The sequence below is a fragment of the Anabrus simplex genome, chromosome 5 (genome assembly GCF_040414725.1).
Source record: "Anabrus simplex isolate iqAnaSimp1 chromosome 5, ASM4041472v1, whole genome shotgun sequence".
NCBI lineage: Eukaryota > Metazoa > Arthropoda > Insecta > Orthoptera > Tettigoniidae > Anabrus > Anabrus simplex.
Window position 1 is genome coordinate 353,155,456 of NC_090269.1, and position 72,089 is coordinate 353,227,544.

The 72,089-nt window shown below is 41.5% G+C and overlaps 1 protein-coding gene across 1 annotated transcript; it reads right to left on the bottom strand.

Moving 5' to 3' along the window:
• Positions 1–13,937: 13,937 nt before the first annotated feature.
• LOC136874902 (uncharacterized) lies at positions 13,938–55,842 on the bottom strand. The gene is made up of 3 exons (XM_067148605.2): positions 55,739–55,842; positions 17,944–18,145; positions 13,938–14,178 (listed from the first exon to the last, which is right to left on the bottom strand). The coding sequence occupies exons 1-3, from the start codon at positions 55,763–55,765 to the stop codon at positions 14,075–14,077; spliced, it is 333 nt and encodes a 110-aa protein (XP_067004706.2). The 5' UTR covers positions 55,766–55,842; the 3' UTR covers positions 13,938–14,074.
• Between the last annotated feature and the right edge of the window lie 16,247 nt (positions 55,843–72,089).

Below are 72,089 nucleotides of genomic sequence, written 5' to 3' on the forward strand. Positions count from 1 at the left end.
CACATATGGATATGCTGTCCATCAGAACAATGTTCGTTGCGTTCATTTTTCTATGCCAGTTTGTAAAGGAAAATGAACCTTATTGTATCTTACTGTAGGAATGTATATTTTCATGAAGTATTTACGCACAACGAAAATTGTTATGATGGACTGCACATCCATGTGTGGCTGGGAGGCGTGGTAAGTCTTTAAGGAGGATAGTGGATCGGAAGAGACTTGTGGGATACGAGGAATTGCTTGCGTAGCGACTATATGACAATTCAATAAAACATAGCCAATTGATCATAAATTCCCTTTCTCTCTCCTTCATTTATCATATCCTTTACCCATCTCCCTCTTTAAGCACATTTGCCCAACCCGCCCTCATCTCTTGGCCAGAAAGAGGGCGTAACCCTGTAGGTGGCCCACCCCACCCCGTTCGGGTGGGGAATGAAAACTTCATCATCATCATCATCAGCAGCAGCAGCAGCAGCAGCAGCAGTTGTTCTGCCACTGCTGAGCAGAGTCTTAGAGGGGCATGTCAATCCAACTGATGAGCCCAAATGGTGCATCTGGGCGAAGCTCTGACAAACGCACACAACTTAACCGTTCAAATGCTGGTTCTATTCCTGTGATTTTTTTTAAAATTAGAGAGGATTAGAATACCAATGGCTCTAGTTTCAAGGCCTCAGTGCAAATATTTCAAGAAATATTGTCATTTCCATCTGGGAGTGCTGTCTGCTCCAACTGACCGGCCACTCCTAGGGGATGTGTCGCTCACTCGGCCGTTCCAGTGATTACATTGCGATTTCCTATTCAGTGCTTTGTGGTATTGCATAAAAGGAAGTCAGGCTAGAGACGATGGCATTTACAAATGCGGAAAAAGCCGGCATAATCCAAGTGAATGCCAAATGTAGAAAGAGTGCCGTGCTTTCGTGCAATGTGTATGCTGTTGTGTATCCTGGCAGACGTTACTAATCTCGACGCCTATTTGTGAATCCCTTTTAATCGAATAAGTGAAATTGGAAGTGTAAAAATCTCGAAAACGATCCCGAAACAAAGGAGTGCCTGAAGAAGAGGGTGAAATTAATATCCTAGCAACTGTTGCTGTAGATACCTATATTGGCATTGTCACGGTGTCTCACTGAGGCAGGACGCGGTTCGAATCCCGGTCAATACATGTTTTTGATTTTTGAAATAAAAATTCAAATCCTTGTGGTTCGAAGTCCACGAAAGTTGAAGGTCTTATTTACGATATCAAGTCAAATAAAACTGCAAGCCTCCTTTTATTTGATATAAGAAATATTGTATTCTTAATGTACTGTCGTACACACTTGACGAAAATCCTGTATCGTGCAACCTGCTCCATGCTAGTGTAGAGAGAGTTGCATAACTTTTAGAGGTTCTCAAAAGTCTTCCATCTAATAAATGGAATCCTCATCGAAGAGCCTTTGTATGGGCTACAAACTAAACGCAGTATTGTATAACAATTCGTACTCCAGTAATTATTTCTTTAAAATTATTATTAACATGCATATGATTTGAGCTCGGATTCTGCCTGGAATTAGCGTCATCAATTTCTCGGCACAGTTGTAACCATGGCAACCAGTGTTCGACTATGTGTACTAGGTCAGTAGCGACATCTTATTATTGTGTGCTTTCCTCCTGTAACTAAGAGCTTGAGAACATCTCGTTTCAGAATTAAAATCTTGAACTGGACGGAAAACAAACCTAGGGCCTTGGAATAAGAGGCAAATGCACTTCCTCTACACCACAATGCTTGCTAATAATAATAAAAAATCGTCGCCATAAGACCTATCTGTGTCGGTGCGACGTAAAACAAATAATAATAATAATAATAATAATAATAATAATAATAATAATAATAATAATAATAATAATAATAATAATAATAATAATAATAATAATAATAATAATAATAATAATAATAGTTTTTTCTTAATCTATTTACCATTCAGGGTTGGTTTTTCCCTCGGACTCAGCGAAGGATTCACCTCTATCGCCTCAAGGCCAGTGTCCTGGAGGGTGCGACTTTGGGTCGGGAGTATACAACTGGAAAGGAGGACCAGTACCTCGTCCAGGCGGCCTCACCTGCTGTGATGAACAGGGGGCTTGTAGGGGGATGGGAACATTGGAAGGAAGAAAGATGGAAGTGGTCGTGACAATTCTTATGTACCACGCCGGCATTTGCCATCAGAAGAAGTGGGAAACGACGGAAAACCACTTCGACGATAGCTGGGGAAGGAATCGAATCTCCCACCCTCTACTCAGTTGACCTCCCGAGAATGAGTGGACCCCGTTCCAGCCCTCGTACCACTTTTCAAATTTCGTGGCAGAGCCGCGAAATGAACCCCGGCCTCCAGGGATGGCAGCTAATCACACTAACCACTACACCACAGAGGCGGATAATAATAATAATAATATTAATAATAATAATAATAATAATAATAATAATAATAATAATAATAATAATAATGTGTATATTTACAACGTCTAGAAAGTATTCCATTGTTTTCACAATTCATGAACCGTAGTATGCTTTTGTGAATACACTCATTTTTCTTTCAGTTTATCAGAACCCTTTACCTCGTCTGTGGCTACAGTCGAAGGTTGCATTATCTGCATGTTGTAAGTGGCTACTAAGAGGAGAACAGGCAAAGAATCTGTACTCGCTCTCTCATCAGCCAAGCCCAAAAACATATCCATGATTGCTTTTTCCGTGTAACTGAGAAAATGTACCCGCGTGATTATTATTATTATTATTATTATTATTATTATTATTATTATTATTATTATTATTATTATTATTGTATATCATATTGACAAAAGTATAATATCAATAGCGATCATAAAATGCGTTTAGAGTACCTTCATTTTGTTTGACACACACTCAAGTGTCCACCAGAAGCAGTCGGACTCTTCGTTCTGGTTATGTTCAGTTTACAATGGAACAATCGCTGAAGACCCACGCAGCAGTCGGCTGTCCACCCACCTTACAGATAGTTCACTTATCTTTCTCTTACTCCCACACACCACGTATGTACTTCACTTTCACTACCGACCTCAACAATTTCTTTGGAGGGCCATGTTCGGTATCTGTAAAATAAATCATTAACAATTCAATTAGGCCCGCCTCTGTGGTGTGATGTGATGATGATGCTTGCTGTTTGAAGGGTCCTAACATCGAGGTCATCGGCCCCTAATGGTACGAAATGAGACGAAATGGAATGACGAATTAAAAGTCCAAAATTCTCCACTGACCATAATTCAAAACGTGAGGACGAAGAATGAATGGATGGAGATGAATTTAAAACAATCAGTGGATGTGACCCGCAATGCCTTACATTCACAGATTCTGACGTAAAACAATATGATTACTGACCAAGGGACTGCTGCTATAGCATAACATTGAAACGATGATGCTTGCAGTCTAAAGGGAGTCCAAAATCCAAGTTATCGGCCCCCCATAACGGTACTTATCGCTAGGAATGTAGAACCATGGTATCTGTCATGCTGCGGTACTAATCAAAAGTAGCAGAGACTCGCGGTATTCCACACATTATGGTACTACTCAAAGGTTATGAAATTCGACATATACTTCAGACCTATGGTTTTTGTCACATTGCGGCGCCATTTACAGGCAACGCAACCCTATGGTGTTCAGCACATAAGAGTACTAACCACAGGGACCTTCCCCTATCCCGTGGTGTTCTTCATATAGTGGGTACTAATCATAGGCAAGACAGAACCATGGTAGCTATCATCCCATGGTCCCGCTCATATGGTGGTACTAATCACAGGTACTGCAAAAACCAACCGCACGGTGCTCCTGTTTGCTACTAATCACAAACCTATTTGGTACCTAATATAGTGGTACTACGCGCAAGTAAAAGCGACCCATGATGCTTTCCGCGTGGTGGTACTGATCACAAGTAGTTTCATGGTTGCAAGACAATCATCCCTTGGTCGCCCCTTTTAGTGGCCTCTTACGACAGGCAGGGGATACCGTGGGTGTATTCTTCGTCTGCGTCCCCCACCCACAGGGGATTGTGTGTTTGGTCCGCGAGAGGTAATTTATTTCCCTCAAGTCCGCCGGCAAGCCGGTTAGGACCCCCCTATCCGCCACCTGGGACGCGCCACGTGGGAGTATCACGCAAGCGTAGCAGGTTCGTGGCCTCTGTGGTGTAGTGGTAAGTGTGATTAGTTACCATTTCCGGAGGTCCTGGTTCGATTCCCCGCTCTGCCATGAAATTTGAACAGTGGCACGAGGACTGGAACGGGGTCCACTCAGCCTCGGTAGGTCAACTGAGTAGTGGGGTTTCGATTGCCAACTCAGCCATCCTCGAAGTGGTTTCAGGTGGTTTCTCCTCCAGGCAAATGCCGGGATGGTACCTACCTTAAGGCCACGACCACTTCCTTCAATCGTCCTTGTCTATAACTCCCAATCTTCCAATTGCTGCCCCGCCACCTCCACTAGTAAGGCCCCTGTTCAGCCGCCTGGGTGGTGGACTGGTAATCCTGCCCAGTTTTATCCCCGACCCGAAGTCTCACGCTCCAGGACACTGCCCTTGAGGTGGTAGAAGTAGGATCCCTCGCTGCGTCCGAGAACAAAACCAACCCTGTACAGTAAACGGAGTAAATAGTATAATTCTTTCTTTCTTAATCCGTTTACCCTTCAGGGTTGGTTTTTCCCTCGGACTCAGTGAGAGATCCCACCTCTACCGCCTCTTGGATCGTGAGACTTTGGGTCGCGTGATCCAGCTGAGGTGGAGGACCAGTACGTCGCCCAGGCGGCCTCACATGCTATACTGAACAGGGACCTTATGGGGGATGGGAAGATTGGTTAGGGATAGACAAGGAAGAGGGAAGGAAGCCACCACGGCCTTAAGTTAGGTACAATCCCAGAATTTGCCTGGAGGAACAGTGGGGAAAGCACGGCAAATCACTTCGATTATGGCTGAGGAGGTAATAACCCCCTTCCCCCCTATTCAGTTGACTCCCCGAGGCTGAGTGGACCCCGTTCCAACCCTCGTACCGCTTTTTCGAATTTCGTGGCGGGACAGGGAATCGAACCCGGGCTTCCGGGGGTGGCAGCTAATCACACTAACCACTACACCACAGACACGGACATAAATTATATACTAATATTTCAATTAGTTGCAATTTGGAATTCGGGTCCATGACCTAGATGTTAGGCCCCTTTAAACTGTAAGAAGCATCATCATCATCAATTTGGAATTTGGAATATAATTTCAAACCCATGGGCGACCGTCACGTCTGGCTCTGTCTACGATTAAATATAATATTGAAAACTGCCCCTTAACCCAGGTTTTGAGCCAGAGGAAGAAAAAGCAATGACATTTAAAATTCCCGACCTGGCCGGGAATCGAGCTCACGACCCCTTGGACCAAAGGTCAGCATGCTAAACAGTTACCTACGGAGTCGATTTCAACATGACTCATCTAAATCTAAATCTATTTCCAGTTTGGACATCAGTAGTAAGTCCTGTATACACGTAAGGGGAAAGTTATTAAACTTGAAAATGAAAACCCACAGCCTATATCCAGTCATTCGTTCGGGTCAGGAATGCAATGAATGAAACCCCATCTAGCGCCGAGGATAGGAATTGGCCTTTAGTATGTGGTAACCCTTCCTGCGGCTGCAGGAAGTGGTACCACACGCCTTCCTGTTGTCGTTTCTCCACTGCATTTGGTTTTCGATAAATAAATAATCATTATGTTAAAGATAACAAGGTCAAACTTCCTGATGCAACGCAAAATGAAATACTTCTTATGTGGATAAAAAAAGGAAATAACACTTAGTCGAGCATCTCGTCTCCTTACTCCCAAGTCTTCCCAGCCTAAAATTTACAACATTCTCGTAACACTACTCCTTTGCCGGATATTTGAGAGTGTTGCTGAAATGAAAGATAACAGGGAAACCCGGAGTACCTGGAGAAAAACCTGACCCGCCTCCGCTTTGTCCAGCACAAATCTCATTTGGAGTGACAGGGATTTGAACCGCGGAACTCAGCGGTAAGAGGCCGGCGCACTGCCATATGAGCCACGGAGGCTCCCAAATTATTAAACTTGTATCAATTAATTCTCTATCAAGCCGATCAATCATTCATTAATGATCTGCAGTTAGGTCTGCGCCGAGGTGGCAGATTCTCTATCAATTGTTTACCTAGCATCTTCTTAAACTTGGAAATTTATTGAACATTTCCCTTGATAAATTATTCCAATCCCTTACTCCTTGTCTCATAAATGAAACTTTTCCCCAATTTGTCCTCTCAAATTCCAACTTTATCTTCATATTATATTTCCTACTTTTGAAAGCTTCACTCAAGCTTACTTGTCTACTAATTTCATTTCACGCCATCTCTCCGCTGACAGCTCGGAACATACCACTTAGTAGAGCATCTCGTCTCCTTCCTCCCAAGTATTTCCAGGATAAAATTCTCCTTTGCCGGAAATAACCCAAGGCAAATCGTGCTGAATTCCTCTGGACCATTTTACGTGTCAAGTACACCTGTTACCATACTCTATTGGGGTATTGTCAGAGGCTTATACGCCCTCTTCTTTCCATCCTTACCACAACCCCTAAATACCATCATAACTATTGTCAGCTGACAGACGGGGTGTCACACTGGGGAAATGCCTGAATAGCTTGAATACTTTTATAATATTGTATTGAATTAATTTTGTTGTAGTATGAGTCTGAACAGCCAACTACCATCCAGAAACCCTTTCTTCCTCTTCTTAAGAAATCCTTAGCGCTCTCTTTTTAACCACATAGGAAGTACAGTATTTCATTTTGCGTTGCATCAAGATGTTTGAACTTGTTATCTTTAACATTCTAATTATGTATTTATCGAAAACCAAATGCAGTGGAGAAACGACAACAGGCACTGCAGCCGCAGGAAGGTTTACCACAGACTCATGCTGCAAACAAGGACTATTCACGTGACTACTTGTTAAATTACTACCAAACATACATTCTTCGGCTTAAAAACAAAAAAGCTTCTTACTGCTTCGTCCTCTCCTTGATGGAAGTGATCTATCTGATCAGGTCTCCCACTGAACCGAGACGAACCCAGGGCCAGTCCGTGGGTGAGACATGTTGGGCGATCACCCCAAGCTCCGCACCATTATTATTATTATTATTATTATTATTATTATTATTATTATTATTATTATTATTATTATTATATACCATATTCACAAATGCAAAATACCAATAGTGATCATAAAAACCCTTTACAGTACCTTCATTTTGTTTGAGACAAACTTAACTGTCCACCACAAGCAGTCGGACTCTTCCATCTGGTCATGTTCAACTTACAATAGACGTGAATACACAGCATCCGCTACGCAGATGGTTCCGTAGTAAGAAGAAGAAGACATGTGGGTAAATGATACAAGACCAGAGGACATAATGGAGAGGACCACATTTAGGAAGAAAGTTGTTACGGGGTTGAGGGATGATCCAGAGAAAGAACTTGCTAAACACAATTTAATCAATTTCTTAGAAATCCTTTACAGAATTAAATGCTTTATTGGCTTAGCAGTGCTAGTAACTGCCAACTTATAGAACCGTTGGTTACAACGTAATGAGAAAGGTGTAAACGTACGAAAGAGAGTCAGGTAACTTATCAAACCGTAGTCCATAGACAAAACTGAGAGGTTTCCTCTTGATGAAACTTACAACGCTGACAGAAGCCTTGAATACCCTACTAGATTTCCCTCCATTAAGAAACTCTATAGAGGGACGGGCTAGAATAAGGTATAAAATTAACAAAGTACTAACAGGGGAAGTTTTACACATGCCTGCTGATAATATGATTCCAAAGCATATCTTTGAAAAACCATTTGAAACCCAGATAACGAAAAGGAAGACTGGGACATTAACAGATGGAAAACTGGTAGAGAAGATATTGTGTGGTGGACAGATGGCTCAAGGACCGAGACGGGAAAAGGAGGAGGGATCAACGGGGAAAGGCCTGAGAGATCAATCCAAGTGAGTCCAGGCAGACACACTACAATTTTCCAAGCTGAAGTGATAGATACCATTTACATGCCTTGAGGAAAACCTGAAAATGAACTACAGAGATAAGAATATTTTCATATTTACAGATAGCCAAGCAGGAATGAATGCACTTGAAGTTGTCCGGATTACACCCAACATTGTTTGGTATTGTCATACACCTCTCCTGAAGCCCTCAGAGTACAATGTTGTTAAAATAATATGGGTACCTGGGCATGCAGGCATAGAAGGTAATGAAAAAGCAGATAAACTGGCAAGAAAAAAGGTCAGAAATATTTTGTTGTAGTAATGGGTTGTAGTAAGAGTATGGTTCCAGTGTATGGGACCCTCACCAGGATTACTTGATTCAAGAACTGGAAAAAATCCAAAGAAAAGCAGCTCGATTTGTTCTGGGTGTTTTGCGACAAAAGAGTAGCGTTACAAAAATGTTGCAAAATCTGGACTGGGAAGAACTGGGAGAAAGGAGACGAGCTGCTCGATTAAGTGGTATGTTCCGAGCTGTCAGTGGAGAGATGGCGTGGGTTTGGGAGGACATCAGTAGACGAATAAATTTGAGTGGTGTCTTTAAAAGTAGGAAAGATCACAATATGAAGATAAAGTTGGAATTCAAGAGGACAAATTGGGGCAAATATTCGTTTATAGGAAAGGGAGTTAGGGACTGGAATAACTTACCAAGGGAAATGTTCAATAATTTTCTATTTTCTTTGCGATCATTTAAGAAAAGGCTAGGAAAACAACAGATAGGGAATCTGCCACCTGGGCGACTGCCCTAAATGCAGATCAGTAGTGATTGATTGATTGATTGATTGATTGATTGATTGATTGATTGATTGATTGATTGATTGATTGATTGATTGATTGATTGATTGATTGATTGATTGATTGATTGATTGATTGATTGATTGATTGATTGATTGATTGATTGATTGATTGATTGATTGATTGATTGATTGATTGATTGATTGATTGATTGATTGATTGATTGATTGATTGATTGATTGATTGATTGATTGATTGATTGATTTGTGGCCCAGAACCAGTATGTGGGATCTCTTATAGACAAGCTCGAATTTACTTAGGTAAATGGGTACAAAAGAAACAAAATGGAAAATTGGAAAAATGCTCCAGGATGCAGGCTTGTGAAAGAACTAATAAAGAGCCCAAACATGAACCATACTAGGCAACTGGAGGAACTCAGCAGAGAAAATATAAGATGTGTAGTAGGACTGCTGACTGGACACCGCCATCTTAAAACGCACCTACATAGAATTGGAGTAATAAGAGACAATTTATGTAGGAAATGTAACGATGCGGAAGAATCAGCTGAACACAAACTCTTTGAATGTGAGACGCTGGGAAGAATCAGAATCTCCACACTGGGACTACCTAGTGAAGCGAGAAGAAACATCCGAGAAGACCCAATAAGGAGGACCTGCAACTTTATGAAGGGAGTAGGTATAACTAGGTGGCGATGAAGGAAGTCACATGGTAGCAAAAGATCTTCGAGGTCGACGCTAAAAGGAACTTTTAAAGAGACCCCATGAATATAGGAATAATAATAATAAGAAGAACCTACGAGCTCTGAAGACAACCGCTCTGTATAGAAGACCTGCGATTAAAAATGCTGTTGCCTTCTACGACAAAACACCAAGCTTTACTTCAGGAACTGTAGGATAAAAAAGCGAATGTATGGATAGGCTTTTACCAAAGAAACGCCATGATGATGTCAGAATGGATGAATTCTGACTACGAACTGCGGCATAAGATAACGTGCTTCTTATTAAATATTCATAAAACCATTGAAAGAGGCAGGCGAATTAATATGACTACAACAGGCACATGAAGACGAGTTATCTGACCTATTTATAACGAATACTGCGGGGTCAGTTGGTGCATGCATTTCAGTGGCCTTGGCAGACTGATATGTAATCGCAACTCCTGGCTCGGTGGGGAGAGCAACTGGAACTACCTCACTCCTCATTTCCCTAGTACGCCTCTTCAGTGATACCTAGGCCATTTATGACAGCTGTTGGTGGAGCTGTTGAGGATCCAAACAGCCTTAGGACTGTGGACTGAACATACACATACACTGCGGAGCAGCACGATTCCTCTAGCTTTTTCTGAATTGAATTTTTAAGTGGGAAATTTATAGAGCATCATCCTTGGTAAATTATTCCAATCTCTAATTCCCCTTCCTATGAACGAACATTTGCTCCAGGATTGTTCCCTTGATTATCAACTTTATCTTCATATTATGATCTCCCCTACTTTCGAAAACTACATTCATTCATTCATTTCTTTCTTTCTTTCTTTCTTTCTTTCTTTCTTTCTTTCTTTCTTTTTATTTTTACAATTTGTTTTACGTCGCACTGATACAGAGAGGTCTTATGACGGCGATGGAATAGGAAAGGCTGTCTTGGCTGAGCTGAGCTAGTGAGCAGACGTACGGGGTAACGATCCGAATGTGCAGGGAAAGCAGTATGGGCGTAACGGTGCAGCAGTATAGGGGTGCGATAGGGCGATGGCACAGCCGGGTCAAGTTGATCAAGATGGAGTGCAAAATGGGAGATAATAAAAGAATAATCATGGCAGAATTATTGATGGTGGCAGCTATAGTGGCTACTTTATTAGTCATTGGAAGCGTCGAGTTGAACCCAGGCCTATTGTCATGGAAGGACATGGAGAAAATCAAGGAAGCTGTGCGCGAAGCTTCTCAGGCTGACCAGACCAAAGAAATGGCCGAGATGCAGTCTCAACAAATTAATTATATGAATAACAACATAACCGAAGAACTGCAGTGATAAAGGAGAAGATGAGGAAAGACAAAGAAGAACGAGCGATATTACATCAGAGAATTAAGGTGCCAGTAGAACAAGTTCAGGTACTTCAATTGCGGGATAGCAGAAAAACGAAGGAGAAGAAGAGAAGAAACATTATCGTTTACAGCCTGGAGGAAACTGAAGGAGAGTCCACCATTGACTTGATGAATTCAGTCGTAAAGCTTGAGAGAGAATTTAGGCATTGACTCTACTGAAAGGGATGTAGATGATTTGTACAGGATGGGTAGTAACAGAGGAAGAAGACTTGCTAGAAATAAGTTTCTTTCAATACCAATGGCAAACCGGATTTTGAATAGTGCGTGGAACCTGAAGGGCAGCAAGGTTTGATAGAAAGTCTCCACTGGCAAATAGTTCTACAGTTTAATTTACGACAAGCAAGAAAGTCAAATCTAGGATATTTATTGGAATAGGAAAGGGCAAGGAGTGGGAAGAAGCGACTATGGCCTTAATTAAGGTACAGCCGCAGCATTTGCCTGGTGTGAAAGTGGGAAACAATGGAAAAACATCTTCAGGGCTGCCGGCAGTTGAGTTCGAACCCACCATCTCCCGAATGCAAGTTGACAGCTACGTGACCCAAACCACACTGCCACTCGCTCGTTCCATTCAAGTTTATTTGTGCACTAATGTCACCCCACGCCATCTCTTCAATGACATGCCGCTTAGTCGAACAGCTTGTCTCCTTACTCCCAAGTTTTCCAGGCTCAATATTTGCAACATTTTTGGAACACTACTCCTTTGACGGAAAATCGCCCAGGTCAAATCCTGCTGCTTTCCTTTGAATCTTTTCCAGTTCTCGAATCAGGTATTCCTGTTGATGTTCTCATACACTGGAACCATGCTCTGACTGGCGTCTTACCAGTGACTTATACACCTTCTCCTTTACATCCTTACTACAACCCCCAAATACCCTAATAACTATATGAAGAGATCTGTAACATTTATTTACAAGCTCGCTTTATTATCCCACTGAAGATCTGCGTCCCGATCATCGCATCCAGGGCTTCTTTTCGGCCGGAATGGTCCAGAACGCGTTGGTCTCTAACACATATTTCATAAGCATAATATTCCAAAACTAGGCCTGCCTCTACATAGCAGTTATGATCGTTGACCACGTAAATCAAAGGGCAATGAAATGGGAATCTCACTGTTTGATTCGATTTCTTAAAAAGTTTTCTTTGTCCAGTTCCAATATGATCTGTTATACTGATACAATCATTTGTGAAATGGAGTATTCGCTCCAAGCCCTGCCATTCATTTCTTAGAGGACAGATGCTTCATCCTAGTCACTGAATTACTGGATTCTTCTCGTAACGTTTTAAGCTATTCGATAAGAATACTCCCGAGTATTACTTAATACAAGATGGTTTACTGTTATATTGGATCTCAAAATATTACCTGTCTCCAGGTCAACTGTCCAGAACACAGACCTTCCCGTTTTCGGATGTTCCGTCTGCATTTAAATCTTCTAGATCACTTTATTAAGGATCAATCTAGGAAGATAGTCTACCATAATAGTACTATCTGAGATGGTGAATACCATAAACAACGAATGCGTGATTATTTGAATCGGCTTCCCGCGGAACAGAGAGTACCTCTAATATACAAATGGAGGCGGTGCCGGCATGCTATTCTGGCAGCAGAAGGTTGTCGTATTGAATCCGACAACAGCAGTGTGATGAGCTCAATTTGGAGGCTTTTGTAAAAATTAGGACAATTTTAATCTTTGCACCTTTGCATTAGGTAATGTTTAATGTATTATTTTTATTTCATGTGCATAATTTTCTTTCGTCAATAAAATGAACTATAGGACCTAGATTCAAAGGTCTGCTATATTTCCATTATGTTTTTCTTGTTAGTATCTGATTTGAGATGGCAGAGATCCGGTAAGCGTATATATAGATGAAAAGAGCTCTGATCGTATCCATCTTTCATATTACAGAATATCTTTTTTTTTTGCTAGGGCTTTACGTCGCACCGACACAGATAGGTCTTATGGCGACGATGGGATAGGAAAGGCCTAGGAGTTGGAAGGAAGCGGCCGTGGCCTTAATTAAGATACAGCCCCAGCATTTGCCTGGTGTGAAAATGGGAAACCACGGAAAACCATCTTCAGGGCTGCCGACAGTGGGATTCGAACCCACTATCTCCCGGATGCAAGCTCACAGCCGCACGCCTCTACGCGCACGGCCAACTCGCCCGGTTTACAGAATATCTTCCTCCACCACCGCGTTCATTTTGCTTGATCATCGTACTACAACAAAGCATGCCCCACAACTCAGGACGATCTCGGGCAACATCACTCTGTGCGTCAACATCCAAAATACGCATTACTTTCGTCTTTGTACCGAGGGTCCAAGTGACTGATCCAAATATTCAGATGATACTCAGTCACGAACAGTGGAGATCCGGTGAGCGGCACATGTTGCCTCTAGGCCACGTTGCCCGCGTCGCAGGAAGCCTCGTCTGAAGGGATCGGGGAGGTTCTCCTTTGAATACCCAGACCAGCCTTCCCCGACACCCACCGCATCATACAGAGACTCGACTCCCGGAGCCTAGAATGAAACGGACCCAAGTGGAAGCAATATTATTCGCAGCTACGAGCCCCACTGTTGCCTCACCATGCTCCGAGATGAAAGCCTCCGTGAGTGGAGGTGAATTCAGAGTCTGTACCAGAGCACACATTTGTAACGTGTTGGTGCTAATTTTGGGAAGGAAGCAGTCGTGGTCTTAGGTGGAGGGAGGGATGTCATTTTTTGTCCGAAGTATTACTGACAGTGTGATTTGAACTCGAAGTTGTGCATAATCATCCACTTGGCTAGCGTTATAACATACTGAGATCTCCCGGTCATTACTTCCAGTTTAGCAGATAAAGGCATTGTACTCAGCACTTCACGTCGTCCGAGTTTTATCCTCGAAGAGAATTAATCGATGGAGAAAATTCCCCCAGTGCTCGTTTGGATGAAAAATGTAATCAAGCTTGGTTCTTTAAACTGGATAGAGAGCGGTTTACCCGGTGACTGTCGTGACCTTGCAGGATTTACTGTGTTAAAATGGTGTTTCCTAATATTTTATTTTTAAAATATTTCATACAGGATATACAGTTTCTTTCACAAGATCATGCATCACATTCTTGATTTAAACGCATGTTACAGTGGATTCATTTATTAGATAACCGTGGGCAAGAACGATTAAGGCTTCTTGCAAACATCTCCGATACAGACAAGGTTGTCCTTCGAGTTGCATCTTGGATGAGGGAACTGTCCAAGGACTAACTTGCAAGGTTGTCCTTCTCCTGAAACAAGCAAGAGTATTATAAATATCACAACTACAGGGAACATTCTTAAGTTGTACCGGTATTATAATACCATCAATATCATTCTTGCAAATTATTATACATCTATTATTCTACATCATAGAATTTATGGGTCCATCAATAAAATGTATATTCTTAACGATTCGTAACTTGGAAATAGGGTTGCAATTATTCATTGTGTGTCCAAAAGAAGAAATTGGACAGGCTGCGTCCGTGGCATGGCCGCAAGGTTTATGGCATAGAATACATCGTTCTGCCACAAACGGAATACTGTAAATCGAATCAGATGCAACAACTGGAAAGGGTAAAAGGCAAAGATATCCTCTATACGTAACCTCGACACTTGTGGGGTGAGTAATTAGCTCTACGCCCGGCTTCCTTTACCCCCTCCCCCAGAAATTAATTCGGTACTCATTTGTGGTGTAGGCTGAGTGCTCCATGTGCACCTCCGAAAGTGGAAATCTGGTGTCTTAAATTTTTCGTCTTCCTGACGAGGAATTAAACCCACGTGCTTCCGGATAAAATTATAATGACTAAAGATTAATCTATTTATTATTGATTAGATAGAAATGTGTTAAACGATTATGAGGAACCTGAGCATGTATTAACGTTATTCAAAGCCTTTCTCTCGTACGTCTCACTATAACGGCATTTTGTTATACTTTTTGTAGAAAAGTAGATTCACGAGAGAAGGAACGGATAAGAAACTTTCAGGTGAATCAGATGTTCCGCCTCTGTGGTGTAGTGGTTAGTGTGATTAGCTGCCACTCTCGAAGGTCCGGAGGTCTGCCACGAAATTTGAAAAGTGATACGAGGGCTGGAACGGGGTCCACTCAGCCTCGGGAGGTCAACTGAGTAGAGGGGGTTCAATTCCCATCTCCGTCATCCTCGAAGTAGTTTTCCGTGGTTTATCACTTCTCCTCTAGGCAAATGCTGGGTTGGTACCTAACTTAAGGCCACAGCCGCTTCCTTCCCTTCGAATCTTCCCATCCCTCTGCACTGTCCTTGTTCAGTATAGCAAATGAGGCGGCGTGGTCTTCCAGCCCAGTTGTAAACCCCGACCCCAAGTCTCACGTTCCAGGACACTGTCCTTGAGGCGGTAGAGGTGGTATCCTTCGCTGAGTCCGAGGGAAAAGCCAACGCTGTAAGGTAAATAGATTAAGATGGAAAGAAAGAAAGAAAGAAAGAAAGAAAGAAAGAAAGAAAGAAAGAAAGAAAGAAAGAAAGAAAAGAATCAGATGTTTGAGGTTTGTCGGATGAGCATAAAGGTGATGTTTTAGAACTGAATGACCACCCTTCAGGAAGCGAGCAATCTGATAGTGAACTGTCATCGTTCCTATCTTCGATGTAAACAAGGGTGGAAGCGGATTTATCCTCGCTAAGAGGTGGCGTCTATCTCTCGTCCTTGCCCTCATAAGGATTGGTGTAATAAATGCCTATATAATTTTCCTGGCAAACGGAAAAGATGACACAAACCGGGAGGGCACTTCTGAAAAAAATTGTCTCGTAAACTCTGCATGAATTATTGGAAGATGCGACACTCGTTACCCTTCATTCGAACACAGCTGAAGACAAAAATGGATGAAAAGTCAAGTTGTAAGTTTCACCAAAAGGAAAAGTCCTCTCAGCTTTAATCATTGTGTTGATGAGGTGATTGTACCTCTTGGGGAACAATGTATTATACCTAGGTGTTAATATAAGGAATGATCTTCATTGTAGTATTAATATTAACGAGGTTGTTAACGGATCTTTTCACATGGTTATGAGAGTATTTAGGGGTTGTGGTAAAGATGCAAAGGAGAGGGTAGATACGTCTCTGGTAAGACCGCAGTTAGAGTGTGGCTCCAGTGTGTGGGACCCTCACCAGGTCTACGAGAACTGGAAAACAATTCAAAGAAAAGCAGCACGATTTGTTCTGGGTGATTTTCGACAAAGCAGTAGTGTTACTAAAATGTTGCAAACTTTGGACTGGGTTGGGAGTAAGAAGTCGCGATGGTCGACTATGTGGTATATTTCGAGATCTCAGAGGCGAGTTGGCGCGGAATGACATAATAGAAGAATAAGTTTGAGTAGCGCTTTTAGACATAGACATTATCATAATATGAAGATAAATTTGGAATTCAAGAAGACAAATTGGGGCATATATTCATTTATAGGACTAGGAGTAAGGGATTGGAATATATTTTCAAGGAAAATGTTCAATATATTTCCAAGTTCGTTAAAACTATTTCAGAAAAAGCTGGATAAACAATTATAAATAAATGTACTGTACGATTATTGGGCAAGAGCATGGGAAGGAGCTCAGGTTGTGCGCGGTTGCTATTGGAGCAGGTACAGAGAAGGATAATTTTTCAGGGCGAATAATAGATGGTAATTACATTTTTTGACAGTATTTATTGATAATCTTGAGCAAATCACCCTGCTTTTCATTTATCAAACTTTAATTTTCAATTGATCTCTTCAGAATGCAATTAAGTAAATGAAATAATCCACACTGTTATATTCCGATACATGAGCTCCGATCTTCTTTTTTTAAAACTATTCGAACATCTGTATTATGTATGGTCAAGTTGCCTGGACTGTTGTGTCATGGCTACTCCTGTAAACAGTGTGTGACATTTCTCTTTTGAACATGTTTGGATCTTACAGTAAATTCCCTAATTCTCCTTTATTTATTCATTATGAGTATTTAAATGGTCAGTTTTCTTTTATTTGAAGAAGAAAAGTTTACCCCTCTGGTTATCGATCTTTCGTGTTTTCAGGTACCTAGGCCTTATTATTCTATCATTTTTTTGATTCGTTGTGCACAACTGTGGAACGCGTTTGAACTTATTTTGCACAATGTTTCTTCTTCTTTTCTTCCCAATATCTCGTCATTTTTTCACTGTGTTCCTTTCTGCGTGTTTCTGTCCAGCCTGTATTTTTCTTGTTGGTTTCTCTGCAAATTTATGTTTGTTTACTAAGCTTCTAAATTTCATTCTATCTTGAATGGTTTCGTCCTCAATACCCATTTCTTGTAGATCTTCATGAATTTCTGCTAACCAGTTGCTGCGGATTTTCAGGGTTAGAGCTAGATTTAGAATTTTCTTTGTCAGCCTATCATTGTTATTGTTAAATGTTTAAAATGTAAATTTTCTTTAAAGATGTACTAGCCTTTCGATCATTACCTCTTATTACCTATTCTTTGATCGCATTTATCCTCCCGGTGAGGTAATTTATTAGTCGTATGTATATTACAGTTCAAACTGTTCTTAATGTCCTTATTTTTTGTTATTGTTCCATGTTAAAAACACTCATGATTGTTATTAATTCAATTTAATGATCGTCGAAACATTTCTTTCATTCCTTTGTACGTTCACGGATCCCCTCCGATATCAAACGGCCCTATAAATACTTATATGCTTCCACCCCTTTCTTTACAATATTCCTGCAATTATCCGTCTATTTTAACGTAACCCCCCCCCTCTCTCTCTCTATGACATATCTAATCTTACCATACACCTCAATTATTATCTGCCATGTGTAGGTAACTGCGTGTTATTGTGGTGGAGAATAGTGTTATACAGTTTTAGGTGACTGTTGATACCACGAACACAGCCACGCAGAATACGAATCACAGGGACCTGACACATCAATTCAAAGAAACCTGCATGCATTGGTCGAAATTTGAAGTACTAGACGTCGCCCAACTGTCATATCTGCTGTAATGATGTTGGAAGTAGATTTTAAGAAAATTGAACTCACCTACAAGAATCTCACAGGTTTCACAGCAGTGGCAGTCGTTGTGCACCGAGTATCCACCTAGCTTCTCGCAGTCCTCGTGATTGATGCTAGGTTCCGCGCACTCAGGACAAACGCAGCCTGGTTCTGCATGTTCGTGACTGTGGGCATTCACCATGAAGAGAACTGCCACCACCAACAGCCCGATCGTAGGTAGGATACTCATCTGTAAGAAAGAATCAAAAGCAACTATTGTCATCATACCAGCTTGCCTAGTCGAAGAGGTAACAGCGTTCTCATTTCGCCCGTAATAATAATAATAATAATAATAATAATAATAATAATAATAATAATAATAATAATAATAATAATAATAATAATAATAATAATCTACCGCTTTTCCCACATCTGTTGGGTCGCGGGTGCGAACTGTGTCACAAAAGTGGATTTGGCCCTGTGTACGGTCGAATACCCTTCCTGACGCCAACCCTATATGGAGGAATGTAATCACTATTGCGTGTTTCTGTGGTGGTTGGTAGTGTGGTTTGTTGTGTGAATATGAAGAGTAAAGTGTTGGGACAAATACAAACACCCAGTCCCCGGGTCAGAAGAATTAATCAGACGCGCTTAAAATCTCCGACCCGGCCGGGAATCCAACCCGGGAACCTCTAAACCGAAGGCCTCAACGCTGACCATTCAACCAAAGAGTCGGATAATGATAATAATAATAATAATAATAATAATAATAATAATAATAATAATAATAATAATAATAATAATAATAATAATAATAATAATAATAATAATAATAACTCTTACAGGGAATTATCGTGAACTGCAAGAGGCAAGGAAGGGCATGAGGTAAATGAATGCACAGGGTACCACTTAGAGTAAAGATTACTCTAACAAAAATTACAATTTTTATTTCTTTCCTCTCTTAAAATCCAAATAGAGTACTTTATTGGTTTAATAAGAAACAGAAAATACATAGGAGTTGAAACATTTCTTGAGAATAGTAACATATAACGAAGAGGTCGTCATCTCCAACAATACAGCGGACTAAGAAGACCTTAATCAGGTACAGGTTTAATGGGAAGAAACTCCCAATTATTAACCTACATATGGAAGAGCATTATTGCTCCTAATGGGGACAACATCATAGAATCTGAGCTCCTATTACATAGAGGCTAGTCTAAAGAAAGCGATATGTCGCTTGTTACCTTTCAAATTACACTGTTAACCAATATGGTGACACCATTTCGTAGTGTTCATAAACAGTTTGCCTCATGGTGGGCTTATCATCTTCAAAATTTCACAAACAGTTGGAATACGGCTCCACAACGAACCTAAGTGTAGGCAAGGTTACCCTCAAAACCATAATGCATTTACAGGGGCTTATTACCCATCCTACTATGCCTAACGAAGGAAAGGAAAACGTTACAACAAAAATACAGGCCGTTAACAAAAGTCAAGCAGATCCTGGAGATGACAAGAACCTAAGTGGGCTTGAGGCCCGATAACACAGAGGCTAATCCAATGCTAAAAATGGTGACTAAAAGGGGAATATTTAAAGACTGAGACTAATTTCCAAATTTAGAGATTGAAAAACTGAAGTCACCCGGCTCAAAAATATAAGGGGAGACTATATTAGCCTATATTAGAAACCGAGGGTAACCACTCGTGATCCCTCACATTAAATTATTTTCCCAGTAGGGAATATAAATTCAGTCAGCAGACTGTGCAGCAAAAAATGAAAAGCTTACATATTACATTTTAAAGAATGGTGCTGAATTATTCCCCTCAGAATGCCGGAACAATAACATATTTGGGTTTAGTCTGCCATTACCTGTTAGCTCTGGATCTTTTTCAAGCCAGCAGCTTCATGCCTTCTGCCCACTCCAACCTCCGTCAAGTCAAGTACACAATAACCGGAGCAAAATAAGACAAGAAGGCCCTAATGCGCTCGGCTTAAATAGATCTCCAGGGAAAGTCCTAGACTATATTAGAATCCAGAGCGCCGAAAAGCTAAATTTTCATTCACTAACCTGAGTTCCGATTGATTAGTAAACTTCATTACCGCCATGTGATAGGCAGGTTACATTAGAGGAGGAACCAGGAGTAGAGTTGACAACTTCAGCACATAAAAAACAATAACAAGGAAAAGGTTTACCCACCATAACAAATTAAATTTCTCAGTTAGATTCACTGGGTCTTAGGCCCTAGAGATCAATCTATATAAATAAAATTGTTTCTGTTTGTCTGTTTGTCTGTCTGTTTGTCTGTTCCACCATCACGTCGAAACGGCTGGATAGATCTCAACCAAACTTCATATTTAGAGTATACTGACCCCGGGGAAGGTTTCGATATGCATATCATTTTAAAATCTTTGAAAAGACGGGGGTTTTATAGGAAAAACGGTTTTCCTCCATTTTCTCTTATACTATTATAGGCAAAATATCGAATTTGTCGTATAAGGACGAGACAAAGCTCAATTTAATCCTCTTGACGCAAAGAACAAAACTCGGTAAGCCCTACGGGCCCGAAAACCATGTTTTAAGGCCCTAAAACCAACCGTTACGGAGATATTGGCACCACACTACCCCTGCTCTAGGAATCGGATAAAGAAATGAACTGCCGTAACCATGGCAACGTCAGCTCCAGGATTCTAGAGCAGTGAGATTATGCATGTACGTTTGGGCATAGCTGTCAACCAAAATAGGTACAAATAAGACTTAATATCTGGGAAAAAAATATACTGTTGTGTAAGGCACTCATAGGACTCCTTTGGGCGGGGATAAATAAAATTGTTTCTGTTTGTCTGTCTGTTTGTCTGTTCCACCATCACGTCGAAACGGCTAGATAGATCTCAACCAAACTTCATATTTAGGGTATACTCATCCCGGAGAAGGTTTTGATATGCATATCATTTTAAAATCCTTGAATAGACAGGGGGTTTATAGGAAAACCAGAATGGTTTTTCCACCATCACGTCGAAACGGCTGGATAGATCTCAACCAAACTTCATATTTAGAGGATACTCATCGCGGGGAACTTTTCCATATGCATATCATTTTAAAATATTTGAATATATGGGGGGTTTATAGGAAAATCAGAATGGTTTTTCCACCATCACGTCGAAACGGCTGGATGGATCTCAACCAAACATTGTATTTAGAGTATACTAATCCCGGGGAAGGTTTAGATATGCATATCATTTTAAAATCCTTGAATAGACGGGGGGTTTATAGGAAAACCAGAGTGGTTTTCCCACCATCACGTCGAAACGGCTGGATAGATCTCAGCCAAACTTCATATTTAGAGTATACTCATCCCAGGAAAGGTTCCGATATGCATATAATTTTAAAATCTTTGAATAGACGGGGTGTTTATAGGAAAACCACAGTGGTTTTCCTCTATTTTCTCTTATACTATTGATTTTCTGTAAACTTCGTTTACCGTACGTGAAACGTCTCTTCATTATAAACAACTTTCGTTATGTTCATAATTTACCTTACTCTTCACATGACGGAGAAATTTACAATTTTCTGCTGGTATCATGCTCTGCATTTAGTGACCGACAGACCGACAACGAACCTACAGGTTACCATGGCAACGTCTCTGACTGCATGCCAGTAGGGAAGTAACGTATTGCCATTTTCCTCATCATGCTTTTAAATTCGTGGTTGTTCCTTGGGTAGATGGCAAGAGAGGCATCAATCGGCTCATCTGCGGGATATTGGCGGAATATCGTTGGAGGTTATAACCGCCCTCGAATAGATTAAGTAATAACACCATTAGTCATCTTCATATTTGTTTACCTAAGAATCACTGAACCTAAATTTCTCCTCTGTTAGCGCTTTATTATATCCATAACTCACGGCATTTATTTATTTGTCGTTATCCGGCTGTCGTCAGTTATAATCCATTTTCTATTAGTTTCAACATTCTTAACTGTATTATTTTCTTCCTTAATTACGCCGTATGTACGTGAATGCTAGAAACTACTGGATGCATTTCCACCAAGATTCGTATTTAGAATACACCTGTCCTTGATAGGTTTCAGGGCAAATATTGTTTCTAAATCCCTGAACTAACTGGGGGTTTATACGAAACCGAAACAGTGATTTTGCACTTCCAAAAAATATACACAACAAAAGTTTATGGAAGTCTACCTACCTTGGTAGAAATTAATGTCTAAACCTTTTTTTCTCATGTGCATCATTTCGATACGAGGATCAATAAGGGAGATATCATTAAAGGACCGTTTTTCTGTACAAGTCCCATCGGACTTAACTCACTAGCGGGTGCGTGTAAAGCGTATTCCTTACAACTTGAAAACTACTGAAGACATTCGAAACAAAATTTATATTTAGCATCCACCTGTCCAAAGGTAGGTTTTAAACGTAAATAACATTTCATGTTCCGGAATGGACTGGCGGTTTGTAAGGAACCGAAATGGTGATTTTACTCTTCCACAATATATACAGAACAAGACCAACCTGACTGGAAATCGACCAAACCTGATGGAATTCCACCTCTAAACCTTTTTTTTCATGTGCATTTTTTCGTCAGGAGGATTAATAAGGGAGATATCATGAATGGTCACTTTTGCAGGTTAAGTCCAGCGGACATAGCCCAAAAGGTGTTTTACATGGAGCAGATTCCTTATCTATATAAATCAAATCGTAACGACTGTGTACCTCTACACTGACTATTTTGGCGAAATTTTCCTACAGCTTTCCGTTTAAGGGGTAATAATAACAATCTCCATAATTTTTGATTTCCTGAAAGTCCTAATTTTTACCCGCCTCGCCCAAAATCCACATTGTGGCATAATCTGCCAGAAGAATAAGAAGATAATTGAAATTTGACAAAATTATACGTTTTAGCCTGTAACGAATGAAAAATCCTATATCATTAAATTTTTCATTTTTTATCCCCGAAGAATATCGAAATATGCAGGCAATTTTAATGATGGTGCAGACCTTCGGAAATTCCTATCACGTAACGGATTGCACAATCTCCGTTCAATTTGGAATCATCTACAACCTTGGTCTTATGACTTTATGCCGTATCTGTATCCCTTTTACGTTTGATTTTTCTCTATTAATCGATGTTAAGTCAATTTGGAATTTTCACATGCATTATTCATACTTTCAATTACTTATATGAAATACAGAATCATCAAACTCTTCACGAAAATTGGCCCACTCAGTAGCCATATGTGAGCCAAATGCTACGTATGTAGCTGTCACATTATTATCCGAAAAGTAATGTAATGTGAGATGATCTTACAAAACCTTTACCCTGTTCCACGTTTCTAAATCTGACCCAAGAATAGATGACATATCATTGGACCAGCCATTTAGGCTACTAAATCCGGCGTGTCTTATGGTATAATCCTTTGTCGATATGACGTACGTTTAGTAGCAGTTAATCTGTAAATGAAGGTCTTCAATATTGTAAACACGCATATACTTTCGTATGTCGATCTATATATATTCACTGATGTCGATTTAGCGATCGAGAAAGGGTCGGTCTGCTATTGTAATCAGTACTCCCCACACCGACTTTGACTGGCAGTAGGAAAGGGTTCCTTCTCCAACTCCTGTGTAACTGTCATTAGTAAGGAAGGCCTACAATTGTAATGAATAGTTCCCTTCTCGATTTGACTTGCAGAAGGTAAGTGAGCATGCAGTTTTGTTTAAAACTCCCCTACCCGATTGTGTTTGGCAGTAGGCAAGGGTGCCCGCCATTATAAAGAAATGTACTCATCTAAAATGTGACTGGCATTAGGCATAGTGGCCTGCTATTTTGATGGAAACTCACCAACTTGGTGTGACTGGCAGTACGCTGGCTGGCAGTAGGAAAAGGGGCCTGTCATTATAATGATAACTGCACAACTCAATTTCGAGTGATAGTAGGGTAATTGCCTACCATTATAATAAAAACTGTAATCTGTCTGGAGGTAGGAAAGGGGGGCTGCCATTTTAACGAAAACTCCCCAAATCGATTCTGTCCGCATAGTAGGCAATGGGGCCTGCAATTATAATGTAAACTTCCCAACCTGATTGTGAATGCCAGTAGGCAAGTGAGCCTGCCGTTATATCACAAATCCGTAACAAACACTTTACATTGGAAACGTACGGGGACCTCCCCATGCTCTTTCTCGGATAACGCTAAGAGACATGCAATTTTAAAACTATCTTATTTACTGCATGTACACTATTTACTTCGATATTCGAATACAATGTAGAATACCGTAGCGAAGCACGGGTACATTCGCTAGTAGAAAATAAATGCCAGAGCCATCTAACCATCGAACAAACAAGTTTTACAAAGTTTCAAGAGTTCTTAATCACTATTAGAGATGGCCATAGTGGAGAAGGTGCACAGTTTAAATAGCCGGAGGAGGTGTACCCCCTGGTACAATAATAATAATAATAATAATAATAATAATAATAATAATAATAATAATAATAATAATAATAATAATAATAATAATAATAATAATAATAATTGTTACGGGGTTACCCGTGGACCAGCAGAGGTGAAAAGAAGGTGCGGGCTTGAATGGGTCTATCTACGAAATCAAAGTTACTTTAAAACTTTAACAAAGGTTATATTTTTTGGATTTTAACAATTAACAACACCAAAACATTAACAATCTTTCACTAGGTGCGATCGCAATAACATATCAGGTACCATGACAAAGTTTTTACAAGGTCAGTACATCCAAAATTTAATCCGGGCTTTTAGCCCCTCGCTTAACATTTCTTGAGCTCACGGCTCCCAGTTACAAGAAGGTACTGTACCCTATAGGGCACATTAATACTGCAGGATGATACCTACCTGCTCTTCTTGTTCTTGCATACGGGCTCCAGCTCAGCTACAGTCGGCAGAAAGGGTCGTTAATTTTGGGTTCTATGACGAGAGGATCATGGGTGACTCAATACTACATTAAACTACGAAATGAGGAACACAAACGCACCTACTGACCTTTTGAGCACAAGTTGTGTATTCTTAACTCAACATTTCTTTTCCGTTATATTACACTTTATTGCACCAATCGTGCTAAACTGGATGCCCAACAGGCTCATATCATGAATAAGATAAACATCAAACAAAAAAAAATTATTCGCTATCTGGTTGGTTTGTCGTGTGGAGACTATATAAGTGAACTCAAGAAACAAATGTGCTCTTATACGGAACAGCCACGCTGTACCTGCACATGAAGTATATGATGCTAGGGTGAGAACTTGTCATGCAGAAATAACGCCACTAAAAGATCCCCACATATATTTGGGAAAATGCCCACACAAGATAATAAGTTTGAACCTACGACTACAGACATAATCAATCTAATCTCGCATGAAATATCACTCCTTTGTGGATATGAACCAAGGTCCATTCAAACAAACATTATATTTACAAAATTTACGGCTTAAACAAGTTTTCTTAGTGCCTCGTTTCCATCTACCGCCCTACCATTATAAACAAAGTTAAATAAAGTATGAGAGAAAAGGGGATGAATGAATGTACCCTCGCACATGCTTGTCTCGCCTGCGGGAAGGAATTCCAGCCCTCGTCTTGTATTTTAAAAATGGCTGCGAGCCTCCCCACTGTGCAGGCAAGGTAAACGACCTCCAAGGCCTGGGCCGTGAAGCCCCTCGCACAAACAAAACAAAAACATAACCCAGTTTCAAACATGCAGAGCTCTACTCTCCCTTAACTTTGTCTCAACACATGACGAAAATCGCCACAATAAATGAGTGAGGAAATCAGCATACGTGTCTGCACTATCCAACGTCCGTGACAGACCGCCCTGGGTCTCGATTCGACCACCAGGAGTATTACACATGTTATACATATCCATCTCGCCGTCCGCCTAATGCGACGTGTTCCAGTTAACCCTCAAGTCATGGGTTCAAGCCCTAGCTTGACATAGTACCAAGGGTCGCAAATATATGTGACATCGCCTACGGGTTATACCCATTACCCTCACATTCAATCCAACACAATCTAAACATGGAGTAAACAATTAAATCCTGGCCGCATACGTGCTCTACATTGTGCAGTCGTATTCCCCTCCCCGCATAAGGGTACTCTATCATGATTAACCTATAAATACAAGCAGATATCGACAGAGGCCGGGCACTAAGAAACATTGATCTAAGCTCGTGCCTAAGCTTCCCTACGACTATGTGTACCGTCATACTATCATATGCTACCTTAATCCTTGCTTACCTATAGACAATCAAAATACAATTGTGTATACCTAACCTAGATTATATAAAGGAAATATCTTAATAGATGGCCTAATGTGCCGTAATCCTACTCCTTACTATTTTTACAAATTAATCACCGTATTTCTGCATAACAACCCCCCAACCCTACACATATATATTAATTATTGTTCACTTATCTATCATCTTGGAGACCTCCTTTCTCCCTCCGTCAGGGTTAAGCAATGCCTGCTCAGCCCATCATGGTAGCGATGTGGTCCTGGGTCGATCCTCTGCGTCCAGTCTCCATGGGTTGCTCGTTCATGAAGCCGTCTTCTTGAGGGATGGCTCGTTCATGAGGCCTTCTTCTTGAGGTTGTGGTCGGCAGGTCTCGTATCACACGTCTCTCGAAACACAGCACGAGTCTTCACTGGAATGAAATGTCTAATTTATTAACAGCACAGCATTCCCGGTACTTTTCTTTAATTTTCGATGCAAAAATCAGTACTGGCGATCCGCGACGTTAAAGTCATCGTTCCCCTTCAACTACTTAATCGCGCACGAATGTATGTAGGCAATATCTACTATCTGAAATCAACAACTTAATCAATCAAACAAATCGTCACTATCTCATGCTTGACTGATTCATACCCATACGTATAGCAGGAATAGCATAAATGACATTAGTTTATACTTGCACTTCTCCCGCACTTCACACTATGTTTACGTGGTTACCCGTACCTCTTCTTGCTGAAGTCTACACGTACGGCATTGTCTACAGTCAGTTAATTAGGCACTTGCGACCTCACTTGTAAAGCGTCTAAATACAATCATGCGATTGAATAGTTACTGGAAAGTTTATGAATCACCGACTCACTGAATAAACATTAGCACAACCGTATTAAAGTAATCACCATCTTTGTCATAAACAAAGGTTTCTGGCGCGAGCATCAGCAGAACGCGACACACACGGACAGCGGTCTTATCATGGACTGATCACCTCCTTCCACCTTCCTTGCTCTTATAGAATCCAGGAACCCACGCGACTCGCTGGGAAGTCCCGGGAAACAACTTGAGATTGGCATGTGGCCTCGAAACATTTTCTCACGGCAGTCGACCTCCCACATAGTTATTTATTCGATTATATATTAATAGACTTTGAGGCATCTATGGCTTCGGAAAATTCTGGTACTGATTCCCATCCTATTACTTTCTTGTAAAACCTTCAAATATAGGAGTTATGCCTCAATTTCCATAGCGTGGTGAGCCTGTCAGTTCCCGCTGAAATTCTCTGTTAAGGTGGCACGTCTCTCCTCCAGACAACACCCATCTCTCTTTCTTTCTTCCTCCTATATTCTTTCTTTATCGCACACGACCACGCCTTGCCTCGGGAATCCCCTTCTCGATTCCCGCTCTCCATATAGCATCACGCCCTCACAGTGAGCGTCCTGTTGCGCATTCTTTTATCAGCGTTAAATATCCATTCTTATAACCAACAGAATGGTACAGTACAAAGGTTCAGGGGCAGAAAACCCCAAGTTCACGGAGCACTTGCTCCCACCAACAACATACCTAGCCTCCAAGAGGCACACCTTGTAAGTACAAAATTTTAAGGAAAGAGCTATCAGGCTCTCAAATTCTCAACATCAAAAATTTACAACACTCTGGCCTTCTATGACCCAATTTTACAATTTGAAACAGGGGTATCTCGTACCCAACCTACAAGGGCCTTTATGAAAAGGAACAGGTTAATAAAATGGAGCAAAATAACAAGATGTCTGGAGGCGAGTACTTGCACTCCTGCATGAACACTTGTTAAAACCTAAGGGGCACTAGGCCGATTAAACAGGGGCTATTCCCACAATAGGCAGGTGACTCGTATAAGGAAATTTGAATACATTAAGAATAGAAAATCGGTTATGAACACGTAGTCACCTCCAATCAAAAATGAAAGGGAACTCGAGAGGGTAAAGCACTCTCTATCCCCGATTTACAGTTAAAGACTTTTGAAGTTTTTACATTAGACAGAAGAAGGTTACATTTAGAAACAAAATTACATGTTTAAAGATTCGGACCTTCCCCTCGGGCTAAACTGGCGTAGAAAGCAATAAAGAAAGATGTTATGTGGCCATTACCTTGACGGAGAACTGCTGCCTGATGAAAGAGGCGCCTACCCACCTCCTGCTTTACACCCGCACACTCAGAAATACGACGATGAAGAGGCCAAGAGGCGTGAAAAGCCACGGTATTTAACCCCCAGGGAAGATTCGAGATCTTTCATGAATCATTAAGACACGCCCACATAAATTTTATTGGCTGGTACAAAATGGAGAAGAAACACAGAATAGGTTAGAAATTAATTACAAAAATTCGGGATTGGCTAAATTCAAAACTGGCGAAAAGGAGGGAAATATTGCCAACCCAGAAATAAATGAACATCACTTAGTTACCAGAAACCTAGAGATACAAAACTTCTTCAAAGAACAGTTCATTCACTTCGCATCAGGGTGCAGGATTCTAGGTTTTAGTAGTGACACATTGAGACAAAAGTTCAAATTTATTACATTATCAGTTGCACATTTTTATCAGTAGGAGAGTACTATTAGGCCCAGAATTAGAATGCGCGGGATAGGGGTGTACCACCCGGTACAATAATAATAATAATAATAATAATAATAATAATAATAATAATAATCATCATCATCATCATAACGGTCTAGGAGCAGCGTGCGTTCAAGTCCCGACCAGGTCAAGGATTTCACGAGGAACTGAGGACTGATTTGACGTCCACAACTGAGTAGCTATTTAACGGTGAGATAGCGGGCCCAGTATAGAAAGCCAAGAATATTGACCGAGTCGCGTTGACCACGTTCCATCTCGTAATCTGCAGGCTTTCAGGCTGAGAAGCGGTCGCTTGGTGGGCTAAGGTCCATCAGAGCTATAGTGCCATGGGGTAAATAATAGTCACTTCCTCTTTTCTCCGGAGTGAGCTGCAAGTTTGAATACAGATAGCCGCTAACCCACAAGTGAGTAGAAATACTTGGTGACTGAAAATTCCCACAGGGGTCCAGAAAGAAGGTGTTGTTTCGAAAAAAAGTAGAAATTACAAAATGAACCTCTTCCTTTACCGTACAAAATGGGGATTGTATCTGAAGTAACAGCAAGCGTCTTCGGCGTGAATACATACATAATATGATCTTTTTTTTTTTTTTGACAGCAGTTGCTTTACGTCGCACCGGCACATATAGGTCTTATGGCGGCGATGGGAGAGGAAAGGACAAGGAGTGGGAAGGAAGTGACCGTGGCCTTAATTCAGGTACAGCCCGGGTATTTGCCTGTTATTATTATTATTATTATTATTATTATTATTATTATTATTATTATTATTATTATCGTATGGCATTTACAAGCATAATCTGTAAAAATATACAATTAATATACAAATTAAAATATAGAGGTAATTAAACTAGAATGTCCAGCTTCGACAACCAGTCCACTGCACTTGGTGTCAATTCATGCAGAGCCCGTAAACCATCCTTAAATGCTGACAGTGGACAGCTCAACAACATGAAGCAATGTCTGCTTCTCAGCACCACACTCACACGCAGCACTTTCACAATATCCCCACTTTTTCATCATATATCGGCACCTGCCGTGGCCTGTTCTGAAACGGTTGAGTTTTGACCACTCATGTCGAGGAAGATCGAAACCTGGCACTTTCTTCGTTGGGTCTTTAATCAGAAAGGCGTTGGTGGGTGGACATTGTTCCCATCGCTATCTCCATTCTGTTGTTACACTGAATTTTTCATAGGAGTGTAGATCAGTCCAGAGTGGATTCCTGGATTTTAACCTCATCACAGGTGGATCTCGTAAGGCATTGAACAAAAGTGAGTTCCTGTATGCAAAGGTCTTCTTGAGCAACTGTACTTTCGCTGCTTTTCTCCTCAGATCTGGAGGAGCAATGTTTGCTAAAACAGGCAGCCACTGAAGAGGAGTGGACCTCACTGTACCAGTAACAACTCTCATTGTTTCATTGAGCTGTACGTCAATCTTGCTCGAATGTACGCTGTTTTCCCACACAGGAGCGCAGTACTCACCAGCCAAGTATGCTAGAGAAAGTGAAGCAGTGCGAAGAGTGTTTGTATCTGCACCCCAGTTGCTGCCCGCTAGTTTATGCAGTAGATTTACTCTTGTATTCAGCTCCTTTGACAGATTCGAGCAATGCTGTTTGAACGACAAGGACCGATCCAGTGTGACACCCAGATATTTTGGGAAGAAGTTGTGGGAGACTTCTGTTACGTTAAAGAGCACATGTAGCTTCCGATTAGCTTCCATGTTATGCAAGTGGAATGCGGTTACTTCCGTTTTACTAGGATTTGGTCGGAGTCTCCTTTTGTGAAAATAGTTGCACATGGTAGCTAGGTCCTCTGTAAGTACATCCTCACAGTGTACCAAATCCATACACTGAGTTATTAAAGCTAGATCATCTGCAAACTGTATCTTCTTTGAAGTTGTTCTTGCCAGGTCATGGATGTAAAGATTGAATAGAATGGGAGATAAAACTGACCCTTGGGGTACACCGTTATTTAGAGATCTCCACCTGCTTCTTTCACCATTCAGAAAATGGGAAACCGCAGGAAACCATCTTCAGGGCTGCCGATGGTGGGATTCTAGCCCACCATCTACCGAATGCAAGCTCACAGATACATGCACGACCAACTGCTACGGACATACACTAGCGTTTATTATGAAAATTGCAACACTAGAAGGGAAATACGTTTTGAAGTTAACTTTATACCACAAATTAGGCACATGATATTATACAAATGATTAAGTTTACAGATCTGTACATGACCTTTGAACTTGAACATTCAGTACTTTGTGTAGCCTCCACGTGCTGCAATCAGAGCATCTAAACGTCGTAGCATGGAATCAAAGAGGTTCTGGGTATGTTTCTGAGGAATCTCCCTCCACGCAGCTTGTATGGGAATGGGAGTTCACAAATCATCAACAATGGTTACTGAAGGAAGTGCCGAACAAGTTGCCGACTAATCATACCCCAGATATGTTCGACGGGTGACATCTCCGGTGAACGTGCAGGCCGGGAAATCAATGGTGCACATCGTTCTTCGAAGAAGGCTTGCACATCTTTGCTGCATGTGGCCGGGCACTGTCCTGTTGAAATGTGAGATGTGGAGTTGCCTTAAAGAGGGAAGTACCTCGGGCTCTAAAAGTTTCCTCACGTACTGGTTGCTGTGCAGATTGCCCTTAGTACGTAGGAGGTGAGATCGGTTGTTGTACCCAATGGTGTCCCCAAACCCTCACACTTTGTGTTTGACGCTATGTCACTCAACAATGCAGGCTACCAGATTGCGCTCATCACGGTAGCGTCGAACACGCATGCGGTTATCATTGTAGGACAGGCTGAAGCGGGACTCGTCTCAAAACACTACATTTTGCCACTCAGCACGGCAGTGATGGCGTTCACGTGCCCATTGCAGTCTGAGGGTTTTGTAGTTTCTGAACAATGGAAGCCGACGCAATGTCATGTGGACAACCAGTCCAGTCTGCAGCAGATGGAGTCGAACGGTCGTTGGCGACGTAGCATCCTGTGGTTTTTTCACGTATTTCGATGACGAATTTGGAAATTTCCAGTTAAAACTCGGAAGGAACAACGGGCAGTGAACAGCAGACCTCAACTGACTGCTAAAATTAATACTCCAATTTCCCGCACCGTCTCCATTCTCTAAGTTGATAGGGATGCCCATTGAAGCTGGCAATGTGTTTGGTATTCCTTTCCGCTGTTTCTCAGCATTTCGCTTTCCACATTCTTCCACTTCTGTACGTTTAACATTGGGCAGCTTCCTATACGGCAATGACTAGCTGTCGTACTCGTGCTTCGCTACGGAATGAGCAGGCCGTGAATACTCTTCTGCCGTATTTCGCTGCTTATCCCAATCAGCACCTTAGAGTAGGGTAGTGTATTACGTACTAATAGTTATCAGAAAGTTTATTAACCAGAGAAATGACGTGCTAAAAAAGAAATAGTTTCAAACTCCCCAGGTACTTTTCGCCAATATTTAGGCAGTTTGTTTTACTCGGGACGCAGCAGTAATCCCATCTATCGGAGATGAGTGGCAAAAGAATAAAACAAAGAACATGACAACAACAGTGGTCATTGTACTGTTATTGTTGATCAATTTTATGAACATTTGATACTGTATCAGGCCATTTAATGTAAAAAGAGTTCTTCTTTCTTCCATGACTCCCCTTCTTATGCACCAAAAGATCGCTCCTTTACGATTCTTTTTGCATTTTTATAATCATCTTCACAAATTTCCTTGTCGATATGGACCGATTACAATGTGGTTATATATATTAAGACAATCATGACAAAAAATATTGCCAGTTAACATGACTAAACAATATTTCCACGTTAGCGATACTCGGCGTTGATATAGACTAAGCAACAAAAGTTCATGAATTCTGTATCATAGTCGATACGGTAAAACAGTATAAAGACATAAACGATCGGTATTGTATTCCCTATAACTTTCCTCAAGAAATACTTTTCGATAGGACAAATGACATAGGTATTTAAAAATTAAATTGTATACCCCTTCCCCTAAACTATCAATTTATGCAGCTTGAATAAAATTATGTATAGCCTAGACTGTAGCACCCTATTCCCCGACTTAACATACCAATTTTCATTAAATACTGTTCACCAATTTTCTCGTGGTTCGGCTTTCATATGGACGTAGCAACAAAAATCGAAATTCATGAACATATCTGTTATCATATCAGGTACGGTAAAAATATATGTCATAAATGATTGTAAATTTGAATCTATGTAACTTTTGTTATATATTATTTATCGATAGAACTACTAATAGCATATGTTTTTGAGAATTACATTTCAAGCCTTCCCGTAAACTACCATTTCACTCAGCGTGACTACACTGACTTAGCAAATGTCATGGGATAGAACCCTAATAGCGTGTGGGGCCTCCTCTGGCCCTGCGAACTGTAGTGAGACGCCGTGGAAGTAAGTCGACAAGTCCCTGGAAGTCCTCTGGAGGCAGCTGACACCAAATCGTTTGCAGAACGGCCGCCAATGCTGGTCTGTTCGTGGGTGCAGGATCCATGGCACGGAGCCTACGTTCCAGGACATCCCAGATATGCTCGATAGGGTTCATCTCGGGGCTCCTGGGTTGCCATGGCAGTCGTTGGACCTCCGCTGCATTTTCCTGGAACCATACCTGGGCGACGTGGGAGCGTTGTGGCGGCGCGTTATCATCTTGAAACACCGCAGAACCGGCTGGGAGCTAGAAGGCCAAAAATTGGGTGGAGATGGTCTCCGAGCAGCTCAACATACCGCGTACCATTCAAAGTCTCTTCCAGAACAACTAGGGGGCCCATGCCATACCAGGAAAATGCACCCCAGACCATAACAGAGACACCAGCGCCCTAGACCACACATTCGAGGCATGCGGGATCCATCGCTTCATGTGGTCTGCGCCATACACGGTGCCTCCCATCGGCGTGGTGCAGTTGAAATCGTGATTCGTTCGACCATATCACGTTACGCCATTGTTCCAGTGTCCATCCCTGGTGACTGGCAACAAATGCGCGTCGTTGTGCCCGATGACGTTGGGTTAACAGTGGCACCCGTGTGCTGCGCCGGTTCCCATACACCATAGAACATATTTTCCTACGGATTGACCACTGGGAGACGTGTCTAGCACGGCCTGTGTTGAATTGAGCCGTGATTTGTTGCACGGTTGCCCTTCTGTCACTATTGACAATCCGTCTCATATGTCGCCGGTCACGGTCATCAAGGGTGGCTGGACTGCCGGTCGTTCGTCTGTTGTGGACGGTGACACCCGCATTCAACCATTCACGATACACCCTGAACACGGTTGATCGTGTGAAGCCGAATTGCCGCACCACTTCCGAAATCGCACTTCCCATCCGTCGGGCACTGACCACCATACCCCGTTCGAACGGTGTCAGCTCACGACGACGTTCCATGTTACACCTGTCACATGCACAGCCACTGCTCACAAGGTTTCCTATACAACTGCCGCTGGCACAGGGGGCGTGTGGTGCGCAGACAACACACCTGCGCATCAGTGCTCCGCTATCCCATGACATTTGCTCAGTCAATGTACAATTACTATACCCTAGATTGTAATGCCTTATTCCCTGACTTTAAAACCCTATTTTCATGAAATTCTCTTCAGCCATTTTCCCGAGATGTGCATACAGACAGACAGACAGATACGACGGAATATTAAAAAGTGCATTTCCTTCTTACCGTGGACACGACCGATTCATATACAGTATACCATTATTTTTAAATTCTGGGCAATGTATAGACAAAACTATTATTTTAAATATTATAGATTTATTGAGCTGTCGTGTAGTGGGTAGTGCGATTAGGGGCCACACCTGGAGACCCAGGTTCGATTCCCGGCTCTGTCACGAAATTTGAAAAGTGGTACGAGGGCTCGAACGGGGTCCACTCTGCCTCGGGAGATCAACTGAGTAGAGGGGGTTCGATTACCACCTCAGCGATAAATCGAAGTGGTTTTCCGTCGTTTCGCACTTCTCCTCCAGGAAAATGCTGGGATGGTACCTAACTTACGGGCACGGCCGCTTCCTCCCCTCCTCCTTGTTTAACCCTTCCGATTTTCCCATCCCGCACATAAGGGCCTTGTTCATCTTCGCTGGTGAGCCGCCTGGACGAGGTACTGGTCCTCCACCCAGTTGTATCCCCGACTCACGCTCCAAGACACTGCCTTTGAAGCGGTGAATGTGGGGATTCCTTCCTGAATCTGGGGGGAGAACCAACCCTGGAGATTAAACGGATTAAATACATAATAAGAAAGACTCCCTCAACCATCTTCTGTTTCGTCTTGGTTTTCGAACCCTTTGGCGATGGTAAATCAAGGATTATTACATACGCCAATAATAAAGCAGCACGCCACGCCAGCAACTTGTATTTCTTCCATCTTCACTTGATCTCGTATGACAAGCAAGTGGTGCGCACGCCTTCAAATATTCAACGAACATTAGTGCGAGTGGAATCGGCGAATATTCGCAAGAGTTTATTCGGCGATGTGTGGAGGAACATTGACGGTGCGATAGCGACCCCTGTCTCGAATGCCTAGAATGACGGCCGAGAATATTCGTCGTGCTGAGGGACTCTTTCATTTTCACGCCCTTCGTGCCCCTTGTCTTTCTTTGGCCGACACCTTCCATTTTTCGAAGTGTCGAACCAATTCCATTTTTTCTCTCTGATTACTGTTATGTAGATCAGTGGTATTCAAATTGTGGTACGCGTAGCACTAGGGGTACGCAAATTAATCGCAGAAGTTCAGAAATGAGTTGAGTCTGCTCATTTTCAATAAAATATTGTTTTGATTTATTTTTCTCTACCACTAACTTACAGAGTCCGCTTTCCGAACTATTCACTCTAAAATATGTGTCAGTTTGTACCTCCCATTAACTAGGTATTGTAACCTTTCAATACCTTGCTAATAGGTATGTCATGATGTCCAGCAAGACATATGTGCCGTTTTTCGCATCATTGTACGAAATATTTGGTTGTAACAAGAATTTTATGCCCGGTCCAGGATACGAGCGATGCTGCACGAGCTCGAAGGTTGAAGCTCTACTGTAATTGCGCGTACCGAGAGGGGAGCTCTTACTACAGCGAGACCTTGAAACTACGCTTTCTATCGTGCAAGCGAGCGCGAAGTAGGACGCCACGCTCAAGTACTGCTTATGTTAGGAGGCAGAGTTAACTTTACAGGGTTCTAACTTGAGAACTGGATATTCTCACCGAATTCCCTGCATATTCTTGGATACCAACCCACAAATTTCGCGCGTCAAGTAATAATAATAATAATAATAATAATAATAATAATAATAATAATAATAATAATAATAATAATAATAGGTTACAAGCCTAAGAAATTTACAAGTAAGGACTCAATGAACTCTGCATAATTTACAATATTTGTTAACGTAAGAAGATGAAGTACTTATGGAGCGCATTCTTAATGACGCACTTGAGACAGATCTACGCTGATGGGAACCATCTGTCTCTAGCACTTATCTTGACCGAGATAGGAGAGTCCCCATCTCCCACCTCTTCGTACGCTGAAATGCAAGAGGACACTTGAGAGATTACCAGGAAACCTGCGATGCGATTTAAATGAAAGTAGATCAGTAAATAGAGGATGTCAAGATCTACAAAATGATTATCTATACGACTCTGTGAGACAATTATTAGCGGAGCGATTTTCCCATGGGGCGGAGTTTACCCTCTCCATAGTTGACGATCCGTATATTCTATATAAGGACACCGGGACAACCCTTAGTTACTCAGTGTTTTCGATATATTAGACAGAGGTCTACTACATGTCAGCATTCATAGCGCACTTATATTTTCCTTATGTGAAGTGATAGTTGTTGTGAGTGGATATATGAAATACTAATCCCAGTATACGTTAAGGGAATGCGGACAAGCAATATTAGTGCAAACTAAAATGAATAGGTTTAGAATGAACTGGTGATATTACAAAAATCATCATGACGAAGTGAGTTATTGACTATAGAGAATCAGTAGTTATTGTACTGTGATCAAGGTATGTGCAGTTGTAGAAGACAATCAGCCTAACAAGTAAACATTGTCAGATAAGCCAGGAAGTGCTCCATAAATGAACAGTGACGCTCCCGTAGGAACAAATAAAGCCAATAAAGATATCTCTCTTTAACGAACGGGAGTCTAGTAGCGATCTTCAAGGACAGTAACCGCTACTTGGATAGTCCATTCGAGTCTATGAGCGAATATAGTAATGTCATGTTGTTCGAAGACATACAAACAGTGCTTCAAATAACCGATTCCTAATCTGTTCGCATGTGTGTGAGTGCTCGTCGAACCCAGGATTGAACACTACAAGAACGCGCCTGTGTGCCTGCGAAATTCCTGTTTGAAGACAGCACAGAACTTCCAACAGTAGGAGATAGCAGATCAAGACACCATGGATCCAACCCCAAAGGAGATGAACCTAGGACTTCCTGCTAGCGAGATGCCAGTTATGGATAACTAAGTCCATATGGGTACACCTAGATGACAGTAGGTTACACACAGCAAGTGATAAGTACATTCCCGTAAGTCCGGCGCCGTTGTGTAGGGGCAGCGCGTCCACGTGTCACTTGGCGGCCCCGGGTTCGATTCCCTCCCGGGTCAGAGTTTTTATTGTAATGTTTAATATCCCTGGCCTGGGTACTGGCTGTTCGTGACGTCCTTAATCTTCCTTTCCTCACACACAACCTTCCACACTACCGCCATGCCAATTACACGCAGGTTCATACAATATGGTGCCCGTAGGGGCAAAAGATCCACATGGGTCGACACCCCGAAAAAATAGCATTAAAAACATTCCCGTAATATTCTTGGCGTGAAAATCAGTCGTGTCGCATTAATATGTAAAATTAACTTTGTAAATAGAATCTATCAGCATGCATTTTGGTATTCATTATAACGTGTAGGTGACGCAATATGCATATTTCAATGGGGTAAAGTTTCTTTAGTAATTTTAATATTTTTGTCTTCTGTGATTATTGGTTAATCACAAAATTATTCCGTGGATTTTGCATGAAGTAGTATATAAGGCCATACAGTTTCTTAGCACTCCTAAGGGTGAATTTAGATAATTCAGCAGACTTCATAATCCATTCCAATTTCAATCAGCTGATATGGATCTTCTCAATTTTTCAAATATAGATTATTCAGATGCTTCACGCCTTTAATGCATGCATACAGTTACTTTCCTTTTTTAGTCTTTAGGATGCTGGCGACTGGAGAGAGGAAAGTTGACTCGAGGTGCGAACCATGACCTTAGATAGCTACGCGAATGAGTGATATGTTAAATCCCTGCCAATTAGGATCTTCTCAATGTGTAAATAACATGGATTTGAGGTACATGTGTGTGAAAATGAAGCTTGAAAACGTATATTTCAAAATGTTCAAGGCGACAGATTTGATAATAATATGATGATGAAGTGAAGCAATACTTAGTGTGGTGGAGGCATTGAGACGAAATTGCATTTGAAGGTATCCATAAATGGCCACATGCCCGGAGAGTATGAGATAATTGAATTAGAATTACGTGTTTGTATCTGGGTGAAACTCGAAGCGATTACTCAGCTGGCGTAAGCCAATGCTGTTCTCAGAGAGAGAGAGAGATTTATGGCCTTTAGAATGAATGACAAGAGGGGTGAACTCCAGACCCTAGTTGCGGGTCCCGTTAAATTCGGTCAACCTCTCGCAGAAACTACATAAGATGCTTTTCCCATTTCACACTGTAGTGAATGCTCACGTGTCAATAATTTGTTACCATCAGTGCTGTACGTTTCACGATCCGGTAGGTGAATTACATTCCTCCAATTTATATATTTAAATAAGATCATAGTAGGGATTTTCAGAGAGCACCTGGAAGCCAAGCTAGCATGGTTCGATGCCTGATTGGTATCGACGTCCATGGATCGACACCAGGAGACCTGAAAGAGGTCACAGATACTCAGAAAGCATTAACGTGTCTGGATTATATATTGTATTTATGTGTTTACAGGTTAATGCTTCATTTTTATGTGTGCTTATGTTTTATGCATTGTATCAGCGTATGTTGGTTTCTGGTAAGTTACAGGATATCCAACATCGTATGTCGGCTTTGTGAATATTAGAATAAGTTATTACCCCGGAGGAACGCGTATATTTGATAGTGTGATGAGTAATTAATGTGATAATGTGCAGCCAGTCCCTGTTCTGAATGGTGTGAAAATATCGCTCATAGGGTCAGTTGGTGCATGCATTTCAGTGGGCTTGGCAGGCTGATATGCAGTAGCAACTACTGGTTCGGTGAGGAAAGCAACGGGAAATTACCTCACTCCTCATTTCCCTAGTACGCTTCTTCAGGGACGCCGGGCTATCTGTTGATAGCTTTCAGCGGAACTGTGGAGGATCAAAACCAGCCTTCGGGCTGAATACCCAACATACATACAATGTAGATTTTATTAGTGACAAGCGACGACATGATTTTTCATAATAGAAAGAATATGCGGGAATGGTCTTTATCGTTGTGTCAGAACACGACGACACTGTAAAAAATATTATTGTTTTTCTCACGAGAATGCCATCCCTTTCATTTAATATTTGTGTTGTTATGTAATAATATAGTGGATACCCACGAGTATCATTATTAAGGTAGAGGAACAGATCCCTATTAATTAATAATGGAAATGTATATGCGCAGAGTTAATGAGTGGTATGGGAATGCCACAATGATTAAGAAGTGACCAAGACTGATAATAGATTTAACGGCATTACCCATATGATTTTGCTGGCGAGATGTAGGGCTTACAGTGCACTATGTCTTCTGGTATGGGCTAGAATAAATTTGTTACTTTCATTGACCTGTCTCAGCCTCATCCTTGGCATTGACAATATGAAGGTGACTGAGGTATAAGCGATGCCAGTAATACCATCCCTTATGCAGCCAGTTCCTGTTATGAATGGTGTGAGAATATCACTCATAGGGTCAGTTGGTGCATGCATTTCAGTGAGCTTGGCAGACTGATATGTAATAGCAACTTCTGGCTCAGTGAGGAAAGCAACGGGAAACTACCTTACTCCTCATTTCCGTAGTACGCCTCTTCAATGACGCCTAGGCTATCTTGACAGCTGTTGGCAGAACTGTGGAGGAACAAACCAGCCTTCGGGCTGAATACCCAACATACAACATACAGCATACCCATACGATAAAGTTCAGTATTTTTAAATGCCACACAGCTGATAATATGGCGTTTCTCGTGTACGTAAATATTTGCATGTGATTCTCTCAGTGATTAAAATTGTATTTTTGAATTGGGAACAATCCATTCTTGTCATTTAGTAGATTAGCGTATTCCCCTTATTATAGTGTCCCCATATAGCCACCAAAATCTGGTGATGCCCTAACTAGCCAGCCACTCAGGCGTGTCCGGTCCTAACCCTCCATGAAAAATTCGAACTCACACCGCTATTTCAGATTTTGGGAACATATACTGCGATAAACAGACATTGTATAATGGGTGAAGCTATCTACTGAATAATGGGCAACAGTTGATTTAAAACAGGTCCTAATTTATTCAAAATAAACACATAAATAGCAAGGCAAATTAAACAAAACAAATTAAACATCCCTGGATTCAATAACTGTGAAACTCATTGCGTATATAAACGTCCAAAGTCCTATATATAATGAACACGAATATACCATATTACACTCGTGGATTTAATTCTTTAATGTTGACGCAAAACGGAAACTGTGCTTGTATTTTATTTCTCGTTGAATGGCGTGAGTAGCTAATTTTCATGCCCACAAAACATTGTGGTGAAATCCTATCCGACCTCTACGTAAATATTTAAGGGATGACTAACGCTAACTCTAAAGCTTGGTAAAATGAATCGCAATAATCAATTACTTATGCACAAACAATATTATCAAATCACTTATATCATCCCTCACGTGGATTTCAATTTACCACGGACACACATTATTTACAACATAAATTAAACACATGACGCACTCACAACACCACTAAACATAATGTCAGTCTCACATACAAACCAAAATACATAATATTAACATTCAGCCATGAACACTGTTCGCGTGTCATTCATACCAACGATGACTATCTCTGAAATGAACCTTACATATGCCCTTCCCAGGACACTTACCGAAAGCACTGTCTAACTCATCAAATAAAACTGTGGGTGATGAATGCGCATGGGCCTTCGTTTATGACAATCCCTGGGGTATTAACTACTTCGCTTCGCCCGACCACACTAGCCCTGGCGGCAATTTACACACTGGGAGATCACACACGCTCCCTAATCTCTATATCTTGAGGAATTACACTTCTCAATCTTACTATTACCTTCCCAAGGCCTGTCTGTACACTATAATCTGATTCCACAAGACTATCGTGTCATTACAATGAAGACTCTATCCACGTTTAGTTAGACCATTCTATTAATACGAAGACCTGTAAATATGAATTTTTCCTACGACAACAGGAATTGTTCCTTGAATTTACATCTTACTACCTGGTTCATTCCTGAATTTAACACTCCTCAACACACATCTGACGGCCGAACATTTCACTAATTTAATTTAACACTTTGAATTCTCTCGATGATTCTCCTCTTAATTATGATCGACGAATTGACAACATGCATGTAACACTCACTTTCATTCTCTAGCATACATAGAAAATCACACATATCCACGCATGTCCCCATTCGTTTCAAAGCATGCATACTACAAGATTACACTAGGCCTGACATTATATTTGAGGCTTGTCTGCGCGTTTATTAAGAAAGCAAAACTGTCACTGAGTGAAATGTAATTTTCCACATTGATTTGCCCCTTATTTACATTTTATTTCCAAATGACATGCATTCTTGCGTTAAGTTCCCTCACAAAACAAGATGAAATGTGATGAAATGGGTCGATTCATTTACCACTTCTAGCTTTTACTCTTACGTTACTGGCTATTGCCTCTTTATAAATACAATATTCTACAAATTAAAACTACTATTTACAAATCCCTCTAAATATCTGCGTAAAGTGCTACATGATTAAAATGGTATGTTTGCTACTCAGCCTTCAGGTCACTCCTTGCTTCGGATCGGACGGCCCCATCCTGTTTAAGCCATCATTGTAGTGGGCGTAGGATGTCCAGATCTCAGTTCCGTCTTCCCTGTGGTCCAGCTGCTGTTCTTCATTGTCGCGCCCTCGTCCTGAATAGGTTGCTCCTGAGGCTGCGTCTCCGGAATATCTCGTGCACTGCTGTCTTGTCGGTAGCCTAGTGACACTATAAAATTACGGTCACTTTATGAGCTATGTGTAACTGAGCTCCTGACTTCGTGTGGCTACTATAGTATCCTAGAATTTGTAATGGTATTAAATGTAGGTGCTAACATTGTCTATCTCTCCCTCTGCTCACAGTTCATGGGTCTCCCCTCTCGTTCGCGCCGCGGTCGCCCGACTGAACATTTCCCGCACTGCCAATTAACACTGTTCTGTATTTCCGGGACACGATTTGGACTTCGACGTCGGTCAAGCCCCGTTAGTCACTTTATGCGGTGAACAATAGCCTTCCACCGTCGCGCATGTTCCAATGGACTCGATTGTAAAATGATAACACTGATTAAAAATAACTGTTTCTCTGGTTATTATTTTCTTATAAGTTCAGATAACTGCGTTCCCGAACTTTGGTTCAGAGTGCCTAGACAACTCTCTGACACGAGGTAAAGTGATATCTAAATATTAATACGATATAACAGTGTCTCCATGCATCTGTCTGTAAATACGAACGTCACCAGTCAATAGGTAGAGTGTACCCGTGAGACGTTCAAAGTAACACGAACTCGCGTGCCGATTCACAAGTACAAGAGTCTGACAATCTATGAACGAGAAATAAACTGTTCGACGAATGATGCTAAGACCGATAGTACAAAGAATTCTGATGTCGATAGGACTACCACTGCGAAGACGATACCACTAAGGATTAAAGAGTGCCTTTCCAGGTTCTGCGCGGCTAAATTTATCAACTCGGTTTTCTCCCTCCAGTTTATTCTTCATTTTTGTTTCTCTTGCCTTTAACCAATCCTACAGGGATAATTTACATGACGCTTTTCCTCATTGGCTGGTTCGTTGTGATTCCTTGCACTGAATTCGATTCTTCCCCTGTTTGTGCGGGCTAGGGTTAGACTTTCTACTATTGTACGAGCTTGGTCATATTTTCTAGGCCTCCGCTTTGTATTTTTGACGTTAGTTCAGATCTGTTGTGAATGTATCACTTGGGCTCAATTGCGTTACTTTTCAACTGTTTTTACGACACTTCCGTCACACTACTTTTAACCGTGAAGCTGGATATCGAATGTATTGTTTCCTCCTGGTCAATTGTCTTTCCTCGCTCCCAACCCGCCTGTTGTTCTTTCCGGTCAGTCCTCGGGAGAATTTATGGCCCGGTTGGCATTTTAACCTCTCGTCGAAAACACTTGCACGTCAACCCAGGGTTCTTTCTCTGTTCGCTGTATAAGATTTATTTCCTTGTCCGTTCTTTAGAGAATAAATATAATTGATGCCAGGATACGCTTTCAATGAGCTCGTATTAAAAACGGGCGCAATAGATCCTACTTTCAATATATTTAGATCAAGTGCCCACTTTTATTTAACGAACAGAACCATCGACCCGTATGCTCTTGAGCGTAGCCGTTGTGCCAGTTGAAATAAGGGAGTACGGGACTTCGATGACCGGGTTTGATTTCCGAAGTCCTTCACCCACAAGATTGCTATCCAAATATTTATTTGTGAGGTTAATGTATATATTCAGCACTCTGTCGAGCCCGGGACAGGTGTAGTATATGAAAATGCTTACTTATGCTGCATTGCTATTTTCTTAATTTTTGTTTCGAAACCTGGTCCTTCATTCCTTTTTTACCCAGTAGCAGTGTATATAGTACAGTAGTAATTGTTGCATTAATTATAGGCCTACTCACATATATATCGTTGCTAGGCAATGAAAACTTTGTAATTCCAGTCAAGAGAAAACCACATTTCTCCTACTATCTAGTGAAGGCTTGCCGCGTTGCCTGAGAACGGAACAGAATGGTCCAATTACTGGGCTATCGTTAAGCAATGAAAATGCCAGAAACAATTCTCCGGCCATTGCTGACTGCTCAGTTTTAGACTTCTTCTGTAAACTTTATTCAGAAGGATTTACGGGATTTCCTTTGCCTAGCGGTGATAACGTATATATACAATACATTATTATTGGGATTAGCTGCTTGTCTGTCATCTCACCGACCATAGTTTGATGCCTAGTGTTGCTGCGGTGGGGTTTTCAGTTGAGAATGTCATGGTGTCAAGAAGAGCATGCCTCCTTAAATCCCCGGCCACAACTCTTTGATTCCTTGCTCTCTTACCTTCTGTTACAGGAGGACCAGGATGTAGGAACTGATCGGCAAAGAACTACCGAACAACTTCGACTACAAGGGAGCTGTTGAGGCCTCTCAAGCGGCGCTCAGCCCAGAGACTGCCCCCGACGTCAGACTTCCGGCGCTGGTAGTGTTCAACCGGTGGGGGGAGCCCGCCTGCCAGAAGACGGTCTACCTGACCCTTACCATCGAGCGCATCGCTTCGTCCATCGGAGAGGTGTTCTACGAGACCATCAGCGATGTAATACCTGGCTGGGCGGTCATCCTCCGCCCCAGGGACGCAGACTGCTTCCGGAACTACGAGGAGCAGGCGTCCCAGCAGTTCCAGGTTGCCCGGCTACCAGGACTCAGGGAGCACCTGGACGTCTCGGGCTACCAGGAGGCAGCCTCGCAGACGGAGCCAATGACCGAGGACGACGGCGACGCTCTCGAGCGCCGCGACGGTGCGACCCCAGTTGGAAAGCGGTCCTTAACGAAGTACACGCAGACCAACAAGGCGCCAACCAGGGTGAAGTGGTCGCAGACGCAGGCCTGCCAGGAAGGGCCTGTTACCCGGGCGCAAACCAGGAACGCGCCCGTGATGGTGGAAAGCAGCACAGCGGTGGAGAAGGACGCCCCCTGGCGTACTGAGACTGCTGCCCAGGTCCAGCCTGCCTGCACGTCTGTCGAGTTGCAGACCTCGATGTGCACCCCCCAAGACAGGGAACGCAGTCGAGTGTCAGCACCGACCGACGCCACCGCCGCCGCCAGCCAGGAGAAAGAAGAAGAAGGCGACGCAGCGGAGCCACCAGCTACCCCGGGGTCACCAGGCCGGGAGGAGGGCCACCAAGACGAAGCCTCTTCCCCAGCCGAGAAGCAACCCCTGGGACCGACCGACGCCGCCGCCGCCGCCAGCCAGGAGAAAGAAGAAGATGGCGACGCAGCGGAGCCACCAACGACCCTGGGGTCACCAGGCCGGGAGCAGGACCACCAGGAAGAGGCCTTTTCCCCTGCCGAGAAGCAACCCCCGGGAAGAAGAAGAAGAAGAAGAAGAAGAAGACGACGCCGCACCAGGAAGCAGAAGGCGACGCTGGCTCACCAGGAGAGGACCGCCAAGCCGCAACCCAGGACTGCTCCCAGGACCGCAGTCGACCGAGGAGCCAATCAGGAGAGGACCTCAGCGGGCAGCGGCAGTCAGATGAGAGTAAAACGTCCCCCTCAGCAGCTCTTGCAGTGTTTCCGCTGTCTGAGGTGGGGCCACCGTCAGGTCAGCTGTGGGCTTGAGGTGAGGTGCAACCGCTGTGGTGGTGATCACCACTACACGGCCTGCGCAGCACTTAGAGACGCGCCGGTGTTCGCCAACTGTGCGGGGGGGGCCACCCGGGCTCCCACCGCAGTTGCCCTGTCTACCGGGCCATGGCGCGGGCAGAGAGGAAGGAGGCCCGGCGCCATGACCCAACCCCTTCCAGGAGGCCCCCGCTTCGGCGGGCTTGGCCTCATTCTCCGGGATCGGAGACTGGGTACGAGGTACCCCAAGGAGGTGGAGCCGTGCGACAGGCCCTAGTGGTACTTGACGCATAGCTCCGCAGCCGGCAAGGACCGCGCTAGTCACAGCAGTGCCCAGACGGACTGATCCCCAGGCGATGGAATGGCAAGGAATTGGTTTATGTTTTGTGCATGTTACCTGTTCTTAACTAACACAACCTCTGGTCTTTTTCCAGCCCACATCCTTGCATGTGCTATCAAAAGATGTCAGGTTTTACATGTAGGCTCTTTCTTCTTTCTGCCTATGTGGTTTTTCCCTGACCCTTCAATACCATACTTCAATACCATATACCTAACACAATATCGCCTGGTAGCGTGTCTGACATGGAAACAGGCAGATACTCCTTGTATCACTTCCCACTCCTCCCTGCTATCTCTTTCTTCTTCTTAGAAATAATACCATGTCGGAGGCCATGTAGATTGAGTCGTTGGTCACGCGAGGGGAGCGGGCTTCGCCCCCCCCCCCCCGAAAAAATCTTTGATTCCTTAGTTCGTGCAGGGACTCTGAGCAAGAGGGATAAGCTAAGAAAGATTATTATTATTATTATTATTATTATTATTATTATTATTATTATTATTATTATTATTATTATTATTATTATTATTATTATTATTGATATTATTATTATTATTAGTTGGCATCCAGCAACAATCATTTTTTATTTCTGATACAGTCGCAATATACTCGTACTTCCGGGGTACGAACGTAAAACGATTGGATTTTGGGGCTTACGCCAACCAAAATCTTAGTATACCACTGACATAGATGATAGTTGTCTAGTTGTACTTCCTTTTTAAACAATAATTACCACCACCACCACCATACGGCACCTCATAATATGTAGGCCTTTGGGCTTAGTAGCGGTCGCCTAGTAGGCCAATGAACCCTCGGGGCCGATAATGCCAGGAGATTTAATGTATTTAATTTATGTATTTATTTATTTATTTATCAACAACAATGGTATAGACTATAGAGTGACACAATTTTAGACTGCCTCCATTAATTGACTACCTATCTCAGCCAGGATCAAACCATCGAATTTCGAATTAAGAGCATTAACCACTGATCTACCGAAGCAGCTAATGAAACACACGTCAGTGAAAGCTCCATTGTGTTCTGACTTGAGCGAAGCGAGTGGTGCAAAAACACCACATCCATTAAGAAATAATAACAGACATAACAACATAATAATTCTGAGAAATTCTTGATGAAGTAACAATGATGCAATTGCACTAGGTAACATTGTCTATGCCGTCCATCCAGGAAAGTTAAAATCTCACTTTTGAAGAGTAAGTGCAATTCATTCCTCGTCCTTAAGTATTCTACGCTCTTTGTAGTCCATAAAAGCTCTCTCACGTCATCACCAGCCAACACTGACCTCATGCGATGGCCACGGTCATTAAAATCACGATGTTTTAATCACGTTTTCAACTTACATGCGGACACGCTATGAATGTCGTTGACAGTTCTAAGTACTTCTCTTCCTTCCCCTCTCCAGGGTGAGCGTCACAGGTGGTTTAAACGCTGGCCTTTTAAGCGCAAGCTGGTGAGTTTGATCCCGGCTCAGTCAGGTGTTCAAATACGGCAGCTACGTGTCAATGGATTTACCAACACATTAAAAAACTCCTGTAAGACAAATTCCGGCACCTCAACGTCTACGTAAACCGTAAGGGTACTTAGCGGAACCAACATAATCGTCAGTTTACTAACTTGTTAGAATAAGACAATCCAACCTATAATGTTTTTTTTTCTTTTCACAATTTACAATTTGTTCTATGTCGCTCTGACACAGATAGGTCTTATGGCGACGATTGGATAGGGTTAGGAGTGAGAGGGAAGCGCGCTGGCCTTAATTAAGGTAGGCCTACAGCCCAGCATTTGCCTGGTGTGGAAATGGGAAACCGTAGAAAACCATTTTCAGAGCTGCCGACAGTGAGGTTTAAGCCCACTATCTCAAGTATTATTATTATTATTATTATTATTATTATTATTATTATTATTATTATTATTATTATTATTATTAATTCTTTCTTATTCTGTTTACCAACCAAGGTTGGCTTTTCCCTAGGACTCAGCGAGGGATCCCACCTCTACCGCCTTAAGGGTAGTGTCCTGGAGCGTGAGACTTTGGGTCGTCGAATTCAACTGGGGGGAAAACCAGTACCTCATCCAGGCAGCCTCACCTGCTATACTGAACAGGGGCCTTGTAGGAGGGATGGGAACAATGGGAGGGATAGACAAGGAAGAGGGAAGAAAGCGGCCGTGGCCTTAAGATAGGTACCATCCCGGTATTTGCCTACAGGAGAAGTGGGAAACCACGGAAAACCACCTCGAGGATGGCTGAGGTGGGAATCGAACCTCCCTCTGCTCACTTTACCTCCCGAGGCTGAGTCAACCCCGTTCCACTTTTCAAATTTTGTGCCAGAGCCGGGAATCGAACCCGGGTCTCCTGGAGTGAACGCTAATCATGCTAACCAGTACACCACAGAGGCGGACTATCATTATGATTATTATATTTGTTCGTATCGGCTTACTAAGGACCACATTATTTCAACTGTCTTCCCTGGGCTTTGATCTTTGCCCAGTGTTCTTTCCTTTCCTCCGTCCTCGTCTCTCCCGTCTTCAACTTTCGCCTTTCTTGAAAACTCTGGTGGTCTTTTGGTTTCCTCCTGAGTGGATTTCATTCTTGTATATCTTCATAAGTGATCCCCACCTCCTGTACGTCCTTTTCCACCTCCTTGAACAAGTTGGCTGGAACTTCTTATCTTTAAAACAGGTAAAGGAATTGTTTGATAATCAGGTGGGTTTCATTCTTAGCAAGTGGCCATAAAATGCAATACTCCTTCTCCGTATGACATCAGAGATCTTCTGGACATGAGTCTACAGCTGATGGTTATTATTATTATTATTATTATTATTATTATTATTATTATTATTATTATTATTATTATTATTATTATTATTATTTACAATTTGCTTTACGTTGCACTGACACAGATAGGTCCTATGGCGACGATAGGGTAGGAAAGGGTCAGGAGTGAGAGGGAAGAGCCGTGGCCTTAATTGAGGGACATCCCCAGCATCTTCACGGCTTCCGACAGTGGGGTTTGAACTCACTTTCTCTCGAATTCAAGCTGACACAGCTACGTGACCCAAACAACGCAGCCACTTGCTCGGTGTAATCAAGAATGTGATTTGGCCTAAGTGTAAGAGAGGGACAGGAATCCTAACTGTCCCACTTTCAAAGGCATTAATAAATAAATAAAATAATTAAACCAACAATCGCATTAGTTGTTTTATTCATTTCTTTTTGTAAAGACTTCCACAGTCTGTTACCTCTGCACTAAATGAGATAGAGTGGTTAGCTCTACTCTAGGCCACGTCTGTCTCCCCCCTGGAATTAACCCCCCCTGTGGGTGGGGGCAGTAGAATAACACCCACGGTATCCCCTGCCTGTCGTAAGAGGCGACTAAAAGGGGCCCAAGGGGCTCTGAACTTTGGAGCATGGGTTGGCAACCACGGGGCCATTAGCTGAGTCCTGGCATTGCTTCCACTTACTTGTGCCAGGCTCCTCACTTTCATCTATCCTATCCGACCTCTCTTGGTCAACTCTTGTTCTTTTCCGACCCGACGCTATTAGGTTTGCGAGGGCTAGGGAGTCTTTCATTTTCACGCCCTTCGTGGCCCTTGTCTTCCTTTGGGCGATATCTTCATTTTTCGAAGTTTCGGACCCCTTCCATATTTTCCCTCTGATTAGTGTTTAATATAGAGGATGGTTGCCTAGTTGTACTTCCTCTTAAAACAATAATCACCACCACCACCACCACCTGGAATTAACCTAATAGGCAATGTGCCTCTCAAGAAGGAAAGATGTCGTTTCTTAAAATTTTCGGCTTCCTGACGGCGAATCGAACCCACGTTCTTCCAGGCGAACCGAACACGGCTTTACTGCCTCAGCTAGGCAGTCTTTTAGTTATCGAGTTTGAGCATTTAAGAGTAGTATGAACTGTTGATAACCAGAGTTATTTTTGGATGTGTGATTATATTTTAGCTCATGGGTTGGGATAGTGCTGCGATAATTGGAATCAGAGTAGTCCTATTCTCCGTGCAGTAGACTATGGTGTGCGGGGAGATTGGGAAACACTATTGGAATAACTGCTGTTAGCGTTAGAAATCTCCCCGGAGATTCCTGAACTGCCCAGCTGGCCATTCTATCGTGAGTTAACGCATTGAACTACGATAGTAAATTTAGGATTAGTACACTTCCGTCGTACACCGGATATTTCCTTCTCCTAGGCCCCGTTTCTAATTTATTTCGGTCGACACTTGACGTTGATTCGGCCCAGTTTTACGGTTGGTTGCCCTTCCTGACAGCAACCCTATGTCGAGGGATGCATTCACTATTGTGTGTTTCTGTGGTAATGCGTTGCATGTAGATCAGGCATGTCAAAGTCACGAGCTGACTGACAACTCTGCGTGCATGAGAAACAGATGCTATGGGCGCTAGCCCAAGACGTTATCATAAGCGCAAGTCTGGTGGGGTGTACATTACACTTTCATAACTACGGTATTCCGTATAATACATGTATTATTTTATATAAGGACGTACATAATTAAATGTTTCCATCATGACGTTTGTATAAAATGTGCCGAACAAAATGCTTTGTAATCGTTGTGCACCAAAAAGTAAATAATTACTTTAAAGGTTGCCATAAGCAATAAAGTACAAAGTAAAAGGCTGTTTATAGGGGCTTAACGTGCTCAACTTTCAAGAAGAAAGAAAGATAGAAAGTGCTGTTAAGTGTGAAACTATCACAGTATTAATTCAGTATCTCACGATTTCAAAATTTTAACAGTATTATTTACGGAAGATGGAGAGAGAGAGAGAGAAAGACAAGTTGAAGCTGAGTTGGAAGACTTCAGACGAAATGCAGAAACGCCTGCTCAATTCAACTGAAGAATAATGTAGTAATTATTCAAGTTGAAACATTTGTACTTTGTAGGTTTGTTTTATGATACAAAGGAAAATGCGAGCGAGCTCTTAGGCCACTGACATCGTAAGACTAAGGGCTTAGTTTGCATAACACTAGCCTATACATTTGAAAGAGAAGTAAGTGTATGTCTACCTCTTAGTCCTGTTCCTCGCGGATGAGGTGGTGGTGTTTATTGTTTTAAGAGGAAGTACAACTGAACAACCATCCTCTATATAACACTAATTGGGGAGAAAAATGGAAGGGATCCGACACTTCGAAAAATGAAGATATCGGCCGAAGAAGTATAAGAGCAGCGAAGGGCGTGAAAATGAAAGACTCCCTAGGCCTCGAATGCTCAAATACCGTCGGAGTCAAAAAAGAGCAAGAGTTGACCAAGAGAGGTCGGATAGGATGGTGGTGGTGGTGGTGGTGGTGATTGTGATTATTGTTTTAAGAGGAAGTACAACTGGGCAACCAACCTATACATAACATTAAACAGAGAGAAAAAATGGAAGGCGTCCGACACTTCGGAAAATGAAGGTATCGGCCACATAAAACCAAGCGCCATGAAGAGCGTGAAAATGAAAGACTCCCTTGGCCTCGAATGCTCAAATACCGTCGGGGTCAGAAAAGAGCAAGAGTTGACCAAGAGAGGTAGGATAGGATGGTGGTGTTGGTGTTGGTGCTGGTGGTGATTATTGTTTTAAGAGGGAGTACAACTGGGCAACCATCCAACACTAATCAGTGAGAGAAAATGGAAAGGGTCCGACAACTTCATTTTTCGAAGTGTCTGACACCTTCCATTTTTTCTCTCTGATTAATGTTATGTAGAGGATGGTTGCCAAAGAAAGACAAGAGCCATGAAGAGCGAAAAAAATTAAAGACTCCCTAGGCTACGAATGTTCTAATAATGTCGAGGTCGGAAAAGAACAAGAGTTGACCAAGGGAGGTCGGATAGGATAGATAAAAGTGAGGAGCCTGGCACAAGTAAATGGAAGCAGAACCAAGTCTCAGCTAAAGGCCCTGTGGTTCGCCAAGTTGAGATCCCCTAGGACCCTTCATATTCACCTCTTGAGACCAGCAGGGGATACCGTGTGTGTGTTATTCTACCGCCCCGATCTACAGGGGCTGGTCGGGAATGAGGTGAGATGTAATTACATGGCATGTTTGTTAGGGCTAGATGCCCTTCCTGTCGCCAACCTCAGTTTAGCTAATGAAATGAACATTGATGAACGAAATTAGGGAAGGAAATGGAAGGAATCGTCTGTGGCCTATGATTAAGGAACTGACCCGGCATTTGCTTAGTGAAAATAGGAAATCACAGAAAACTATTCTCAGGACAACCACCGGTGTGGTTCGAACCCAGTCGTTTTCCGAATGCAGAGATAGGCTCCATAGCCGTAACGCGGTGACTCTGCTCGGTGAGAACCAGTGCTTGTTTACTGCCGGTACGCAACGGTACGAAGTACCGACACCTTCTGTTTCCAAGTTACTGTTTAAAAGAACCGTGATTTATTGACAGAGACATGTTTTATAAATATTCCAGCAAATGGTTCTGTGTTCACGAATTGAATTTTCAGTTTTGATTTTCGCAAGTTGGTACCATGCTTTCATGTTCAGGGAGTAAAGAATACAGGAAGCTCCCGCTACACTACTGCCTGTGGCTGTCGCTTGAAGCCAACGGTCACGACCCCCATGTAGAGCAAAACATGCCAGTTCTTATGTTGTGGACAGATTTTCTCGAGAGTAGGAAAACTTCGAATCGAATAATGACACGGCGATTAACTGGAACAAGATTCTCTGGCCAACAGACCTATTAATGATTTATTACTAAGCTCTACAGGAGCGTTTCTCACGACTCGCATGCTTAAATCCATTCTATCGCTACTTGACTATCGGTACTAAATACTGAGTATTTTGAAAATAGGAGATGTAAATCTTCACCAGATATCGGTAAAGACAAAGAGTAGGCTATTAATAACAGCATATCGCAATCTGAATGCTTGACGGAAATGTGGAAAAAAAAAATCACCAAACTGGCCTTAGCAACATTGTTTTCTACTTATTTTAGAGTGGTGGTGGAGGTGGTGATTATTGTTTTAATAGGAAGTATGGGAAGTAAACCATCCTCATCCGCTATGCTGAACTGGGGATAGGCAAGGAAGAGGGAATGAAGCGGCCGTGGTCTTAAGTTAGGTACCATCCCGGCATTTACCTGGAGGAGAAGTGGAAAACCACGGAAAACCACTTCCAAGATGGCTGAGGAGGGAATCGAACCCCCTCTACTCATTTGACCTCCCGAGACTGAGTGGATCCCGTTCCAGACATCGTACCACTTTTCAAATGTTCGTGGTAGAGCTGGGAATCGAATCCGGGCATCGGGGGTGGCAGCTAATCATGCTAACCACTACACCACAGAGGCGGGAAATTTTCGTTTCTATGGCTTCAAAATTTGATAACGGTGTTTACATACGTAAGCATAACTTATTTAAAATGTGTATGCCTCCTCACATATGTATCAGAGTAGAAATGTTTTAATTTCTAGTTTGCTAATTTATAAATATAAATAATATTCTGTAGTAATCAAATGCATGTAACGTTGCAGCCAATCAACAAACAAAATTCGTTATTAGTATGTTTGTTTTGTTAGTTGAAAATATTACTATAACTCCAGGAAGTTTCATATCAATTATTGCAGCACATGGAGCTTTTCGCACGAAGCAAAGCACTGAAAAAGTGAAAGGTGAGGAAAAGGCATCTGAAGTTTTGAATGTTTCTGTTATTTTTTGAAGAAGTGGAACATCGTAAAGCGCTGACATAATACCACTGTCATTTGTCAAACCTTGGAGCCAAATTCAAACGAAAATCTCAAAATGCTGAGAAAATATGCGATATTACGAGGTGGGCGTGGCAGAGACACCCACACGGCAGCCCATTAAAATGTCCGTGCGGCCTTTAAATCTAGCGGAAATATTTCTCATAATAGAAGGATTGGCGTTATTGTTTAACAATAATTCCAAAAATCGATTTTTGTCAGGAAATCACGAAATTTCAGTCTTCGGTCCCCTTAACACGCCCATTTCTCGCCACTTGCGTAGAAGTTCAGAGAAGAGGCAGAATTCACCAAGGCACCTAAGAAATAAGTAGGCCCGCAGTTAATGTTTTCCATCCAAAGTATTTAAAGATTGGAGGGGGAAAGGAATCTAAATTTTACTCGATCCTGAATAATAATATTGAACTTAAAATATAAAATTTCAATGTAAATTTGATAAGGGGTTCAGTGAACCCATGAGCACATACGCCGAGCCGCGCATACGAAAAACTGTAGCACATGACAAAGTATACATAGTTTGTCGCTGATTCTTCCAGGTGCTCAGTTTTTTGTGTCAAAAGTGAAAAGTGTTCAATTACATGCTAACACAAGGAAATGGGCTGCGGAAGATATTATTATTATTATTATTATTATTATTATTATTATTATTATTATTATTATTATTATTATTATTATTATTATTATCCCATGAATATTTTTCTTCTAACAGCTTGCATTCAGGTTCGAACCCCGCTCACGGCAGCCCTGAAGATCGTTTTCCGTTGTTTCCCCACTTTCGCATCAGGTAAATGCTGGGGCTGTACCTTAATTAAGGCTAAGGTCGTTTCATACCTACTACTAGCCCTTTCCTATCCCATCGTCGTCATAAGACCTATCAGTGTCGGTGCGACGTAAATCAAAACGGAAAAACATAAAAAAGATATTTCGTTAGACCTTCGTTGCCGGATACTTCACATGTCATTGCATTCTGTACAGTACCTCCCTGCATTCTGAGTATTTTGGAGTGTACGAATCTATGGTTTCGACTGCATTAAGCGGTTACTCTCTAACTTCAGTGACTACAGTACACGGTATACTCTATCTGCTGCGCACCTACAGTAATAATACCGCTTTACTTTCCACTAACTGCATCTTAAGGTTTTCAGAGACGGCGTGGTGCCGGAATTTTGTCCCGTAAGGCTTATTTTAAGTGCCAGTAAGTCTACCGACATGAGGCTGGTGTACCTGAGCACCTTCAAATACCACTCGACTGAGCCTGGATCGAATCCACTAATTTAGGTTAGAAAACCAGCGTTCTACCAAATGAACCACTCAGTTCGGTTTCGTAGTCCATTTTCCCTACACGTTGTGTGTTCCTTTCGCCACTTTTGTTTTAGGCTAAAGTGTTCACATTGTTGAACAATATGTTCTCTTGATGATCATAACACTGCGAAGAAGATGGTCAATCAATGTCTGTACACTAAGGCGTGCATTTGACCAGATGTCGTGATTGCACATAATCAAGTATGAGGTAGCTAGATGACCTCATCGCCAGGCTCTAACCAAAGTAGCTATTATTGGATCATCGTCAGGGTTAGTGAGAGTTCTTAAGTTGATTATTACGTTTCAGTAATGTGGACTCTATGTAAAACGGTAGAACTGTAGCAGTATTCAGAGTCGCGAAGGCGTGCGAGCAAATCATCGTACAAAGTATACAATGATTCAAAATAACGCTGCAATATCCATTATTTTTTATCTGTAGTTTAAAGCAACAATTACTAAATAACCTGTACGGTTCCACGGCTAAGTAGTTCGAGTGCTGGCCTTAGGTTACAGGGATACCGGATTCGGTTCCCGGCAGGGTCGGAGATTTTAAACATAATTGGCTGGCACGGGGCTGATTGTATGTGTCGTCTTCATCATCATTTCATCCTCATCACGAAGTGCAGATCGCCTACGGACATTAAATCAAAAGACCTGCACCTGGCGAGCCGAACATGCCCTCGGACACTCCCGGCACTAAAAGCCGTACGCCATTTCCATTTCCCCAAACAACCTATATCTGAAGAAATACTCTTTTCACAGAGACCATTAAAATATTCTATTCCGTTGTGTTAAACTACTGGATTGCTCCTTAGTATAATGCTCATGATATTGTAAGTTGATGGATGGTGGTAACTCCCCTAATACAACGAAACAGGTCAAATGATTAAGTAATCTTACCTTGTAGTTGAGAACTGTTGTCTTCATCGAACTCTACTCGTTTGAATGGTCTGAATATAATACCCGCTAAGGAGGAAGTCATCTCATAAAATGTACCACGTTGACCTTCACTTTCTAGAAGAATGCACAAGTCTCCCAACTCGGGGAAGTCCTGAAGAAGGTGAATACAATAGTTCCTCAAGCCAGCAACTTTCCTCCTTACATCAGTATCCTCATTCCTAGTCACATTTACTGTAGACTGTCAAGCACCTATGACGAGTACTGATCGTATGCTTTGTACTGTGACCGTTCACAACGTCACCTATTGTATGTCATGATACCCAGGAGATGAAATATGCCGTTTTCCGCGTCATTCTGCAGTAAAAACTGTCCAAGTTAGGATTTATCCACCCGCTCCGGTATGCGATTTGCAGTATGCTGGCTCGCGCGACCCAACTCTAGTTGTCGGTAATTAGCAGCGAGGCATTGCAGGAGCGCTGGTACTCGAAGTTTTCTCACTCCAACTTCGAGCGAGACGGAAAGAGACGCGTTATCACGTGACAGAGAATCTAGGTCACTAGCAGAGCTCAGGGAGTACATCCAACGTGAGAACTTTAGCTCGCTGTCACACAGGGCATCGAACGATCAAGAGCGACCAACTGGCATCGAGTACTAACGACTATTCATTTACCTTGTCACACTGCTCATCGATCGAGAGGGATCGACTGCACAGAAACAGCTGATACACCCGCCCAGTACCGTACAGGCTACAGACGTATTCATATTCACGAGAGAAAAAGAATGTGTTGTGAAAGCGATAATTCGGGTGGAAATATGATTCTAACCTATGAATATATTAGGAGAAAGGAAAGAACCAGACGATCACAGTGGACAAGATAAAGCACCATGGAGAATTCCACGAAAGTGTGCCTTCGTTGTGGAATGACGAAGAAAAATTCAGGAACTAGTACCGAATGCCCATCAATAATTACGGTATAAGGAATTAGAGGAAGAAATGAAGTCACTAATAAACATCAGGCAAACAAATTACAGGAAAAGTGTAAGTTCTGAGGAAAGGCTGATACTATCGTTAAATTCAATATTCACAACGATTTTTTTAGGTTTAAAGTCAGAAGTGATGTTCACCTCCGAAACAACTACTGTATGTCCGTGGCAAAATATATCATATAAAAGATTAGTGGCAGGTACATTTCTTTGCATTCTACAGGATTCTAATAACGTATTGATGAAAACGACTGAAAACTGTTTGTACATCAATTTGAATTCATAATATGAAGGTGCTACAATCAACAGTGGAAATATATTTATTTAGGCCTACAGGTTTCTGGATATTGGTGACTCATACAGATTTAGGATTGCTCACAATACATCAGTGGATTTGTTCCTATTATATGTGATGCCATTCATAGATCACTACAGCCAGAATTCTTGACAGGGTGAAAATTCCAACAAAAGCCTCACAACAGTGGCTCATTGTACTTCAAATATAAGACTAATACTATTTATGCTTATTTGTTTTAATGATGCTGGATCTTGGGGCATAATTACTGTCTTTTCAAATGATATTTTGAGGTGTTTATTAGATAGAGGTTAACAGCTTTTTTTTCATACCTCTTGGTGAGATCCCACCTACCAAAATAATAGACATATCAAGAAATGCTTTCAGTCAAAATTTACATTATCTAATGTAGAAATAGTGTGTCAAGTTTCATTACAATCCTGTAAATAATTTTAAAAGAAAGAAAAATGCACATATGCTCTGAATATTGTGAAAATGATAAAAGCAATGGAGTTCCTTACACTGTTTCTCTCCCTCATGATCCTCTGCAAATCTCTTGTTGCCTCTCCTCTTCTTTGTTATTGTGCCATGTTCAGAATAGTATCATATTGCTTTCATGACAAGCGTGTTGCTGAATTTCTGTAGGCCTACTGTGTTTTGTGCAAAGAATCCAGGTCCATATCCAAACTTTGCAAGAATGACAATCCTGCCTTAACTTATATCATTGAAGACTACAGCAGCTTCAAAAGCAGCTAATTTTACCAAATGGCTGTGAAGAAAGGTTGTCTATGGACATCTCTTCCAAAGTAAATTCTCTGTAGGGTTCTGTGTATTTACATATGTGTACATTTCTTGAGGAGTTCAGGTGAGGCTAGTGCTCTGTACACTAGCTTAATAACTATAGGAAAAGCTTCTGGAATATTGTTCTAATAAGTAAGTTGGCAGCATAAAGTACTGTCTCCCCAAACTTTGCACTGGCAAGCTGATCTAATTGCTCACTTGGTAATAATAAACCAATTAATATAAATCCTGCACTTCCATCCAAGTTACTGGTAAACTCCTTGGTACAGAGTAACAACTTTTTCTGCAAAGGTCTGGTAGGACTCTCTTTCTTACCTCAATGTTGATTTTGCCTTTCTGTGTGTTGTTCATATGTAACTTCTTTACTGATATGAACACGACCAAGCCTATCTATCCATCCTGAAATACTTTCCTTATGAATCAGTTCAAGGAAAATGAAAACTTTGCCTTCAATTTCACCAAAAATGAGAACCAAACACTGCAAATATAATAGGTGCTAAGAACAAGCACCTTGCCTTCTATTTTTAGAAGTGAAGAGTATACCTTTCTAACATCTAAATACTATTGCCATCTACAGTAAAATGCTATTTAGGCCTATTGCTCAGGTGGTAAATTATTTAATTTTGCTATATCTTACATTGCCCGTCAAAACTGTTTGTAAATACTGATTATATAAATTAATGTTTGACAGAGTAGGGTGTATGGGTCTTGTAAGATCTTGGATTGACTTACAGGGTAATTATTCTACTCAACCTTTTATTACAAGCATGTAACTGTCATATGAATATATTTTTTATAAATATGTACATGTTCTGCCATCATATCCCCTTAATATCACATCACACAAAATACAGTTTTTTATGTTGCAGATTAAAATCTACAAAACTTTGGTAGAAACACCTGTCAAAATAGTTAAAAATTAATTTTTCATCTTTGTCTTTCATTGTTTATATGGATCTACAGCACAACAAAAATAAAATAATCGGTCTACCTTGATGCCCTCTGTAGGCCTATATGTTATTAATAAATTATAAGTACGGTAACAGACATGAAAGTAGTAATTGCTGGTGCAGACAGATACCAATGGCAGGAGAGTACTTGGAATGAGGAGATAAAGGCTACCCAAGTTACAAAGGTATAAGGTGGCAGGGAGGGATTCTGACAGGTATAACTGTAGTAAGAAATTTGTCCTATACGAACGACTTGGTCTATTGAAACTGTGCAATCTAATATCTTGCAACCTTAAAAAAAGATGCAATGAATATGACATGAAAATTGGTCGTTTCAAGACTAAAGTGATGGCAGTAGGGAAGACACCTAAAATAGAACTGAATATCAGGTTGAGAATACAAAACTGGAACAGGTAGATAATTTCAAATAGATATTTAGGATGTGTATTCTCCCAGGATGGCAGTATAGTAAGCAACATTGAATACAGATGCAGTAAACCCAATGCAATGAGCTTGCAGGTGTGATCAACAGTATTCTGTAAGAAGGCAGTCAGCTCCTGGACAAAACTACTCATGTCTTTACACTGGTCTGGTTTCAGACCACCTGCGCTGTACAAACCTAGTGCAGTGAGTTTGCAGTTGCGATCAATAGTATACTGTAAGAAGGAAGTCAGCTCTTGGACAGAATTATCAATATGCCAATCTGGTTTCAGACCACCTGTGCTGTACAACTGCTTGCTACATACACACAGAAAGGACCTACTACATGTATTTCAAAATACTCCTTTCCTTGTAAACCATACATGTTCTACCACATAAAATATACAAATTAAGATGTTGTAATAATGCTAATAATTAATAAAAATTGGAGTTAAGGTTCTTTCCCATCAGGTGTTAATACACATAACTCACTGAGGATTCCAATAAATATTGATAGATAAGTATAACAAAAACTGATTCAATTTAAAAAGTAGAACATTTCTCAAGAACATAAATTTTATTAGATTCTTTCTTGGTCTAACAGTGTATACAACAGTTCCTGAATTTTAACTTTGAAAACCCTTCGACCTAGTACACTCATTCTTTCCATGTCATCATGAAGACACTAAAAATAACATTGATTATGATTACCTACATTTTCTTTTCAATTTTCAGTATCTTTTCTAAATATTCACTTAACACATCACTGTCACATCTCTGTTTCTTTTATTTTTAACTGCTAGCAGAGCTGTTTGTAGAAGCAGAAGCCACTGGACTGGAAGTTGAAGTCCCTTCAGTAATTTCTGAACTGTAGGAGTTAGACCCCTCCAACACAAATTATTTCTGCTTCCTCCTCCTCTATTTCAGCTTGGTGAAAAGGCTCTCATACACCAGGTGCCACTTCCATAGATGTGTTTGTTATAGAACTGAAAAAAATGAACAACATATTAATACATTTCTTCTAAATTGGAGCTACATTTTAGTCTGGACACAAGACTTCTGTTTAAGAAATTGTTACTTTCAATAATTATTTTAGTAAGATGATTGTTAGGTTAGATTATATTATATTACTTTCAGTTATATCTGATAAATTGATGAACAGATGGGTGAAACTTATGGCCTACAGACTGAATCTTCCCCTCACTCTTTCACAACTAGAACACTGGTCTATAGTGTAGGCCTACTTTTAAAAATAATTATTACTGAATTGTACCTTCTTCCAGCAATGAAGAGTTCCAGAAAGTTGAGGGCATTGAAGTAGACCCATTTTATGTTTTCTGTACAGCAGAACCTGGGAGGAGAGGGAGTATGTTACCTCTCCAAGTTCGATAACCAGCCCTCAGAATTTGCCATGTTTTGGTACAACTTTTTCCTGAAACATTGAATCAGAATATTGTGACAAAGAAAATATACATGTAGTAGGCCTACTTATGGCATAGGCCTACACTTATTTGTCATTAAAGCGAACAGTGGTATTCATTTCATTAGGTACGAGATTGAGGTTAGGAAAGCACTGCTTATGTTTTCCAAACATTTCTTCAATTAAGTTACAAGAATGATAATTACTACTTCTCCTAGTGTAACTTTTTTTACCAATCTATTCCGTATAATATATTTTATCAATAAATAACCTAAGATAACACTATTCATAAGATAATCGTAATCAATCTAATAATTACTTACCAGTTTCTGTCCCAATTCTCGACGCTATAGAATGCCATACAAAATTCACGGTCTCTCTATTACTATATCTATGGAGTCTAGGATCATACACCACTTTGTTTTCATACACTAAGCAAATTAATGTTTCGATTTCATCAACAGATGACTATGTTGCGTCCGCCATCATCGAACGACTGCGACTGAAAAACGGACACGTTTGTTTTCACAAACCAGTCGATCTTCGTCGCTCGTAGTTGATCGCTGACGATCGATGCTGTGTGACTGGTGCCACTGCCCTCTGTAGGTTTGTTTTCTTAGTCGGTTGATCGCAGTCGTTCGATCGAGCCTGTGTGACAGCCCCTAACATATACCCTATTTCCCTCATTCATTCACCACTGCCAACTTATCGAGTTCAATTGTTTTTCCCCTGATTATTATTATAAATCGCGAAATACTCAACGGATAGTCACGTGCAAACATTCATTTGAATCAGGGAAATTTACACATAATTATGAGACCGAGAAGTGCTCTACATAATTGAAAGAACGGTAGCTACGCCGTAACAAGGGCCCGTCTTAATGGTTACCAGATGTTGGGTCCCAACCGCGGCAGCCAGCTGAAGGATTCCCCTGGCGCTTGTCATCATTCACCGACAGAGACAAAAGGACGCTTTTAAGATTGCTTGAGAATCTACGAAGCTATATTAATAATATTCACTCGGTGAAAATGGGAATACAGGAGCTACAATTTGATATCCTCTTCGTCATTCTACGTTGCGTATTACCGGAGCACATTTTGATAAGGGGGTGTATTTTACCCCCACTGCTAGCACCAGGGCATCTCGCCTATATAGTAAGGGCCTGAGGAACGGACACCACCAGTTCATTTTCAGTTCAACGCCAGTTCGTTACCAGTTCGTCGTGATTTGTGTGTGAGTCTTTTATGAAGAAATCATTCTATAACGTGAGCAGTGTAATGCAGTGATTTATTTAAGTCTGTGAAGGTATATGGAAATAACCACAATCTGAGTAAGTTGTTTGCACGTACAGTGTGCCGCTAACAAATGAGGACCTTTTTTCAAAACTCGCTCCTTGCAAAATCATAATTTTTCAGGAGAGACAAAAACTGGTTAGACAATAGAGTAAAAAGGATAATTTGACAAAGTACATCTTAAACAGTGTATTTGTTAGTTACAATCTGATATAAGTATAGCCAAAAGCACAAATTTGAATAGTTCTTACAAAAAAAGGTAGGGGAAAATGTTCGGGTTTTTTTCAAAACTCGCTCATTGCATAATCCTATTGAGTAAAAATTTCCTCCACAGCATATATAAAACAAATTTAAAAACATAAGATGTCAGAATTTACACACAGACATTATAACAATACTATAAATGAAGATTGGTAGTGATAATAGTATATAAGATACCAGTGTTTCAAAATTTAACAGACATAAAATTAATGAATCTCTGTCTTTATTTTTCTTTATTGACTAGACCACTTTATTTCTCAATCAGTTTCCCCAACTTCTGTATCCTCCATCATATCACTTACATTCAGCTTGTTCTTGGTTTCCCCCACTTAATAACCGCTTCATAGAACTCCTTAGCTTCCCCAGGTATTTGTATGAATTTCATTAACTTTGCCATATCTTGGCTCTTTTCCCTACTAACGTAATTTACTATTTCAATTTCTGGAGCCAAGTCCATTTCTTTGAAGGAAATCTTTCCTTTATTGAGTATTTCTACAACGGTTGATTCACCACTGTATGTGTATCGAACAGCGACTTGTACCTTGAAGTTTTCATGTTTCCTGTATTGAATGATGCGGGTTTTCGTGATGTTGAAAGGTAATTTCCCTTTCAAAATATTTCTTGATTTTGCCTTCAGATCATAGATCTCTTAATCTCACTTGACCGTGATCACCGAGTAGGCTATGACACTCCATAGGCGATACAATCTCTTCTTTCTCTCTGTATTTTTTTCTCTACGTTCCCGAACACTCGGTCTGGCGGCAAAAAGCTATGACTTCGAATGGTAAAATAATGTTCAACTTTAGACTTTTCAAGGAAACGTGCCACAGATGCTAATAAAATACTATTCTTATTTTGGGATACACAAGAGTCTGAAAATAGCCTGAGTTTTTTATATCTAGCCCCTTCCCTGTGAAGATTATTTTCTAAGTGCTCAAGATAGTCTTTTACACCCGAAGCTATTTCATTCGCTCCACGACCCCCTTCTGTCTCCAACCACGTATAAAAGAAAACTTTACTTTTGTCCAGTCGCTTTTCATTTGTCATGACACAAAGATTATATAACCATGCTTGTCTCAGGTAAAATGCTTCCCCAATAGATACTTTAGGAATGGGTTGATTTTGTTGCATGAAAAATATAACATCAACATGACTATCATCCTTCTCTTTAAGTATGGAAAAAAGTTATTAGCTCGTGCTTTGTGTAATTTATAATCAATACGAGCCTTGTTCCTTAAAACGTCATTTTTCGTATCTTTAATTATCAATAAAAGTTATTTACACATCGAACATGTATCTGAGTGTGGATTCCCAAAAACCTAAATTGAATTTCGTATAGAAAATTTGCTTGTACTTTGAGATTGAACATTTTGATTTCCCTTCTAAATCTCTTTCTTTCCAGAACTGAGCGTACATTTTATTGATATTAAGGTCCGGATACTAACATTCATACATTAAAAAACAATGGAATCTTACATATCAGAAAAATATCCAGCAGTCTAGCGACGTTTGCTGTAATGAGCGAGTTTTGGTATACCGTATATCGTAGTAATGAGCGAGTTTTGGGAAAACGACCCATATTTAGCGGCTTGTTGTGATGACAATAAACAACTTTTGCTAAAACCAGTTTAAGGACATGAAAGCCAAGTGACCTAACATCCACGTCCTGTATATAACTCAATTCACCCCATTTTTGCAATGAGCGAGTTTTGAAAAAACTGTCCTCAAATATAGTAGGGACGGTACGAAACCGCGATGATCGCTGTCCGTGTGTCGAAGAGGTCGTGCATCGAGCCTCACATATGCCTGAACTAATACGGCTCAATTAACATAAATAGGCACGTATTGAATTAAGTGCGTGGAGAGAGTGTACTCGATATGAATATGAAATATAACGAAGGGAAATGAACGCCTCATTGTCGGCATGATTAAGGGCAGTGCCACGTTAGATCGATCCCTAACGCAGTAGAGAGCTCGACCTACGTATGACTAAGTGCAATAGAGTATGTGTGAATTATTGTTGTGTAATACGAGAGTGCTAACACATTAGTGGCCTAACCAGTGACGTTTCTAAGTGAACCAGTGGCGCTTCAGGACTTAGAGTAGCTGTCAATAAGAAGGATAGGTAGATGAGAAGGGAATAATTTCGGGCTTCAGGGACACAACCGACGTTAGGTTGGGATGCTTGTGTTACTGAGCCGACCCAACCATATATTTAATCTGTGATGTGTAATATAAACTAACACATTCACATGAAATAACGTCCCCACATTTACATAAGGAGTCTACAAGAACGTCGGAGTGAACGAGACATCTAGCTGCCTGCCGGAATTTCGCCTGGTGTAGCGGCGATCGTCTGGAACTTCGCACGAGATCAAGCCGTCATGTTCGCGACTTGCCAGTTGGTCACTAAAAAGGACTTCACATCGCTGAAGGCATCATGCAGATCGAATAAACACATGGATGTGCCCTCCTGTAATGCTGTGTTCGTGTTTTTCCGCGAAGGATGAGTACATTTCCAATTATTTGTAGCTTTGAAAGTCGTTTCCTATTGTAAATATAGAGTCAATTTTGCATGTAGTTGTAACGTAGATCGCCTATATGCTATTTCAGAGGGATAACTATAATTTAATTTTATTTTTGGCTTTTTAATGGAATACCTTCATCATGGTTTGGAATAACCATACTTTACTTCCGTTTTTATAAGGGTTTGTGGTAATGTACGTAATTCTAAGGACCTTAGATTAATTAAGTGTGAAGCGCTGTCGAGTAAAGAGGGCTTAAATATTCTGTAAAAATGACTCCAGTTATCATCTTCTCTATAGAAAATATGAGTCGTCAAACATCTCTCAGTAATTGACTTTTTTTTTTGCACTTCACGCCTGGTAGGGAGTCCCCCTAACTAGTAATTAAGGCTGCTGAAACAGCGGATGGAGACATGACATTGGGGTATATATATCATCGAATTATTTAGCTCATGAGTGCGTGATGTAATTCGGACCCGTGTGGCAGGGGTTCACCATTAAATAGCATTGTATTCGAGGTACAGAGAGGAGGAACGACGTAACTTGGCAGGCTGTAGCCCTAATGTTGTTGTGATGTAGAAATGTAAAGTTTCCCCTGGAGTCTGTTATTAATATGCACGAAGTGGATACCGTGCTACGAAGATGACGATTACGGCCGGATTTAGAGCCAATATTTAATGTGCTGCCATTGTGGCCAGAAAAGAAAGAAGTGAGATTGTTTGCCGTGAAGCAATTGTATGAGAGGACCCAGTGGTCGCTATTTGGAAGTGGGTCGTGGGCGACTCACAGCTGGGTGATTTACGAGCCCGTCAGAAGGGACGAAGTAAGGTGTTTGCTCCATTGAAAGGGAAAAGAATACAAGTAGTTGGTTCATTCCTCTCGGCACAGCGATTACGTGCGTCAATTTAAATATTACCAACGTCGCATAGATTCCAATGTGCATTAAAGGAAGGGTCCCTTCAATTTCTTTCCTTAATTATTTACAGCGTGCAGGGAATTCCAGGTTAAATATACCCCGTCTTAGAAGATCCTGAGTTAATTTCAGGAGACAATGAAAGCTTCTACTAACTGCCACGAGCAGCAGATGATTTGTACCATATGTGACTCATCGTGTGTGTTTGGAATGTATTTGTTCTTACCCATCTCTTGCAGGAAGTGGTATGATACTCTGTTTATGATGTTAGGGTATTTGAGTTGCTTTATATTTGTCCGCAGGTAGCAACGTTGTGTAAATAATGTCGTGTTATGTGTATTGATAAAAATCCTAATGAAACGAACGTGTGTATTATATTGCGTATTCAGCAATGATTAATTTAGGGAAGTGTTGTGATGCGACCTTCTTTTTTTTTTTTTTTTTTTTGCTATTTGCTTTACGTTGCACCGACACGGATAGGTCTTATGGCGACGATGGGATGGGAATGGCCTAGGAATGGGAAGGAAGCGGCCGTGGCCTTAATTAAGGTACAGCCCCAGGATTTTCCTGGTGTGAAAATGGGAAACCACGGAAAACCATCTTCAGGGCCGCCGACAGTGGGGTTCGAACCCACTATCTCCCGATTACTGGATACTGGCCGCACTTAAGCGACTACAGCTATCGAGCTCGGTGATGCGACTTTCTAAGGTTCAAAAATGTATTCATACGTTCACTTCAGTTCATAGGATATCGTAACTTGATATAATTTGAATATATTAATTCTCAACCGGTAAACAGAATTACAGCAGGGTATGTCCATACTAATTAAACGTGTGCGCAAAGTGATAAGTGTAAATTATTCGAGAGGAAACGCCTCTCTAAGTTTGAAATAGTGTAAATAATTCAGGATGAAAGGCTTCTTTGAATTTGAAATAATTTAACGTCGAATGAGGTGTAGAGAGAGACTAACGAACATTCATGACGTCAAATTCAATCGAAATAATATTTGTAAAGTGCGTTGTATGTCATATCCATGTTAATAAGATGTGTTTCACTAGTATAGTAAAATTGTTATACAAGATATTGTTTCTCTTCTCATTAGTAATGAACTAATATTCCTCTCATAATTAATATTCCCCTACTATAGAGATTATTAGAAATTATCGCCCCATCGGACGCTCCAGTCAGACCCAAAATGCTATACCGACCCAGTTAGCGAATCATTCTAGTAAGGGAAGGTGAGACTTCGATAACCGGGCTGAGTTCGAAACTCATCGGTGGTGCTCCATTCTAATATGATATTCATGAACCACGGCAACTTGTTTATGTAATGAAGCCTTGGACAAGTGCATAACGGAAGGTTAATTATGTGGTAATGTTGAGGAGGCGGATTATAAAAGTGAGGAAATATGCATACATTTATTACCGTGAAAAACATTCAACCAATAGAGCACAAAATATCAATTCATCATAAAAATACATATGCGACATACAAGATACCCCGTTCCTACATACTATGCATCAATATCACATATAGCATTAAATGTTTTAAACCGGATAGCGTTAACTTAGAGCGAAACAACTTCGGTGGCAGTTTGCTTCCAACTGTTGAAGAACGAGAGCAGCTGACCGAGCATGTAGGAGAAGTGCACAACGTAATACGTACTGAAGGCCAGTGGAGATACACGATATTCTCACATATCACGACGTTCAAACCTATGTTTTCTTTCAAAAAATGCACGTATCCGAAAACATTTTTCTAGTTGCTTTATGTCGCACCGACACAGATAGGTCTTATGGCGACGATGGGAAGGAAAGGGCTAGGAGTGGGATGGAAGCGGCCGTGGCCTTAATTAAGGTACAGCCCCAGCATTTGCCTGGTGTGAAAATTGAAAACCACGGAAAATCATTTTCAGGGCTGCCGACAGTGGGGTTCGAACCTACTGTCTCCCGAATATTGGATACTGGCCGCACTTAAGCGACTGCAGTTATCGAGCTCGGTAAAACTTGAATTAATCATTAAATGTATTTATTCAGGACATATTCCACTGCTGTATTTTTCCTGTCTATGAATAATTTTGTGTCATACTCTATAATCTGTGTCCTGCTCGTTCTGCATGATCCACGACCCATCGTAATAATAATAATAATAATAGTAATAAAAATAATAATAATAATAATAATAATAATAATAATAGTACCATACTAACTAACAGTATAAAGGAAGTTACCCACCACCTGCAGAAACTTCATACTGTAGCGGCTAGGGCTAGAATGAAGATCAACATCAGGAAGACTGAATTTATGACCAATGTCAAGGAAGCCCCTTCCGCAATACCACTAGAAGACACCACCACCAGAAAGGTGCCGGCGGTCAAGTACCTAGGAGAATGGATTTCCGCAAACCAGAGTAAGAACCTAGCCATAGACATCCGGTGCACCAAGTTTGAGAGGGCCTATCACTCCTGCAGCAGCATCTGCGCATCTAAGTACCTCTCCAAGAACCTCAACTCAGGCACTATAATGCGGTAGTAAAATCACCTGTTCTCTACGCCTCTGAGTGTCTCGTGATGAACAAGAAAGGCCCTCTCAGAAAACTAGAACTCAAAGAAAGAAGATCCTGAGGAGAATACTGGAACCCGTAAGAGAAGAGGAAGGCACCTACAAAATTCGGCACAATGTTGAGCTGTAAAAACATCAGAAATTCATCGTTACTTGTATAAGAAAAAGGCGCCTCGTCTTATATGGTCACCTAACCGCATGAACCCCTGCAGACATACCAACAGGATCTTCGCTGTGGCAGGTAAACGGAAGGCATCCAGGAACAAGTGGATCTCTTCGGTCAAGTCGGATTTGGAACAACTGGGGATCCTGCATGATTCCATACATGACCACCCACAGTTTCGGCAAGTGATCCAGCGCAGAAATTTTCCAACGTCACTTACGAGTAGGAAAGACACAGGAACCAGCAGACCTATGTGAATGGAGGAAAGAAAGCTGGCAAACAGCCAGAAAATGAAGGAATACTGGAAGAGGAGAAAACAGAACGCCCAAATGACGAGAAGATACGAGCCCCGTGATCCTCAGTAGGCCCAAACGACAAACAGGAAGAATGTGTTATTGTTTTTATGCACCAAGCGAGTTGGGCGTGCGGTTAGAGGTGCGCGGCAGTGAGCTTGCATCCGGGAGATAGTGGGTTCGAATCCCACTGTCAGCAGCCCTGAAGATTGTTTTCCGTGGTTTTTCATTTTCACACCTGGCAAATGCTGGATTTGTACCTTAATTAAGGCCATGGCCGCTTCCTTCCAACTCCTACGCCTTTCCTCTCCCATCGTCGCCATAAGACCTATCTGTGTCGGTGCGATGTAAAGCAACTAGCAAAAGCAATGTTTTTATGCAACATATCCGTGCGGTTACTGCAGGTACTCCCGTGGCATGCAACCCGCCTGTCCGCTGCTCTCTTCTGACGCGACAGCCAGCCGTCCCGAGCGGAGCAAGTAGCGCCTGCTCCCTGGAGCAACTACTTGATGACGTCTGATTTCTCTGAATACGACATGCCAGTCTAAGAAGGTGAGATATAGTACGTTTGTTCTTAAGAATTTACAACGGTTACGTTGGGTTTTTCTTTTTCGAAATAAGAACAAAACCTATAAAAGAGAGAGAAACAGATTTAACTTCTTTCTTTTCTTAATCAGTTCACCTATGAGTTTCCCGGAAGCAATACTGAATCCCACGTCTACCGCCTCAAGGGCAGTGTCCTGGAGCGTGAGACTTTGGGTCGGGGATACAAGTTGGCAGGAGGACCAGTATCTCATCGAAGTGCGGGGCATCATCTGCTATGTTGGACCGACGTGTTCAATATTTCTAGCACTTGCTGCGTTCTGTATGCAAGGTACCGTACTTCCTAACTACACAGTCTTCGCTGAGCTGAGCTAGTGAGCAGACGTGCGTGGTAACGGTGCGGAAGTGCAGGAAAAGCAATATGGGCGTAACAGTGCAGCAGTATAGGAGTGTGATAGGGCGATGGCACAACCGGGTCAAGTGGATCAAGACGGACTGTAAATCAGGATTTAATAAAGAAATAGGACTGACAGAACTGTTGATGGCGGCAGCTATAGTGGCTACTCTATTTATTAGTCATCGGAGGCGTCGAGATGAACCCAGGCCCATTGACATGGGAGGACATTGAGAAAATCAAGGAAGTTGTCCGCGATGCTTCTCAGGCTGACCAGACCAAAGAAATGTTCGATGCACAGTTCCAACAAATCAACGATATGAAGGAAAGCATAACCAAAGATCTAACAGAAATAAAGGCGAAGATAAGAGAAGACAAGGAAGAAAAAGCTATAATAAATCAGAGGATACAGGAGCTAGAAGAACAAGTACAGGTACTTCAATGGCGAGATAGCAGAAGAACGGAGGAGGAGAAGAGAAGAAATATTATTATTTACGGACTGGATGAAACGGAAGGAGAATCTAAGATGGAATTGATGAGCTCAGCCCTTAAGCTAATGAGAGAGAAATTAGGCATTGAGTGTACCGAAAAGGAGATAGATGATGTGTATAGGATGGGAAAGAATAGAGGAAGAAGACCGTTAGAATTAAGTTTGTTTCCTCATTAATGGCAAGCCGAATTTTGAACAGTGCGAGGAACTTGAAGGGCAGCAGAATTTGGATAAAAAGGGATATGGACAGAAACAGCCTCCAAGAGCAAAGAGTTCTACAATTCCATTTACGACAAGCAAGAAAATCGAATCTACGGGCATTTATAAGAGGAAACTGCTTGCATGTGATGGGAGATACCTGGGCGAGAACGTGGACGGTCAGTGATCTGGGTGATATGTTTAAGGAACGAAGTAAGCAGTTTGGGTCATCAGCGGAAGTGCATGGTGAAGGAGTGATGACACAAGAGATTCCAGAGTATACGTGCGATGCTCGGGTTGATAACCCCGGGCAGGTGATTCAACAGCCTACGTCAGATCTTCCAGCGGAGTTAAATAACAGTGGGAGGAACGACGAGGCGAGCCGGATGTCAACAGCGGCGCCGCGTGGAGGAGCTGAGGATACTTCCAGGCGTAGGTCAGTGAGTCTAAAAGACTTTTTTCAGAAGAAGGGGATGGGTTCAGGTAGTAGATTAAAACTCACAGAAGAACTATCTGAGAAGGACGTTATTTGCTCTCCGGAGGGAAGTATAATGTAAGTGGAAAGATCTAGAATAACTAGAAGTAAGTCAGGAAGTTTAGAACATAGAAGTAAAAAATAACTAGAGTTAAAGGTATCATGTGTTAACATTGAAGGAGTATGGAGCAAAATAGGTAACGAAGACTTTAAAGAGCTACTGGAAGAAATGGACATCCTTGGGCTTGTAGAAACTTGGGCTGATTACAAGAAAAACTTAAAGATAGAAGGGTGTATCGTATGGAGTCAATATGGATCAAGGAGATCCAATAGAGGAAGGATATCGGGCGGAATTTCAGTGGTTATCAAAAACAACTTAAAAGATAGAATACAGCTGTTAGAATCTGACTTTAAGGAATTAATCTGGATAAGAATATTAGATAGGGTCAATTGAAGGAATGAAATTTGTATAGCTTTTATATATAATCCACCTTTGAGCTCCCCATTTGCGCAGAATGATTTTTTTGAGAATTTAGCGACAGAAATTAGACGAATGAGAAGTACGTATGATCAGGCAAGCATTATTATTATGGGCGATCTTAACGCGAGGATAGGGGACAAGAAACCAGTTTATAGTCAACTTGAGGACGGGGTATTACTAGTTAATAGAAATAGCCAGGATAAAGAATGTAACAGAAATGGAGAAAAACTACTAGAGTTATGCGCGGTAGAGGAGCTTTATATATTTAATGGGTGGTGGTTTGGAGATGAGAGTGGAAAACTAACCTATATAGTAGGAAATGGGGGCAGTACAATTGACCTAGTTGTATGCTGTAGGGATAGTTTGCAAATTATCAAAGAGATAAGCATTAAGGATTGGGCAGAGGCAAATCATATGCCAGTATCTATAAAATTAATTATTCAAGAGATAGGAGCGCAAGAGATCGTTTACGATAGCGTACAGGAGAGGAAAATAGCTAGGTATCGTTGGAGAGAAGAATTAGGAAATGAATTCAGAGAGTACTTCAATGGAGAAAATTTTGAGATTTGGAAAATAGGTATTGTAAAACTGATAGAAGAGAATAGAGTGGAGGAAGCCCTAACCAGGATAGAAAATTTAATAGGAATGGCAGGAAAAGGTATGAGGCGAAATCTAAGTAAAACGCAGATAAGAGGTGGATGGTATAATACAGAATGTGTAAAGAAAAAGTCACAAGTTATGAAGGCACTTAGGAGATACAGGGTGGATGGTGGTCAAGTAGCTAGAAACGAATTTTGTAAAAAAAAAAAAGGAAAGAATACATAGAATTGTTAAGAAAGACGAAGTTGGAATGGCAACAAAAGATGGCTGCAGACATAAATAAAAAGTGTA

Excerpts from the sequence above, each read along its gene's own strand:
- LOC136874902 (XM_067148605.2), bottom strand. The coding sequence starts at position 55,765 with ATGAAGACAACAGTTCTCAACTACAAG. Across the intron at positions 18,146-55,738 it reads CAACAGTTCTCAACTACAAG|ATGAGTATCCTACCTACGAT; the intron begins GTAAGATTACTT and ends TCTTTCTTACAG. Across the intron at positions 14,179-17,943 it reads AACCTGTGAGATTCTTGTAG|GAGAAGGACAACCTTGCAAG; the intron begins GTGAGTTCAATT and ends TGCTTGTTTCAG.